At 33.4% G+C, this 72,089-nt stretch overlaps 1 pseudogene; it reads left to right on the top strand.

Moving 5' to 3' along the window:
- Positions 1-21,357: 21,357 nt before the first annotated feature.
- LOC117908204 lies at positions 21,358-68,900 on the top strand (annotated as a pseudogene).
- Positions 68,901-72,089: the final 3,189 nt, after the last annotated feature.

Below are 72,089 nucleotides of genomic sequence, written 5' to 3'. Positions count from 1 at the left end.
CTCTGTCCGGACATCTTTGCCATGGATTCCAAAGAACTCTCCTCAATCTCAGATTGCTTTGGTGATAAAAAAGCTATCAAAACATCAAAACTTAACACAATTTGATTAGAATTGGTTGCAAGGGTCCTTAATATGTTAATTGGGTTAAAAGGTGATAACTACTACTCAAAAGTGTTTAAAAGAGTTTATTACAAGCTATGAAATAGCACTTATTGAGTAGCAATCACTCCCCCCAACCGACATATTGCTAGTCCCTTAGCAATGAAGGAGAGAAAAAGAAAAATAAATAGTACTATAATTTACAACATCATGCTGATCAAAAAACAATTTTCAAGTGGCATGATAATCTAACTCTCACATGGAACATTAAAGAAATAAAACTCAAATTTCAACAAGAGTTATCAAATAACTTGTCTAATCACAATTCTTAAAGAGAAGGCATTATGCAAATTTAAACTTTAAAAGAGTTTCCACTCCCAAAGGGTCAAACCTTACTCTTCCACAAAAATCTAAGTGTTATTTATTAGTTTCCGAATATAGTATGTTGAACTAATCTCCCCCCCCCCCCCCCAACCTAGTTCTTTTTCAAAGCTTAGCAAGCTGATCAACCTCCAATAGACTAAGAACGCACCTCTTTTTTTTCAATTTTTTTCATTGTAGGAGTACAAGGTTAAAGGTATTATTTTCTAAATTGTCCATGTAACGGGGGTCCATCGATGACTCCCAACCAATTAAGGTTTAGGGCATCAAGCTTTAAGGATCTTTCAACCACTAACTCCTCGGATTTTACCCTGAACTTTTGAGAATGAATTTTTATAACCAAGCACCTACAGTATGTTAAACTCCACCTATTCACCCTTTTAACGAGCATTGAGGTCGGTGACTCCCAACCAATTAAGGCTTAGGGCATCAGGTTTTAAAGATTTTCACCATATACCCCTCGGACCTTGCTCGGGTTTCAAGGCAAGCAAACATTTTTCTTTCTTTCTTTCTTTTTTCCAAAGACTCATTGGCCTTTTACAAGGTGTCCCAACACTATTAAATGAGGTTAAAGGTACCAAGTCTAAAATTTTCCTAAGTCAAGAGGGAAATAGTTTTTCATCTTATAATCGGAACCTATTGTACACAGTGTGTGAATAGCTTAAAGTGGAAGAACTAAGGTTGAATTCAATAGAAGTTTCAACAATTCATCAACTTTAGTAAGCATAATACAAACTCTAAGTCAAGTGAAAAACAAAAATTCAATTTCTCCCATTCTCATTTTGAAAATTTTTCCTTAATAACCATGGAGAGTAGAATAAAAACTTAAAAATTAAGAAAAAAGCAAAATTAAGAAAAAAGCAACTAAATTACCAAAATAACTTAGAATTTACAACAAAAACTTCCTTCCTCAACTCTCCCTCCAACCAAGCTGAACATTGTCCTCAATGTGATCAAAGCGATTGAAAAATAGGGAGGAAGTGGTACCTCCTAAGTGATGTGAAGTGATGCTGTGGAAATAATGGCTCAGCTGTCTCTCCTGTAGGAGGCTTCGGATGAGGTGGGAATGGCATGCTTAGGAGCTGATGTACTGCCAAGATGATGCTGTATCTACCTTAGGATGGCAGTGTGCTGGGCCTGACTAGCAAGAATCTGCTCCTGCTTTTAATCATTCAAAAAGATTAAGTTAGTTACAATTTACATAATTTCAAGACCCAAAATTACAATCAAATAATTTACAAAACTTAAAAATTAACATATTTAACAAAATTATGGACTTTTGGTGAAACCAAGTCCATCTAACCCTTCTCTGATCAGGATTTTTGTGGCTCAAGGAGGTTGATTTCCTCCTTTTTGGCTTGAACGGCTCAATGAATGGCTTGAGGCGATGACCATTGACTCTAAAGGTGTCTATGCCATTGGAATTTAGTAATTCCACCACTCCATTGAGATGTACTTGGTGAATAATGAAAGGACCTATCCACCTTGACTTGAGCTTCCCTGGAAAAATATGGAGCCTTGAGTCGTAGAGTAGGACTCTTTCTCCTCTCCTCAATTCTTTGTTGGAGATTAGTTTATCATGCCACTTCTTCATCCTCTGTTTTGCAACTTTGGAATTGATGTAAGCATCATTTCTTCATTCCTCCATCTCATTAAGGTCTAAGCACCTCTTTGCTCCAACTCTGATTAAGTCCATGTTCAACCTCTTGATTGCCCACCAAGCTTTATATTCAACTTCCACACGGAGGTGGCACACTTTTCCATATACGAGACGATAAGGGGACATGCCAAGAATAGTCGTATAGCTGTTCTATATGCCCATAATGAATCATGCAGCTTAATAGACCAATCTTTTCTGCTTGTAATCACCACTTTCATCAGTATGTTCTTTATTTCCCTGTTTGCTAGCTCCACTTGTCCGGAAGTTTGAGGATGATAAGGTGTAGCTACCTTATGCTTCACTCCATACTTGGCTAATAGGGTTTCAAAAGGTTTGTTGCAAAAATGAGTACCTCCATCACTGATTATGGCCTTGGGCACCCCAAATCTTGAGAAGATGTTCTCCTTAAGAAATTTGAGAACCACCCTGTGATCATTATGTTTACAGGGGATTGCATCCACCCATTTGGAAACATAGTCCACCCTCACCAATATATAAGAGTTACCAAAAGACATTGGGAAAGGCCCCATGAAGTCAATACCCCAAACATAAAAAAGATCAACTATAAGGATGAGGTTCATGGGCATTTGGTTTCTTTTTGTAAGCTTCCCGAGTCTTTGGCATCTATCACAACTCCTACACATGATGTGGGAATCTTTGAAAAGCGATGGCCAAGTGAACCCTAATTGCAAAACCTTCATGGCTGTTTGTTGAGAGGCAAAGTGGCCTCCACAGGCATTCTCATGGCAGTGGCTGAGGATCCCTTGTTGCTCTTCTTCAGGGACACACTTCCTTATGATCTGATCTGCACAATATTTGAAAAGGAAGGGCTCTTCCCAATAATAAGCATGAATCTTTGCAAAGAAGTGCTTCCTGTCTTGCGCTTTCCACTCACTTGGAACTTCACCAGTAACCAAATAGTTAGCAATATGAGCATACCAAGGAGCTTTCTCTAGCAACATAAGTGATTCCTTGGGAAAGTCATCATTAATAGGTAATACATGGGAATTATGTGCTATAGCCAACCTTGAAAGGTGGTCAGCTACCACGTTCTCCACCCTTTCTTGTCTCTGATTTGGAGATCAAACTCTTGTAAAAAAAGAATCCATCTAATCAACCTTGCTTTTGCATCTTGCTTTGTTAATAAATACTTCAAGGCTGAATGGTCAGTGAAAACAATGATGAAAGACCCTACCAAATAAGCACGAAACTTGTCTAAAGCAAACACCACAGCTAACAATTCTCTCTCTGAAGTTGTGTAGTTTCTTTGAGCCTCATTCAATGTTTTGCTTGCATAGTAGATCACATAGGGCTTCCCATCTTCTCTTTGGCCAAGTATAGCTCCTATAGCAAAGTCACTGGCATCACACATTACTTCAAAGGGTAATTTCCAGTTAGGAGCCCTTACTATTGGAGCGGTTGTCAAAAATTGCTTCAGTTGATCAAAACTCTTTTGACATCTCTCATCCCAAACAAACTTAGCATCCTTAACTAAAAGTTCACAAAGAGGCCTTGACAGCTTAGAGAAGTCTTGTATAAACCTCCTGTAGAACCCTGCATGGCCAAGGAATTGCCTTACTCCTTTTACAGTGGTTGGGGATGACAATTTGGCAATAAGTTCCACTTTTGCTTTATCAACTTCAAAGCCTTTCTCGGAGATGATATGGCAAGGACAATTCCTTGACGTACCATAAAATGACATTTCTCCCAATTGAGCACCAAGTCTTTTTCAATGCATCTTTTAAGAACAGCTTCCAAATTTACTAAGCATTCTTCAAATGTACCTCCATATACGGTGATATCATTTATGAAAACCTCCATAATTCACTCCACCATATCACTGAAGATACTAAGCATACATCTTTGGAATGTTGCAGATGCATTGCATAAACCAAACGACATTCTTCTGTAGGCGTATATTCCAAACGGACATGTGAAAGTGGTCTTCTCCTGATCTTCAACATCAATTTCAATTTGGAAATACCCTAAGTACCCGTCCAAGAAACAATAGAAAGGATGGCCAGAGACTCTCTCCAGCACCTGATCAATAAATGGGAGTGGAACATGATTTTTCCTTGTCACATCATTCAATTTCCTGTAGTCAATACACACCCTCCAGCCTGAAGTGAGGCGTGTAGCAATTTCTTCTCCCTTTTCATTATGAACTATAGTAATCCCTAACTTCTTTGGTACCACTTGAGTAGGACTCACCCAAGGGCTGTCAGATATGGGATAAATAATACCCGCTTGGAGTAGCTTCAGTACCTCAGTTCGCACCACTTCCTGTAAATGAGGATTCAATCTTCTTTGAGGTTGACGAATTGGTTTAGCTTCTTCCTCCATATATATGTGATGTGTACAAACCAAACGATTGATTCCTTTCAAGTCAGATATTTGCCATCCTATTGCTTTCTTACACCTCTTAAGAACTTCAAGTAGAGAAATCTCCTGATGACCGGTAAGAGATGAAGATATAACAACAGGACATTGGTTATTTTCTTCCAGGTATGTATATTTTAACTCCATGGGCAGAGGTTTCAAATTGAGCTTCGGGAATTCTTCTGTTACATCACCTTGTCCCTCCTCTCTATTAAATAGAGATATGATCTCTTCTTTCCTCCTCCAGCCTTGTAGAGTAGCAAGCACATCAGCAGGTTCAGACAACCCTTCTTCAAGATCCTCAAGACTTTCATTTAACTCATTTTGCATATTCTGATCACAATGCTCATCCACTAAAGTGTCAATAATGCATACCTCTTCTGGACCTTCTTCTTCTTCCGGAGTAATTTGCTTCTTTGACATATGAAAGATATTAAGCTCAAGTGTCATGTTGCCAAAAGTAAGTTGCATAAGTCCATTCCTACAATTTATGATTGCATTTGAAGTAGCAAGAAATGCCCTTCCAAGGATGATAGGAACATAATTAGCTTCCTTAACTAAAGGATCAGTATCAAGAACAACAAAATCTACTGGATAGTAGAAATTATCAACTTGAACTAAAACATTCTCAATTATCCCCCTTGGAATTTTCACTGACCTATCAGCTAAAGATAGAGCGATTGATGTTGGCTTTAATTCACCCAGTCCCAATTGCTTATAAACAGTGTATGGTAGCAAATTCACACTTGCTCCCAAATCTAGCAAAACTTTTTCCACTACCTTTCCTCCAATCATAACTGAAATAGTAGGACATCCCAGATCTTTGTACTTCAAAGGAGATTTGCATTGTATGATGGCACTCACTTGTTCAGTCAAGAAGGCTTTCTTATTCACATTCAACCCTCTATTGATAGTACAGAGGTCCTTTAGGAACTTTGCATATGATGGAACTTGCTTAATCATGTCCAGCAATGGAATGTTGACCTTCACTTGGCTCAATACTTCAAGGATTTGTGATGCATTTTTTATTCCCTTTTTCCCATGCAAAGGTTGAGGAAAAGGTGGAGATGTGCGTTTCTTCATCAATTCTTCCTTAATAAGCTCTTTCTCCGGATTTGCATTCACTGTTGAATCACTGTCCTTCTTCCCTTGACTAATATCTTTCTTCTTTCCTTTCATTTCCTCCCTCTTCTTTGTCTCTTCTTCATCATTCTCTTCCGCATATGGCTTGGGTGTTGGTGACTCAACCTTTTTACCACTCCTTAGAGTGATCAAGGCTTTAACATCTCTCACATGTGAAGATTCTCCCTCACGAGTTTCCACTTCATGGATACCCTTAGGGTTTTGGTAAGGTTGAGAAGGAAATCTACCCTTCTCTTGCACTGTGTTCAAATTAGTGAGCCTTGAGATTGAGTATTGGAGATTGTCTATCTTCTGAGATAAGTCATTTTGAAGCCCATCAATCATTTTATTCAAAGTATTCTCTACACTGTCAATTCTTTGACTGAGTTGAGCATTGATGGATTTTTGTTCTCCAACAAAATCTCCCACAACCTTGCTAAGATTCACTATTGCTTGTTCAAGACTTGAAGCTTGTTGAGATGGTTGAGATGGTGGAGCCGGCTGTTGGTACTGAGGTGCTCTCGGTTTCCATGAAAAATTTGGATGATTCCTCCAACTTGAGTTTTAAGTATTGCCATACGAAGCATTGCTATTGGGCTTGAATTGTCCAATGACATTTGCTTGTTCTCCAAACATTTCTCTAGCAACTGGAATTGTAGGGCACTCCTCCACCAAGTGTTCATAAGATTGACAAATCGAACATGGCTTTGTTTGCACTGGTGTTTCAGCAATAACTTGCACTTCATTCATCTTTTTCAGTTCTAGCTCCTCCACTCTTCTTATCATAGCTGCAAATTTTGCTTTCATATCAACATCTTCATTCAAGGTGTACATCCCAGTCTTAGTATGAAGAGCATTTGGTTGAGACTTCATCTTTCCCACTTCTCCTCTGTTCGGTTCATCCCATCCCCTTGAGACTTCAGCTACATAACTCAAGAAGTCCATAGCTTCCTCAGGATTCTTACTCATGAAATTCCCCTCCACACATTGTTTCGAGGAGTTACTTCATTGAGGAAGACATCCCATCATAGAAATAACTCACCAACAGCCATGTATCAAAGCCATGGTGAGGACAAGCATTAATGGCTTCCATGTATCTTTCCAACACTCATAGAATTTCTCATTCTCTTTAGCTGAGAAGTTTGAAATTTTCCTTTTCAAGCTATTTGTTCTGTGAGTAGGAAAAAACTTCTTAAGGAATTCAGCTTGTAAATCAGTCCAAGAACGGATACTCCTTGGCCTTAAAGAATTAAGCCAAATCTTGGCCTTATCCTTTAAAGTAAAAGGAAATAGTTTAAGCCTCATCAGGTCGATGGAAGCTCCTCCCTCTCGAAATGTATTACAAACATCTTCAAATTCCTTGATATGGGCATAAGGATTCTCACTTTCCATTCCATGGAAAGTTGGCAGAAGTGGCATAATATGGGGTCTAATCACTAGCTGCTTTGTAGGGGGCACTATACATGATGGTGCACTCATATGAGGTGGATGCATACGGTCCCTCATTGATTTGAATTCATTGGGATTGTCCTGATGATCATGGTGACTATGCTTATCCTCAAGTGTAGTTTCCATGATGTTCAAGATTACTTCTAACTCCTTGTTATGAGGTGTTTCAAGTTTAACAAGCCTTCCTCCACAATCTCGTATCCACTTTGGCATACACAACTAGTATCAACTGTAACAAATAAAGAAAAACAAAAATAGAGGAAAAAAAAAAAAAAAACTACCAAAAAGAGTTCGATTAACTAAAACTAAATTAAAAACTATGCTAAAATATAAACAAGTAAAAGAAACAACTTAAAGAGTTAGTAAAATGAAGGAAAATTCACCAAACTTGTGATGAAAACCACAAGTACCCTGAAATAATATCACTATGAAGTTGGCACCTTCCCCGACAACGGCGCCATTTGATTCGTTCCCAATTGGTGTCTCAGCTGATTCATGTCTAGTTGGTGCTCTTTGATTGAGAGAGTAATCAACAAAATTTATCACCTATATCACCATGTATTAGGATAGCTTAGCTAATATAGCATAGTGGCTCTAGGATCGTTCACTGGGAAGGGTTTTCAACTCTCAACTGATACCAATTCAAGGTAAATTGGTGCTTTTTCATTTCAAGGTTAGCTTTAAAAGAAAACATAAAGATGTTTGAGTGAAAAGGGTTTGGTCTTAAACTAACCAAAAAGAAAGTAATGGAAATTACTTATGAAGAAAAACATTCCTTGGAGGTTTAGGTTCACAGGGTAGGTTCCTTATGCAAAAACAGAGCTCCGGTCATTTGGTTCATTTCCTCGTATCAGAGAATTAACATATAGTCAATTCTCTAACTGGTGCTATACAGATGTAACCTTTAAATGGATTTCAGCTCTAATTCTCTCTCACTGATGCAACTTGCAATGGCTCGTGCCTCTCACCTTGCATTTGCCATTCAAGGTGATCTTTAACCTTGGATCTCCCTTCTCAAGCTCGCAAGAGATAACTAATGGATGTCTCCTTGGAGTCCAAAAGCTTACCAAGTGTTGGCAATTCTAGAAAATCCTACCTCCAAGTCACTTCCCAAAAGCTCGCAAGAGGTAAACTAGTGCATCTCCATGGACGGAGATCACTTGCTTTACCAAGTGTTGGCTCAAGTGAATTGAAAGTGTTTTAAGTTAACTAAAAACATAGAAATCATTAAAGGATCACACTTTCTCTTCATTAATGGTTGAAACCACAAAGCTACTAATTCATTGCACTCGGAACCTTTCCCGGCAACCTTAACTCCAAGAAACTAAAAGTCTAACCACTCATTCTCTGAGGAAACTTCCTCAGAGCTTGTTTGGCTAGAAAAAAAACTAACGAGAAAACAAATATATCAAGGAAAAACAAAGCAAGTGCTCTGTGAAATATATTTCTTTCTTCCACCGATTACATGATAGATTACATAAAAAAATCTCTTTGTAAAGAAAATTACAAACTATATATATGAGGTTATTCACCATTTTCCTTGCTTAAAGACTAAGGAATCCTATCATAGGTGGATTACAAGGAGACTTTGGGGATTTAGATAACAAATATCTAAAGCAAAATATCCCAAAATGTCTCAAAATGTCGGTCGAAAATATCAGGAAGCTTCAGGAGAACATCGCTACACTATATACCGAGAGAAAAACTATGCGGGTAAGCGTTATCAGAAGATCCGGATAAGTCTGACCGGAGAAGTTGAAGCGTCCTCCTCTCCCATCCGGATGTGAGATATCCGGATGTAAAATGTCGGCGCACGGAATTCCGGATGTGAAATGTTGGCGCACGGAATTCCTCCCCGGGTGGACTGAGCTATGTTGCGCAAGGGGGACTGTCTGCGTGTGTAAGGTGTAGGGACCCTTCTCTCAGATGACACAAAGTGCGCAAGGCTATCCGGATCAACTCCATCCGGATTTCCCAAGAGGACATGCGTCGCAATGCTATATGAACTCCCTAAGAGGGAAAACAGCGCAATGCTATCCAGTGCAGCTCCATCCGGACGGTAGCATATACTATCCGGATATGTTGTCCGGATGAAAAACATTGACTAAAGTGAGTGAGCGAGCCTTGCTACAACCCACGTTCCGTCGCTCTCCAATGGTGTGTCCGGACTCCCTATCCGGACATCTTTGGCATGGATTCCAAAGAACTCTCCTCAATCTCAGATTGCTTTGGTGATCAAAAAGCTATCAAAACACCAAAACTTAACACAATTTGATTAGAATTGATTGCAAGGGTCCTTAATATGTTAATTGGGTTAAAAGGTGATAACTACTACTCAAAAGTGTTTAAAAGAGTTTATTATAAGCTATGAAATAGCACTTATTGAGTAGTAATCATGGAGGGTAGAGTAAACCCTTAGAGTGGTCATCAATAGAGAGGGCCCGAGCTTGAAATTTCCCTACTCTAAATAGAGACTCCCTTACAGACCGGGGGTGTTCAATTAGAGACTACCTTCTCTAAGTTATCATATAATGAGCCTTCCTTCGCTAAACTTGCATTCACCGAGCCTACCCATACTAAGATACCACTTCCTCAGGCATCTCCCACTCCTGACCATGCTCCATGGATGGACTTATTTGCTCAGATAAGCTCTCTTGGCATTCGCATGGAGGGGTTTGCTATGGTTAGTGATACATATTTTTACTCCATGGAGGATCGTATTGATCAGGATCAGGCTAGCTTCACTTCACAATTTGAGTATCTCCAGCAAAGGATTGATCATATTGAGGATCACTTGGAGCATCAGTATAAGGAGATGATGGCCTATCTGCATTTTGTGCTTCCACCTCCACCTCCTTAACCTTGATTCGTTGGAGACCCCCCTTGTTCCTTTTTTATGTTGCCAAAGAGGGATATATTTTAAGATCTAGGAGTAAATGCATATCATTTTTTGGATCGTACATATTGGACATATGATGTACTGATTGATACATTTGACTTATGATATATGATATGTCTATATATTTGATGACTTACATTGTTTTCTTATTGTAAATTCTCTATAATATGTCTTGATCATCTTGGTTTTAAATTCTTAAATATTGATTGTTGATCCATGATTGGTTTGAGGGGGAGATTCTTTTTCTCCTAGATAACTAAGGTTTGTCATCATAAAAAAATAGGAGATTGTTAGCCCAAGGGTTCTCCTAATCATGTTTTGATGATAACAAACCATGGTTAAGTTACTATTTGGTTTGAATTATAAAGAATTTCAAGTGTTAATTTTGAAATTCATCAAAGGACCCAATGGATGCATGATCAAGACAATTGGAAGACATTTAATCATAGGAAACACATGTAAGATGAATGCATAGGTGCACTTAGGATTTTCATATCTTTTCAAGCATCTTTAAAAACTTGGTTTATGCATTAAAGTAACATTTCCATCTAAATTCGAGTTCTATCAAATGAACCTTAGGTAAAACGTTTCAAAATTGGCATATTAATTTACTTAAACACCTTGCCTAAGTGCTAGAAGAAAAAATACTAGAAAAAGATAGGTTTTCGGGTCAAAAATGGTGCATCGGTCGAGGCATTGGCCAATTGACTCAACCGGGCTAGGGTAAAGGTTGACCAGTTACTCTTTCCCGATCGAGGTCTAGTCAAGAGATACAAAAAACCTTCTCTCTCTTCCAGTAGCCTTTCATTCCCGGTCGAGGGATATGTCTTCTTGGTCGAGGTCCAGTCGAGCTCCGATCGAGGGTAACGTCACCTACCAAGCATTAAATGTTCCAACGGCTAATTAACTGGTCGACCTCCAGCTCGACCAATCGAGAGTGCTTTTATGATTTTGGCTCCCAATGTTAGAAACTTGTAAATTGAGAGCTTGACTTCATTTATGAAAAAAATAACACTCGCATTTATTTGTTTACCTACTTGTTCTTGCCTTAAAAGCTCTCATTCTTTTCTTAGTGCATTAAATCTCTATTTGCATATTCTTTAGTGCACCTTTGTGATTCATCCTAGCCTTGAGCTGTATTTGAGCCATTGTTGAGCTAGGTTGAGAGATTCAAACTTATTATTTGAGTGTTAAAACCTTCAAGTGAGTAGAGACTTGAAGAGATTGTGTAAAAGCCTATTGAAGCCAGAATCCAAGTGTAAAAGTGATTAGAAGCTCGGTTGAGGCTTCAAATATAATGGAACCCTCACTCGGTTAGGAGCTCGAGGAGAGTGGATGTAGGTAAGGAAATGTTGAACCACTATAAAATCTGAGTTTGCTTTCTTTAACCTTATCTCTTTATATTTGTGTTTCTTGCGCTTAAATTTATTTTGTTTGAAAAAGAATTTGTTAAACTCCAATTCACCCCCCTCCCCCCTCTTGGGTGTTTTCTTTATTAAGATTAACCTTTATTTTCTCATCTACGAATAACCCGGTGGATCATTTCACCAAGACATTGACAAGAAGAGACTTTGATGGTCATTGGGATAACTTAGGTGTCAGTTATGTATGTAGTATGTGTTAGAGGCATGATGCTTTGAGGACTAGTGAGTGATTGTTAGGATAGAGCCCTTAAAAGCATGACATAATGTAATAAATTTTTTTATTTTTTTATTTATTAAGAAAATTCTAAGTCACTTTTATCTATCCTAATTCCATGCATTATACCTTGTAGGCATTCTAACCTACATCTTTTGCATTGTATATGACTTGGGTGCATTAAGAGTTACATGGAAAATCCAAGTCAAGGGTTCCTTGCAAATAAATGATTTGTTCGCATCTGGTTAATGGGCTTAGGCAACCCATTAGACGTTGTAGTACACTACCTCCTAATTGGAGGGTTGGTTGGTCTTGGTCATCAGGATAAGTTTCCCATTGTGGGTGCACTGGTGTGTATGGTTACACATTGGACAAGATCTATTGTGAATCATGACTTAAGGTTATCAAATAGCCCTGACTTCACCAAGCTACTTCATTATGTTGTCTTTTATCCTTGAGAGAATATTGAGCTTGTGCTAAAGTTAGCTGTGGTTTTAACCTACAAGTAAGATTGTAAGCTAATCATATATTCCCTATGGATTAGGTATTATTGATGGAAGCCAGTAGCAATAAGTATTCTCAATAAAGGCACTATGATATCTCATGGGATTGAGATTGAGTGTCTCCTTAGGTGATCCCAAGGAGCTGTGTTCATGAAAATTATGGTTAAAGTAACTCCTTAAGTAAAACTTGACATATGCTATTTGAGAGTTAAGACATGTCGGTTGAACACACAATAGAAGAATATATAACTTAAGGATAGTAGAGGTAGTCTTGAAAGACTTATAGTTTTTACCTTATTAGACTATAGACACCATTTCATAGGGAGACTGAATGTAATGAATAGCAAGTCATAGACCTGAGCACATGGTGTATTGAAGTATAGTTGATTCTCTATAATTGAATGTTGAATCAACTTTGGAATTAGATTCTGAGGGAGTTAATACTCTTATGGGTCTCAGTGGTCCTTGCTCTGAGCTCATATACCTTATTGGCATGGATTTATGAGGATTAAATTAGCTCTAGGTTTACTTTTGTGCATAAAAGCCTTTCGAGAATTACACAAGATTACATGAGGGTTTAGTGAACAAAGTCTCTGGTTGGGTTAATTGATTAATTAGCAGGTCCTATTAGGTTAATTAATCAATTAGGACCCATTTTAAGTTAGATTAAGTAAACCAAACCTTTAGTAGGCCCAAGTCACTTAAGCCTAGTTAGCAACCTTATAAATACCCCTTTATGGATTAGGGTCTCTATAGCTTTTCCATAGAGTCATCTTCCACGTCCAAAGAAAGGGAGAGCCATAGCCTCCACCCTCTCCCCCTCTCCCGGTGCCCTCCATAAGAAGTGTACCAAGATCAAGGCTTGAGTCGTCGGGCAAAAGACTTCAAGTTTACGAGACTTCCTAAAATAGTAATCTTTGTCTTCACCACATGGAACATATTTGGGAACATCCAAATCTTAGGTATGGTTTTCATTAGAGCTTCTGAATCTTATTAAAGTATAAAAATGAAACTTGTCCATTATGCATAGGGTTTAGAAAAGCCTAGGATAGTTTTGCATGTTCCCAACATGATCCAACCTTAAGAAACAAAGTGATCTAGGGTTTCCTTATGCTCCCATCATAAGGTCTCAATCCAAAAAATTTAGAAGGTTCTTTACACTCCAATATCCTATTTTATTACATTGAGATAAGAATTGATCAAATCCAATTTACTTAATTCATTTGGTTCTTGACCTACTAACCACTGCATGTAGACTCCCTATGAACTCTGGTGGTGTTCATAATTTAACGAGGTAGATGTTATCATTCTCTCAAGATTACCTCTACCATCCTTGAATCTCAAATCCCCTTATTATGTAATCAACTGACATATTGTAGTCCCTAAAGGACATTTATCAAATTCCACACGAAATCACTATGTATCATAGATCTCATGATCACAAACCCTTAGGATCACTTAAGGGGATACATTATATCCAACCCATGAGATATCATGGTGCCTATATTGAGAATATCTATTGTCACCTATTTTAATCAACTGTAGTCTAATCTATAGAGAATATATGTCCACCTTAGGGTCTCACATATGAGTTAAAGCCACTAAAGACCTCAACACTAACTCAATATTCTCTCAAGGTTAAGACTCTATGCAACATAGTAGCTTTGTGATCAGGACTACCCAATAGCCAATGTTATGATTCACCATAGATCATACCCAATGTAAAAATATACATATTGGTGCACTTATCATGGGAAAGCCATCTTGATGGCTAAGATAATTCAACCCTAAAATTAAGAGATAATTCACCACAACCTTAGATGGATTGCCTAAGTCCATGAACCTGTTGTGAACAACTCATCAACTTGTAAGGAACCTCATGACTTAGATCTTCCATGCAACTCCTAATGTACTCAAAACATATACAATATAAGAGATGTAGGCTTGAATGCTTGAATAAAATCTAAATGCCATTAATGGATAAGGGAGTGGAAAGTCAAGTCTAACTTTGTTAAATTATGTCTTGCTTTTACAAACCCTATCCTAACATTGTTGAAGTCCTAAATCCTCCTCTTTAACAAACAAACAATCCATTTATGGTGAATTAGATACCAAGTGGTCTAATAGGATTATATCACATCACCTAAAACTAATAATCTAAAGTTACAAATCCCAATTCACAAACATAATAAAAGAGTAAAAATCAGGAGCACTTCAATAGCCAATATCAAAATTTTAATGACTAAGTCTTGGAAAATGTTTCATTTAGTGTTTAATATCACGCTTTAAAAATATCATATAGGATATAAAGAATAAAGCATACCTTGATCTATACTCCTAACTTCTATATAAGTTCTTCAAGTAACCTTCTCCACTCTGCTAGTCTCTTTTTATGCACTCTTTAATGATAAGTATGGAAATGCTTCCAAAAATGGTAAGAGTGGAGAGAGATACCAAGAGCTCTTCTATTTATAGGTGTATTATTGTTCTTTCCATAAACGTATTATTGCTCTTCCAAAAATAGTTTTGACTTTTCTTTATTATTATGTAATTGGAACACATACTTAAGAAATATTAAGAATTTCAAAGATGAATCTAATTTATGCACGGAAAATGAATCAAAATTGTAAAGAAAAAAATAATAATTTAATGGGGTTATTAAGACCACTTTTGGTTCTAACACTAGGTATTAAAAAATTCAATACACTCTCACGCAACAACTAGATATCTCTTAAGCCACCAATATTAATCACCATATTAATAAAAGTTGATAAACATTCATCATGTTAATCCCTTTAACAAATAGGCATCAAAATCTGCATATTATATTGAATTGGCAAACTCTTCCAATTCAATAGCTATTAGCCTTTGTCAATTTAACGAGTCATTGATCCTATTTAGACACAAAACCCAAGTATCAAAATAGTTAGCATCCACTTCCTTAACTCCTTAGCATAAATTGACATGAAAATTTGCATATAAAAAAAAATTCAACAAAGCCTCTTGAATGTTGAATATATCTAGCATCATCCCCGTATCAAAACCAATATCAAAATCCCCTCTCCATTTCAATACCTCCGAAATACTAGTCCAATATTTCTTACTCTATTTCTACATAATTTCTCAACAATTTTCATAATTATTCTCAAGAAAGACATGGCTTAACTATAGGATAAAGTTGAGTAATTTGTATGTTTTTGCTCCATAACATGTTATTTTTTAAGCTTAGAAAAAAACTATGGTTTGCATACAAATCAATTATAACTTGTTAAAAATGAATAGTTGGCAACACAAGTCAATATTCTTGTATTTATTGCTACTGCACTATTCATTCTAGTTTCTATTGCCTTTTACTTGTCATTTAAGTTAAAACCGTTAGTCAAAATATTTAATTTGAATAAAACTTAACTTCTCGGTCCTTGTCAATAATTGAAGAAATAAAATGAAAATAATTCCAATTCAGTCTCTTAAATAAAATGAGCGGACTAGAATCAACAATATTTATATGCTAATAGTATTCTAAAATATAGATAGACCGTATCTATTATTCTATCATATTTACTATTATATTTAAAAACTTATTAAATATTTTTTAACATGATCAATTTTTTTACATTTATGGTTGAACTTATTTTTCAAGTAATATATTTTTTTTCAAGTCATGAATCTATTATTAATGTGATAAAGTACATTACATATTTATCACATTAATTAAATTAAAAGAAAAATTACCTAGAATTCAATTTAATTTATTTATACATTTATTATTTTAATTTTTTTATATAAACATATTTTTAAAGATTCCATTTTTGTTCCTATTAGTTGTCATATGCACCAAATTAACTAAAAAATTAATGATCATAATAAAGTATTTATTTTTTATATATTGTTCATACTAAATTTTTATAATAGTTGATCCAAACAAATATTTTTTTAAATTTTTTTAAGATAATATTTTATTTCACCAACTGATTTTATCTTGTAATCCAAATTTTAAATCATTTGTATCTATCTTGATAAATTATTTATTACAAATATATATATATATACATATATATATATATTTGTATTATTTCTTTTGCTGACTTGTCATTGGGGTATTGGAGAGAGTTGTGCGGTAGATACCAAAAAATTGACCTTCATTACCTCAGTCAAAACTTTTTTTCTTTTTTTTTTTTGTATTTTTTTAAATACAAGTACAAAATTTTCTAATATTACAACATAAAGAAAACTAAATGTTAGTTTTTTCCCCTAAATATTCATGCTGCATGGTCATGGGCCATTCATAGTCAATATTTCAATACGAATCACCAGTTTTCCGGTCCGATTGGCGGAAGTGAACCGTGAGACCGGTTTATGAGTTGTTGAACTCATGATTTTAAAAATCGGACCAGACCGGCCGGTCCGACCGGTCGAACCGTCAACCGATGAACTTTCTGGTTCGGTCCGTTTCAATGAACCGTTTGTGGTCAAACCGGCATTGAACAGTTCAAACCGACGGTTCAATCGTCGAACCGGACAAACCGTCCAATTTTTTGCAAACCGGTTACACCTTAGAAACAATTTTTTGTTTACCATGTAAAAGGCCCATTCCAGGCCAAACCTAAGGTATTCCTTTTTCTAGGTCCCTAGACCTAGTCCAAAGATAAAAATTAACACTTTTATATGGGCCATGCCCACAAAAGCCCAATTTGCTGCCATTTTTTATTTTAAAATAACACTTTAAATTGAGCCATGCTGCCGGGCCAAGCTTCCAAGCCCAACTTGTTGGCTTGTTTGGATTGAAGGCAAGTGGGAAGCTATTTATAGAGCACATGGAGCACATAAAATTCATGTGCTTCCGATGTGGGATTGGGAATGAGACTCATTAGAGGAAAACATTGCCTCTTGAGGGGGTTGGATGCACAAAATTTGATTTTATTTCAAATTTTTATCATATAAAATCTTTAAAAAAAATGTAAATATTTAAATTCATGTTTATTTTTATAATAATAATTATAAAAATAATATAAATTAATTAATATAATAATTTTAAAACAATAAAGTACAAAGATAAAAAGATAAAATTAAATATTATATATTTTTTCATCTTAAATACATATTCTTTCTTAAATATTACATATTTCTATTTAATCAAATTTAAAATATTAAATTTTATCATTTAATTTAATTTAATATACCAAATATAAAAATCAAACATTATTAAAATTTGTAATTTTATATATTTTTAATTTTTATAATTATTTTTAATTTTATATAATATATAAATTATATATTTAATTATTTATTACATCACCGGTAACTTTTCCGGTTCGATCACCGGTCCAGTTATTAAAACATTGGTTGAACTCAACGAAATGAAATTGGGCTCCCTTCTATTTTGGGCACAAGCTTGCAAGCCAATGGACGAAAGCCATTATGTTATTGGGCTCCCTTCTCTTCTTGGCCCAAGATTGCTTGCTGCCCAACCTACCAACAACCTTGGAAGTTAATGGGTGTCTAAGGGTTTTTGGACAAACCTTGCATGTTGGACAGTGAAGCTTGAGGGATCCCTTTCAACACAATTGTACCACATAGCTAGCTGATCATTGATGAATCTCATCATATAACTCATGCTACTCATAGCTAGCTGATCATGGCGAAGAAAGGCATATTTATAACACACCCAGAACAATAATTTAAAGAACTTCCAATATCAATAAACCTGATGGACAAATAAGAACTACAAAACCAACCTCCACGTCTGATGGCATTTGATGCAAAGTTAAATGTGAAGCCATGAATATGGATAAAAAGCAAGAACAGTTGGAAAGCTAAGAAAATTACCCCCCTCCATCAATCTGGACCTCCATTGGAACGATCTCAGTCAATCTGTCCCCTCTATGGTTTTGTGTGGCACTGTAATGATCTGAGTCAATGTGTCCCCTTTCTGGTTCTGCATTGACACTGGAAGGATCCGTAGCCAATGTGTCTGGAATGATCTCAGTCAATTTCTTCAGAATGATCTCAGCTAATGTCTTCACACCTAAAGGGAAGCCATCACACTGTTTCACAATTTCGTTTTGCAATTTCTTCAATTTATCATTCTGTTGAGGATTCAATTTGCTTTTATCAACTGCATCATTGAACATGGACCAAATCTCATCCTCACCAATGCCTTCTATGCTATGCAGATACTTATCACCCACCATCCCTTTTGCAACTTCCTCAAGTCTAGTAGTAATGATAACTGCATTCCCATTTCTTTTCTGGTCTCTACCAAATTGGATATTGCAGTCCTTATCAGGCCAATTCAATGCCTGGCCTAGCCTGAAATACCAATCTCTGGTTTCATCCCATATGCCATCAAGCACAATCAAGTACTTTTTACCCAACAACTGACGGCCAAGGGAGGACAACAGCTCCTCAGTGCTACAACTCCTTAACTTTTCATGTCCATGCTCAGTAGTCAAGTCCACTAACATGTCTTCCACAACTTGCTTGAAGTCTATGCCTCCATCAATCTTTCCTGATAAGCTGATCCAAAGTGTGGGGAAAAAGGCACCCTGAATATGTTCGTCATAAAAAGTTGTCGGGCAAGAGTTGTCGTCACGATGAATAAAATTATGATATGTTTTTACTAATTGATAAATTTTCATTCAATTATAAAATAGTTATAATTAATTTGTCATTTAAAGTGTTTTTTTAATATTGTATTTATATCCTAACTTTTGATATATATTTCTTTAGTGCATGTCATTTATCATGGGGCAAGCTTGTCCTAGTGGAGCTAGGGATACATGTTGAACCTTTTGTTGGGGGTTCGAATTTAAAATCTATTTAATATTAAAAAATTATGATATATTATAAATAAATGATGATAAATATATAAAATTTTAATATATTAATAATATTAAAAACACTATGAATAAAATTATGATATATTTTTACTAATCAATTAAATGAAAATTTTTCATTCAATTATAACATAGTTATAATTAATTTTTTATTTAAAGTGTTTTTTTAATATTGTATTTATATTCTAACTTTTGATATATATTTCTTTAGTGCATATTATATGTCATGGGGCAAGTTTACCCTAGTGGAGCTGGGGATGCATGTTGAACCTTTTGTTGGGGGTTCGAATCCCCCCAAGTGGCAAAAAAAAAACTCAATTTTGTATGTACATGTTAATAAATTATATAAAATATTATTTGATGATAATATTGTGAAATGTGATTATAACATATTTAATTTTAAAATCTATTTAAAAAATTATGATATATTATAAAATAAATGATGATAAATATATAAAATTTTAATATATTAATAATATTAAAAACACTATGAATAAAATTATGATATATTTTTACTAATCAATTAAATGAAAATTTTTCATTCAATTATAAAATAGTTATAATTAATTTTTTATTTAAAGTGTTTTTTGATATTGTATTTATATCCTGACTTTTGATATATATTTCTTTAGTGCATATCATATATCAAGGGGCAAGTTTGTCCTAGTGGAGCAGGGGATGCATGTTGAACCTTTTATTGGGGGTTCGAATCCCCCCAAATTTGATTTATAAGACCAAATTTGATTTAGTCTTATATATCTTTTATTTGATTCTTTTTAGGTACATCAATGGATAGTTTGCTTACAATTGTGTGTTACAAGGATGGTGAAATAATAGATGACACGTCTCATCTGAAGAAGAGAGTGCTTTTGATTTAATCTAGACATTAAAGTTTATCATCAAGATCAACTCAAATGAATCGCTACATGATTTGCACGCTCCCTTAATTTTCATTTCCTTATTTTTTTTCCTTCATATTAATTCCACCACCAAATATGATAAAATCAAAATTAAGTTTTATAAGCCTCTAAGTGATAAAAAAAAAAAAGACCTTCTATTGAGAAAGGGGGTTATTTCTGAACACAAAAAAAATCAGCATAGAAGACCTTTATTGAAAATGGTGTTGCTGCTTTGAAAAGTTTGAATGGACAAGACTCTAAGTTGAGTTGATGGGAAGAGGAAGAGACACAGTTTATTGCGACTTTTAAGATAAATATTTTTCTCATCCACACCATTCTTTGACATCGGTCACTTGTAACTCATTAATTGACCAACTTCGTTTATATGATTTATTATTATTTTTTCCAGTTTTTCTAATGAAAACATTTCTTTGCTTTGAAGAAATATTCATGTTAATGGTTCGGATAGAGAATCTTTCTATTTAAAATATTTTTCATCAAAATTAAAAAAAAAAAAAACATTGTAAAAGATTTTAAATTTTAAAAAAATATTTTCTAAATTTTATCAACTTTATTTTATAAAATATTCTAAAATTATAAAAAATTAATTTTATGAAAAAACATTTATTATTACATTATTATTTATAATTTTAGAAAATTTTATAAAATAAGGTTGATAAATTTTAGAAAATATTTAAAAAAAAATTAAAATATTTATATCGGTTTTTTTTTTAAATTTTGATGAAAAATATTTTAAATAGAAAGATTCTCTATCCAAACCATTAACATGTATATTTCTTCAAACCAAAGAAATGTTTTTATTAGAAAAACTAGAAAAAATAATAATAAATCATATAAACGAAGTTGGTCAATTGATGAGTTACAAGTAACCGATATCAAAGGATGGTGTGGAGGAGAAAAATATTTATCTTAAAGTCCTAATAAACTGCGTCTCTTCCTCTTCCCATCAATTCAACTTAGAGTCTTGTCCATTCAAGCTTTTCAAAGCAGCAACACCATTTTCAATAAAGGTCTTCTATGTTGACTCTCTGTGTTAAGAAATAACCCCCTTTCTCGATAGAAGGTCTTTTTTTATCACTTAGAGGCTTAAAAAACTTAATTTTGATTTTATCAGATTTGGTGGTGGAATTAATATGAAGGAAAAAAAAAATAAGGAAATGAAAATTAAGGGAGCGTGCAAATCATGTAGCGATTCATTTTAGTTGATCTCAATGATAAACTTTAATGCCTAGATTATATCAAAAGGACTCTCTTCTTTAGATGAGATGTGTTATTTCCCATAATGGTACGTCCATTTTACTATAGTCCACCACCTCATTAGCAGCCGATATCATCCATTACTCGATCAGGAGGTGTACGAACTAGAGGGCGAAGGGCTCATACGAGAGGGACTAGGCATACATCTGTTCTTAGAGATGCACCATCGATTGACATTAGCCTGCCACTTGTTCAGGAGACACCTATTACACCTATGGAGGTGCCATCCAACCCACCTGTAGTACCACTTGTTGCATCATCACCACCATCGATAGAGGCTACATTGGTTGATGAGAAGTTAGTTCATATAGCAAATGATGATCAGCAAGGACAAAAGACTAATCGTGGTCGAGGACATGGTCGAGGACGTGGTAGGAGACGTGGTCATGGAGCTCATGGAGGGTTACATGTTAGCCCCATAGAACCAATAGTGGAGCATGCACATCATAAACGTCTGCTATGGAAGAGGAAGGCTTCTTCGTGCGGTACACATTGAGGATGTAACTACATATGACTTGTATTTTGGATACTATTAGTATTTTGCATATCATTATTTTGGACAAATACTCAAGATGTATGTTTTTACTTGTTATATTTTGGATTAACTAATTTTTTATTAACGTAAGTTCTATAGTATTCTATCTATTTTGGACTTATTTTACACAAAATAGTATTGTTATTATTTTGAAAAGGTGTTGATTTTGACATTTGGTTTACTTGTTTTCATTGGTTTTGGATTGAATGTCAAAATATTGATTATAATGTATACAGGTGATAAACTTTAAACATTTGGTTGTACAGTAGGTAATACTAATTAAGAGATAGATTTTTTTTTTCTTTTGTGGAAGGTGTCTCTTGAAGAGACACTTTTAGCATAAATTCAAAATTTTCTGTTGTGTATGGAAATTGTGGAAAGTGTCTCTTGAAGAGACACTTTCAGTATAAATCAATTTTTAAAAAAAAAATAATGAAAATTGTGGAAAGTGTCTCTTGAAGAGATACTTTCCGTATAAACCCTTTTTTTTTTTTCAAATTATGGAAGGTGTCTCTTACCTTAGTATAATTCTATTTTTTGGGAATTGTAGAATGTCCCTTTTCAAAATTCGAAATTTCCACTTAAAAATTGCTGAAAATTTGTGGAAAGTGTCTCTTCAAAAGACACTTTCAGTATAAACCCATTTTTTTAAAAATTATGAAAGGCGTCTGAATATAATTCCATTTTTTTTTGTAATTATGGAAGGTGTCTCTTCAAGAGACACCTTCAGCATAAATTCAAAATTTTCCACTGTTTGAATGGAAATTGTGGAAAGTGTCTTTTGAACAGGCACTTTCAGTATAAACCCAATATTTTTAAAATTGTGGAAGATGTCAAGAGACACCTTTCACAATTCCTAAAAAATGGAATTATATTAAAGGTGTCTCTTGAAGAGACACATTCCATTATTTAAAAAAATTGGGTTTATACTAAAAGTGTCTCTTGAAGAGACACTTTCCACAATTTTCATACATTGAAGAGAGACATCTTTAGCTTTAAAATCATTTCCACAATTTTTAATACATATTGGATTTTGTGGAATTATGGAAAGTGTCTTTCCAAAAGACATCTTTAGTATAAATCTAATTTTTTGGAATTCTAGAAGGTGTCTCTTCAAGAGACACCTTTTGTATAAACTAAAATTTTTAGGAATTATAGAAGGTGTCTCTTCAAGAGACATCTTTAGTTTTAAAATCAAATTTATGAGACATTCAAATTTGTCAAATGAAGAGACACCTTTAATGCATATTAAATTTTTTGCCACGTAGAAAATGTCTTTGCAAGAGACACCTTTAATGCATATTGAATTTTTTGCCACGTGGAAAGTGTCTTTTCATGAGACACCTTTAATATAAATCCAATTTTTTGGAATTGTAGAAGGTGTCTCTTCAAGAGACACCTTTACCTTAAATTCAATTCTTTCATGATTTTGAAAATTGTGGAAGGTGTCTCTTCAAAAGGCACATTCCACGTGGCCAAAACTGCCGTAAATCTATCAATATTTTCACAACTACCATTTTTTTATAATAATTTTTTAAAATTGCTGCATAAGTTAAAAAAACCCGTCAATGGGCCAAACGTAGAAAGATCATCAACCCAGTTTTTAAACGAGAATATTTCACCTTAGTTTCCAGAAAGATCATCAACCTAGCTTTCCATCTAGAAAAATTTCTAATTTTTTTTTAATTATATTTAATCCTATAAAAACCTGTATAAACATCAGAATTCCCAAATATTTCAGTCATTTTAATGAAGTACTGGTGACTAGTTTTTCACATACCAAGTGTCCTACCTTTTCCTTTCTTTTTCCCTTTCTTTTTCACATACTCGCATAGTCTTTTTCCCTTTTCTCCAATGGGCCGTTTCCATAATTTTACCACTGAAAGAGATGTTTTTGGTCTTTATTAATTTATTTTGTGGTCGAACATGTTATAGAATATGTTACCAACATTTCATTTGAGTTGTAGCTTTCGGTGGAGGGATCACGAGAGTTGGATGTTTGGCCCTATCTTGAAAATTTGACATGGGATGTGATTTCTCGAACAACATTTGGCCGTAGCTACGAAGAAGGAAGAAAAATCTTCCAACTCTAGAAAGAACAGACATATCTTGCAATCAAGGTTGCAACGTCAGTCTATATCCCAGGATGGAGGTATGCATAAAATCATAAAATATTTCAAGAAATTATGCTGCTCAGTTTTATGAATATACACAACTCTGCTTGTTTTTCCTTTTTTTTTCTATGGATTTTTTTAGTAGTGCTTTGGCAAATTTAAGTAGATTTGCTTGACTTTCTATTTTAAATGCTTTTAGTGGAAGGGTTTTCTCTAAAAGTATTTTTGGGAGAATAAACTGTAAAGTGTTTCTCCAAGAAGCATTACAAATAATTTAATTTTGAACTTTCTAAAAGTATTTTCTAAATTTTGTCAAACGCTTCATTTTTCTTCAAAAATGTTTTTTTTTCCCTGTAGTATAAGTGTTTTCTAAAAGCACTATCAAACGGATTCTTTATTTGCTCAAATTTAGGTTTCAAGCCACCCTCACATTTTCCTAGAGTTTAGTCGATGTTTAATAAATCTCTATGTCCTAGCACACCATATTCAATTTTAGGTAAATTTACTCTTCAATGCATCATTTACTTTCATGAAATGTTGACACCATGAAACCAAAGAAAAATTTGGGCTTTAGGGAAGAAGCTATAATTTACATACCGGTACATAAGCCTAGTAGAATTTAACAGGTTGAACACAACTAATATGAATTTTCTTATAAATCTTTGGGCAAATTCACTTGTGTTGCATTAATAGGGTTGAAAAAACAAGCAAATAATTAAATATATGGAGGGAGATGAAGGCTCCCCTTGAACAAACTTTTAAAGGTCTATCACAAGCGCAAAATTCCCACATAAATTCTCATGTCTATGTGGCGTTTTGAAGCTCTCTAAGATAGTCTACACCTTCCCCTATGAGATGGTAACAACATGCAAGGCAAACATGAGGTTTATAGGGCACCAACCCCAACATGTATTTTATTAACTCACTAAATAAGAATATAAGACTTTAGCCAAACTTCCATAATAGCTTCGGTGAGTTCAAACTTCCCTCATGATCTCCCTCTCTATATCACTCTCAAGATTTTCTCTAGCCTTTCCTATTTATAAAGTGGCACCGCCCACTCCTTGTTAGACTAGAAGTGCTACTAGTTCTACCAGGAATTTTCCTTGTAAGTTGTGCCAGTAATCACTCCTACTTGGACTTTAAATTCTTTCCTACTTAGACTATAATTATGTTAGGCATCAAGACTTCTACTCATGCTTGATTTGCAGTCCCACTTCAAGTCCAACTTCTCATGCTGCTATCACATGCATCTATATACATGGCTCATGTGTAGGATAAGCCCTCTTTTGGCATGTACATATAGATTGTGTTTGTGCTAGGGCAACATGCTCTTGCATCCACCTTGTTGTTGTTGCAACTCCATGCCTTACCCAAGCCCTCTTTTTAGTGCGACAACATGTCATGGCATTGCACCCATGACTCCCCATGCTTAAGGCATTACATCCTTATGTATTGCATCTAAGTTGGCATCGTTGCCCCGCATTGACATGCCGATTCAAGTCTCTCTTGGTGCTATACTTACCATGGCTCACCAAGTCATCTCCTTGCACAAGGCATTGCGCCCTTGTACCACCTTGTTGTTGTTATTGGTCACTCATGACACCAAGGTGTCACCCCATAAGGCCTTAGGATCGCATGGTCCATGTTAAGGGGCTAACAAACCATTCCAACCTGATGTAGTTGATGCCCTCATTAACTTAGACCGTGGATAGGCTTGGACTATCTTTTCAAATTTCCATAGCATCACATCTCATTCTGAACTAGCTTCTAATTCAAGACTATCCTTCTACTAAACTAGAAAATCAATTCTTCAATTTTTCTTGCTCATTCCCGTAGTTCAATGATCCAATATCTTCTCTACCTCACGATCAAACTGATCATGGCTTACCAACTTCAGAGGAGGAAATAGTGCAACCGCTAATCTTGATTCAACCGTTGCTAGAGGATTCACCCATTTGGATTACGAATATCCAACTCGTGCGTCAAGGAAATCATCGTCTTATTCTTGATAAATAAATAGAATCATAAGCAGTTGAAATCTTTGAGGCTGATCAGAGAAGAGGAACGTTGGAAAAATGAATTGCAGTTTCATTTTTTTTATGAACTCCAATTCCAAAAATCTGGTTGTTGTTGTCGGTATGGCTTTGCTCGTATTCGTCTGGAAAACAGTATGGGGTATTCATTTATGGCATCAAGAATAGTATATGTACACATCAGCGTGAAGGCTTTGAAGCTACTGGTAGTCCAAGAGGTATTGGAATTAAGTCAGGATATGCAGTAGAAAACTTGTGGTTTTTCAGATGGAGCTTTAAATGGTGGGTATATTGGGAACGATATGCAACTGGTGAAAGGACCCAACACTTCTGATGGTTGATTGACTGGCACGCTGTATGATAATTCATCCGAACCTTCACAACAGTAGTCTGATCAACATCAGCAACCCCTTATTCAGGGTGATGGATATGGGATGAACGCTGCTAATCCTTCAGGATCTGCAACTTCCTATAATACTGTAACACCAGCTGAATCAATGATGAATACGCAGGAATTTGAATCCAGTTAGCTTGCTGTCGATATCCAAAGCCAACTCCACTTTGATACTCAGTTAGTCGAATTTGCACAATGCACAACAAGCTGTACATACGAAGCCATCACCGATCAGTCAATCAGAAAAGAAGCCACTAAGTCAGCAGCACCGGATTTTGATAAAGAACGGTGCCTTTGGTCAGCTTCAGCAAACATGTGATCTAAGCAGTCAAGTAAGGGCTGAGCCTGGAAGAGAGCACCATAACAAAATTTTGAGTTCACAAGTTTTCGACCAGTTTTAACTTTCCGAGTTGCAGAATCAATCCCAGCAAAACCCTTTTGAAGACCATCCTAGAGGTGCTCAATTGCACTCTTTATCATCTGGAACACAGTATGTGTGTTCATGAACGTCTCAAAATTTACACCACCCGTAACTTGGCAAACACAAACCAGGAACAACAGTTTAAGAATCAAAAGAAGCAGCCTTCGTTCTTGCAATATGCTCCTTGTTGTGCAACCCGGAAGGAAAATGTCAAGATTGCATTACTGTTCAAAAGTTGTGGAGGCATATCGACAGATGTAATCTGCCACAATGTTCATTCCCCCGTTACCTGCATACCAAGGTTCTGATTCTTGCTCGCCAACTCCTATAGATAGATAGATTAACTTCAATGGCTCCTTCAGTTGTCGAAACCTCAGAAGACCTGCAGCCTTTATCAAAACACATGAGAACAGAGTGACCTTCCAAATCCCTTTTTGCTGAAAATGAAAGTTCTGCAGTATTGGTTCCCGTAATTATTGAATCTTGTGTTCCACAGGATGTACAATGCCAAGAATATCGACACGGTGATGATTAAGTATGTCAATTAAATCTGAGTTTAGTGGGGGTGGAAGTTCCTGTGAACTATGGACAGGGAAGTCCTTAGGTTAATGAACTAAAGAAGGATAATTTGGACGATATCTGCAACCAAAGGTCCGTTAGTAAGCCTATTTTATATGATGAGTTTGTTGGTCTTGCTAAGAAAGAAAATGTGAAACCTGAGAAAGAGAAGTGATGAAACCTTAGCAGTGAAATTTTAATATAGAAAGCCTGTCAATGCATAAAATTGGGAATTTTGGATCTTCTGTTCAATGTCTAACTACTGTTGGGGAAAATCCAGCTGAGCTTACAAATCAAGTTGCCTTTTGAAGTATTTGACAACTGAACACCTTCATAGTGAATTGGTTTCTCCTATCCATAACTCCCAGGCTCCACTCCCTCTTGGCCACCATGCCACACATCATACTCCCAATGTTTCTTTTCCTTCTTTTGTGATCTTATACATTTTAAATTTGGATTTCAAAAATCTTTTTTTTTATTAAAACAATTTCAGTTTTCTTCAAATTCCATCATTAGGGATTTCTAGGCATAAAATTCAGATTTCAATAATCTTTTGTTGCCATTTTTCCTCTTGCCATGCATTTTCACTATTTTTTTTTTATTTTCAACAAGCATGAACAAACTTCATGATTCCAAATAATGGAATTCATAGAATCAATTCATGCAAAATTAATTAGGGCTTTGGTGGGGGTCCGACATTCGTGATATTTTCCTCAATATTGTTTGTTTGATTGGGCTTCCTCTATGTGGATGCATAAGATTGTTTTACACTTATTATTGAGCCAACCTTATTTCTCATTTTAGCGCACAACTTGCTGTCTAGGTATGCTCTCTACCACCACACTTTCCAAAATTTCATGAATATGCATGCCATTGCCCTTGTTTGGTGTCATACTTGATTGTCTTGATATTTATTTGATTGTTTGATCATATTTGATGAAGATGCATGTTGTGTGATATATCATCTAAACTCAGCATTGATGTTTTATAATAGCGCCTAGGAAGCGGTTTAGGTACGCACCCTAACTCTCCTTTATTGTGATCTTATCTTGTTTAGCATGCAATTTTTCGAAATCACCCTAGCTTACTTAGGTATCCATGATCAACCATTTAATTGTCATGTCTCCCTCAACTTAGTCAGTAGAGACCTCTTTAGGGCTTAGAGGGGTGCTACCTCCTAGAGGTACCTTCCCAGTAAGTAACCCGGTCCCCAGACCTAAACTCGGGTTTTTCAAAGACATGCATTTTCCAAAAATTATGGAGTCACATTTTAAGGTTTTTCTTTCTTGTTTTATTTTCCCTTTAAAATAAAAATAAAATAAATGGCGACTCCGAATTTTTCCAAAATTAATTTTTCAAAAATAGAAAAGCGAGTCTCGCCGATTGAGTGGGGATGCATGTGAAAAATGCGGGTCCCCATTAGGGTTTTAAGGTCTTTGGCCGTTCATGATCAACTTGAGTTCTCTAACTCAAAATTTCATCTGAAACCTAATTTTCCTTTTTAAAACAGATTCCTAAAACCATTAAATGAATGAGATTGATTACTGGTTTAGGATTTGACTTTTTAACTCTTCCTACTCCTTATAGCTTTGTTTTAGGGCAAAATAACGATAGGGAAGACTAAGATAACTAATGATCAAGAGTTACCAAGAATCACTAGTATCGGGTTATAACCTACCGTATCATTCGCTAAACTAACTCACAAGGATAGGATAAAAAATTGATAAATTGTCACCCAACCTAATAATTAATCTCATTGTTATAATAATTTACCCATTATTCCTATAAGCTTCTACCCCTTAGATTTTCATGCTTCAAGCCCCAAGTTGGATTTTTAGCCTCTCATGGGGATGATGTCACATTCACAATCCATAATAGGGTAAAAATCCATAATTTGAATCAAAAGATACTAAAAACAACACATTTAACAAAGAAAAAACAAACAAACCAAAGTTCTCATCTTCTTCCATCTTTAATGTCAAACTTTCTAGAAAAAGATCTAAGATACCTAAACCCTAGAACTAAGAGAGATTAAATAATATCATCAATTACCTAACATGTGGCACACTCTCATTGGCCATTTATTACAAAATAATTACCTTAAAATGACTAAAAATAATAAAATGGTGATTTCTAGTCGTGTGGGGCTCATTTAAGGTAGATGAAGTGCCTTAGAAGCAATTCTTGAGGTAGAGGATGTGAACATCAAAGTGGCAGTGGGTGAATTCGAAATTGAGGTAATTTCGAATTGGATTTCGAATTCATAAGTTGGATTTCAAAATCATTTTGAAATGACCCTTCAACTTTGTGCAGTTGTATTCAAATGGTCATAACTTCTTCATTTTAGCTCCAATTTGCACACCGTTAGAAGAGTTAGACTCATGAATTCCCAAGCTTCGAAGTGATATATAGTATGTATAAAATAAATTTTTTTCTCAAATTCGGAGTACATGTTACCACCAGATTTTGAGTTCTAAATTTCCATACAGCTTGATGAATCTTACTTCAAGCCTCATTTCCCATGTTTTCTTGCCTTCTTTCTTAGTCCATAATGGTCATTTCTCACCTCCCAATCTTGTGATATCCTTGTCTTGCCTGTCCCCTTTCTTAATCTTTCAAAATCTAAAGTGATTCAACTTTCACCCTTTTCTTCCCTTGAACCTGAGATAAATCTCCAAAATATATGTTAAACTCATGTCTAGGGTCATAGCATCGATTTAGGTCAAGTTGGTTGATTTGAGTGTCCTTTTTCACATCGAATATGTGCCATTAGAGCAAATATTTTGGCTCCAATAAGTAAGAATAAGAAGATTCTCAAAGAGTGGAAGAGTGTTCATATGGAAGTCAAGGTTCTTTAGGCTCTTCTACCAAGAAGAAGAATAACTACATCAAATAAGGAAAGTTCAAGAAAAGGAATGAGATAATAAACTCATGGGTAGTAATTCCTTTGTGACCTTTTAGGACACTAAAAAGGGAATTCTTGGAGTGCCTAAGGATAGATAAGGACACATCATGTTCTCATTATTGAATACATAATGGTAGATCTCACCAATTGTGGTGGATAGATTCCAGGCCCACTATCTGTAGTTCTTTATAGAGTTTTCAACAAGTGAGATGGTCACATGATGAGATTTTACTTACCTTAGCTTTAGTTACAAGGTTAGTTGTTCAAGTTAGTAGGATGTATTACCTATTTTATGTGAGACTCCATTATCACTTTGCCAAGTAATGAGAATAATGAGATCTCACTAAAAAAAAAAACCTAGCACTAGTCAAACATTTGACTTCTAAAGACTTAGTCATATTAATCTAAATAAGATCCAAAGACTAATTAAGTATGGACCTTCTTATTCCAGAGAATCTTTCAGTTTGTGAATCCTATGTAGATGGTAAAATGACCAAGAGGCCCCTTTATTTTTAGAGGACATGGAACCAAGAAATTTTTGTAGTTAGTGCATATTGATGTGTATGAATCTTTTTGTGTTTATGCATGGAAAGTATGGGTATTTGACCATTTTACTGATAAATACTCTAGGTTTGGACATGTAGATAGGAAATCCGATGCCTTGGATACAATCATTGAATTTTAGGTAGAATTGGATAACTTATTAGGCAAACATATAAAGGCACTTTGATTAAATCAAGGTAGTGTGTCTAGTAAGTTTGATTCCTTCTATAAGGAGCACATGATAATATCTCAGTTATGTGCACCAGGGACTCCATTAAATGGAGTAATGGAAATAAGATATCAAACTTTGATAGACATAGACTAATTGATGATTGGTTTCTCATTACTTCCCATAATCTTTAAGGATGTATCATAGAGACTATGTAATACCTCTTTTTTCTAAAGAGGTGTATTAGTTTATAACATACCCAAGAGAATTTTAAGATTATTACTTTATAATCAAGATTATTAGAAGGTGTTTGTTGCTACAAATACCAGATTTCTGATTAAGACTATATGATATATAATAAGACAAACAATGATATAGATTGAAGAATACTAGAAGATAGGCCCACTATACATAAGATACTATGGATCCAATACCATAGTTGATTATCTATAATGGAATGTCGAAGCAACTTCATAATTGGATTCTAAGGGAGCTAGTACTTCTATGGGTCCCAATGGTCTATGTTTTGAGCTCATATACCTCGTTGGCATAGATTATGAAGGACGGATTGGCTCTAGGTTCACTTTTGTGCATAAGTGTGTTTTGGTAATTACACAAGGTTGTAAACGGGTAAGTGAATGAGGTCTTTGGATTGGGCTAATTGATTAATTAGTAGGCCTTATTGGGTTAATTAATCAATTAGGACCCATTTTGGGCTAGATTAAGTGACCTAAGCCTATGTGGGCTCAAGTCACTTAAGCCCAATTAGGAACCCTATAAATACCCTATAGGGGTTAGGGTTTCTATAACTTTTTGTCTTCCACCATTCAAAGAGAAAGAGAGTCATAGCCCTTGCCCTCTTTTCCTCCTCACCGGAAGTGTGCCAAGAACAAGATTGAGTCATTGAGTAGAAGATTGTGGATTTACGATACTTCCAACAAATTCAAGGTTATTTTCAACAATTGGAATTTAAGGTTTGGGAACATTCAAACCTAAAGGTTAGTAATTTAACACTAAAATATAAATTTTTTTTTTTAAAAAAATTGGTATTGCTTTTGATGCTTGGATCTAAAATGCTAACAAAAATATCAACAAAAAGTCGATTAAATGCTAAAAAATTGGTAAAAAATCTAATAAATTATCAATATATCGATAATTTTGTCTTATATATCATTTTGAGGTCCACTATGTTGGGATTGAGCCCCTAAAAAACAAGATATGATGTAACAAAGTTAAACTTAACCATCCTCTTGTTATCCTTTTGGTGTATTGACATTGATTTGAGTATTTAGTCCATGTGTAGACCCTCAATTTTGTCCTCCTAGCACATGTCCTATTAGATACTTGTTCGATACTTTACAATTAGCTCCTTGGTGGCCCATATCTACTCACGCTACTTACATTTCTTGAGCCACCTTGGAGACTCTGGTTAAGGGATTGCCTAACCCCTTTATTGTGACCCTTGGCAGTTTTGATTTAGACTTAAGCTTTCCATTCCTTTTTAGGATAGTTCTTAAGCATGTTTAGGTCACTTAGACAATATCCCGATCACTTTAGGACAATTAGTTCATTAGGCACCCATGTAGGCCTGTTTAAACACTTCATCGGGCTTAACTTATATATATATATATATATATATATAGATAACTTTTATTATTATTATTATTATTATTATTGCATGTATTCGATAATTATATTTATTTTGTTAATTCATTTTCATTTTTTACTCTTTATTTGTTTATTATTATCACTGTCATTATTATTACTATTACAATTTTTATTTTTATTTTTATTTTATTTATTCACTTATCTAATAGGAGATTGCTTGAGTTGTTTAGACTCCAAAATGTGCATATAGCCCCCTTATTGAATGATGGATATATAATCTAGTCTCTCATTGTTCTCTTTCTTTTCTTTCTTTAAATCATATTTTATTTTATTACCAATCTCATGATTTCCATTAGTTTATTCTCTTTTCTTCTAATTTTTATTTTATTTTTATTTTCAATTTAATTTTATTCTGTTTTGCATGAGGAAATTATTGAGAGAGCTTGCTACTGTTAAAGATGGGCTGTCCGGTTTGAAGTACCAGAAGATATTAAATCCTAAAGCCTTGATTTTGGAGCAGACCCTTGGAATGAGGATGAAGATTGGTTCTTCGACGAAGATTCTGATACAGAAGAGAAAAAAGAATCTCTTCTTACCAAACGTCAAGGAAAAGGTGCTGATTTTGTTCGTGCAGCACAGGAGATTGTTGATAGTTATGAGGAGTTGAAGAAACAGGATCAAGTTGATGATTTTAACTCTGCCAATGATGTTGCTGTGACAAATAGTGAGAATTTAGTGGACTCATCATCTAATTCTGGGTTGAAGGATCAGCCTGAAGCCCCCACAGTAGCAGTCAATTCAAGATTAAAAACTTCATATTCTGCCGAGGATAGAAGTGAACCAAAGCTACTTGAGAAAGTCCAGAATGAGTTGCTGTCGGTATTTGCAAACCAACTGCTTGAGAAGGAGCACTCTGGGTGCCATGCGTTGCTTAGAGATGACAAGGTGGATAATTTATCAAGGAAAACCAAAATAGGAAGGAAGTGGCCACACAGCACGCATATAGTGGGCTGTAAGGGAGACTCCTTTGGGTTTTTTTTTTAGAAAGAAAAGTCAACTGATCTAATGACTTACCAAACAACATGCAGCTGCATCCTTGGGAAATCTCCAATGTGAACCACATGTATGCACTTTCCTATATCACGTGCATCGACCGGAAAGGAAAGAAATATTAGAGTGAAGCCGCCATATAAAGGAGGAGGCATTTTGAAGGGATAGGAGGCGACTGTTTGGAAGGGATCAGCCTGCGTTTTGAAGCGTGAGAGGCTGCTGTTTGGAAAGGATCAGCCTGCGTTTTGAAGCATGAGAGGCTGCTGTTTGAAGTGATCGGATGAGGGATTTTTTAGAGCCTTTGAGGATGCCGTTTGGGAGGAGATTAGTAGGCATTTTGAAGGGATCATAGGCTGCTGTTCGCACAAAGATCAGTCCGCATTTTCAGAGCGTGAGGAGCTGCTGTTTGAGATGTCCGAAGAGAGAGTTTTGAGAGCATGCGAGAGGCTATTTCAAGGGATATAAAAGAGAGAGTTTAGAGAGTGTGAGAGGGGCTGTTTTGAAGGGATCAGTGCAAGGAGATTTGAGAGCAAAGAGGCGGCTGTTTGAACTCACCGACGGAACCATCTGGACAGAAGCCCATCCATCCATGCATCTTTGAAAACGATGAATCCTCCAATTCCCGTCATTGTCAACTACACAACCAGGCCATATTTTATTCTCTTCTAGCCACTAGAGTGCTGCAGATTATAAAAAATAAAATAAAATTCTGACCTGGAATACATAAAAGAACTTGGTTCGGGTACTTATGGAATTGTATCTTATGGAAAGAGGAAGATGGCCGCCACATAAGCCACGCATTAAGAGATGATTTTCTGAAACACACAAAGAACGGCACACATCCAAGAGCGGTCTTCCTACAACAGATTCAACAATATGCATTCTTGAAGGCAAGTTTCTTTTTCTTTTTTTAAATTTTATTTCAGTTTAATTTTAATTTATTTCGTTAGTTTAGATGTTTTTTATAATTAGTTTAATTAATTCTACATGATAAAGTTCTTATTTTTTCATTTCAATTTACTTTAGTGCTGATTTTTCTTTTAGTTTAGATGTGTTTGTGAGTTTCTAACTTTTTGGTTTAATCAATTTTATGTGAAAAAAATCATGTTTCTTTTAGTCTACCTTGGTTAAATTTAACTCATCTATTTAGTTTAAATACTTTTGTAGTTTTAGATCATTGAAAAAATTAATTCCATGTTTGAAAGTTCATACTTTTAGTTTTCTTTTATTTAATTTTTTTCATTTTAATTAGTTTAGGTAATTTTATAATTTTAGTTTATTAATAAAATTAATCCCATGTTCGAAAGCTCACTTTTTTTTAGCTTGCTTCAATTTAATTTGGTTCATTTTGATTAGTTTAGGTACTTTTATAGTTTTAATTCATTAATGAAATTGATTCTATATTTGAAAGTTCATGCTTTTAGTTTACTCTTATTTGGCTTCACTCATCTATTTAGTTTAGGTATTTTCTATAATATTAGCTTATTAATAAAATTAATTTTATGACTGAAAATTCACATTTGCCTTGACTTAATTTCGTCCATTTTAACCAGTCTAGATGCATTTGTGTGTTTGATTGATCATGTGCTAACTCTTGATTGTTATTTTTAATTGATGTGTTTCTCGAAAATAGTCATTAATTCTTGGTGGGTATATCGTTAGCTTATATGATCTAAGTTCGAATAGTTTATTGCTTTGGTAGTCTATGGTAAAATTTACTTTTCGGAGGCCATCGGAAAATAGTGAAGATTAACCTCCATTCCCACCACTTCAATTTTCTCAGTTGTCAAAAACTCTACTTTGCGATTTTAATCACTTTTGTTTTGCTTGGTATTTTGTTCCTTATGTCTTGTCATTTTCAAATTAATTTCTTTTATTTTGAATCCAACACTTTTCTTAAAAGATCCCTTTAAAAATCTATTTTCAAAAAATTCATTTAGAGTCCTTAGAATAAAAAAAATCTCATTTTCTTAAAATTTGCAACCATATTTCGATCGGTTTGCATTCTTCTCAATTTTCAACAAAAATTTTGGTTTTAAACAAAACGCAAATCAAAGCTTGTGGTCTCAAATAAATGGGACAATTTTAGGCTAAATTTGGGGAATTGGTGAAACCCCTACATAAGAAAATCTTTTTCAAAATTTATTTTTTGCTACCACCTTGCTATTTATTGTAATCATATTTACATTTTTCTTTTTGGGAATTGTATGCAAGATATGTATGATAATTAATTATTCCGAATTCTGATAATTTTTGCTAATTAATTAGATAAGCATGCTAGGATTTATTATTCATTATTTATTATTTATTATCTAACCCCCATGTCTTGAGGAAGCGCATTAGGAGTTATATATGCTATCCAGGTACGTTCCCAAAATTTCATGAATATGCATGTCATTGCCCTTGTTTGATGCCATACTTGATTGTCTCAATGCTTGTTTGATCATCCTTGATAAAATGCATGTCGTGTGTCATACTTCTAAATTAACCATTGATGTTTTATGATAGCGCTTAAGAAGTGGTTCAGGTACGCACTCTAAATCTTCTTTATTGTGATTGATCTCCTTATTTAGCATGCTACTTTCTGAAATCACATAGCTTACTTAGGTATCTACAATTAATCAATTAATTGCCCCATTTCCCCAATTTAGTCAGTAAAGACCTCTTTAGGGCTTAAAGGGGTGTTATCTCCTAGAGGTACCTTCCCAATAAGTAACATGATCCCCGGACCTAGACTCGGGTTTTTCAAAGACATGCTTTTCCAAAAATTATGGAGTCACATTTTAGGGTTTTTCTTTCTTGTTTTATTTTCCCTTTAAAATAAAAATAAAATAAGTGGCGGCTCCAACTTTTCCAAAACTAAATATTTTTTCACAAATAAAAAGCGAGTCTCGCCGATCGAGTGGGGACGCACGTGAAAAATGCGGGTTCACAAATTGGCGACTCCACTGGGGACTTTGAGGATCAAGCTTGAACACTAGTTGAGGAAAATGTGGCGTTTAATTGGTCGATTAGTGGGTACCTCTTTTTTTAGGCAAGGTGATTCGATTTGCTTGCTTGTTTGGTTTGCTATCTTAACATGTTTGATTGCCTTGGATGATCACTTGATTGTTTTGCTCACTTTAGCATGATTCACTCTCACATATGTTAGATAGGACTTTGTTTGTTTGATATTTATTTGCTTCGCATGACTGTTTGATGTGATCACTTAACTGTTTGTTCACTTTAGCATGATTCACTCTCACATATGCTAGATAGGACTTTGATTGTTTGATATTTATCTGCTTCGCATGACTGCTTGTTGCATGACAACCTTTTCTCTTGCATGTTCGTATGATTGCTTGTCTTCATTCACTATCTCACTTTAGATCTTAGGTTTTTCAGATGCACCCACATCCTTCATTGTGCACTTTAGATTATCCTTGAGTGTTGAGAGATTGGAGAGTCTTCACCATTAAGAAACCCCCTGGGAATGCGAGGGAGTGCATGTGTGGAGGTGATGACCACCTTGCATGGAAGCACCCCGTCTCCTTGGAGACTTGCATAGGGTTGCGTACTGCCGGAGGGTACGATCGCTTCTGCTAGGGATCCTTTAACCCACCCATTTTATCCTATAGAGCCACCTCAACCTTGTAAGCTAGCCTAGATCCGATTAAGATTTCATTCCTACACGTGGGTGCATCTGTGAACCTTTAGAGCTGCCTTGGTCATAATTGGGTTCAGTTATCCTCTTCATGGTCTCCTTTTGGTGTGCTCAGAGATTGGTACATGTTTGAGTTTTAGTTAGGCCACCTTTCCCCATTGTGATTAGTACGTTTCCACATCTTTTGAGCTTCCTTCATGTCATTTCTCTTTTCATGCCTTTGTACCTTATAGGAGTGTTATTCGCTTCAGTTTGGATTCGACTTCTAAAATCAGAGTTGGAGATAGATTGATCAGGGTTTCAGAGTAGCTAGGTATGGATCCTCAGTATATTACAGTTGATTGACTTACAGTCACCATAACTCTATTCAAGAGACATTAGTAGGTTTGGGCCAAGGAATTGATGGACAGTGAGATAGATAGCATCCAGTTCAGGATGAGATGTCGTATGATTCATTACCACCCACCCCCACCACCCAGTTAGCTAGTGACATTGTTGAGGGTGACTTCGTACATATGATGGGTTTAGTGGATTATGAGTCAAAGTTTATCAGATGAGAGTTCTTATAGAGGACGTTAGTTTTTCTCATATGGGAGATTTGATTGACATGGTTTTCTTCATGATGGGCCTGAGATGGACATGTTGGATGATAGTTGGATGGTTAGCACAGATTAGCCAGAGATAGTTCACTCTCTTGATATGCTTGAGATAAGTTGTTGGTTCATGGATTTGGGCAGTCTAGTAGAGACTATAGTGCACCAACTCCTAATTAGAGGGATGACTTGTCTTGGTCGTCGGGATGGGTTTCCCATGGTGAGTGCACTAGTGTGTGTGATGCACAATGGAAATGACCTATGGTAAATCATGACGGAAGGCTATCAATTATCATGATTCACCAAGCTACTATACTGCATGGACTCTCAACCTTAAAAGGATACTGAGCCTATGCCAAAATTAATAGGAGGCTTTGACCTTTGGATGAGACCCTAAAGTGCTCATATATTCTTATGGACTAGGTCACTATTGATGGAGGCTAGTGACAACAGGTATTCTCAACATAGGCACCATGATATCTCATGTGAAGGGAAAAACCCAAATCTCTCCATTTCCCAAGCCCAAATCAGGTTAGAAATAGGCATAACTATCCTAGGCTTTTTATAAATCCTATGCACAACAAAAAAAATAATATTTTTAAAACTTTGAAGGGATTTAGAAAGTGCTAATGAAAACCATACCTCAAATTCAGATGTTCTTGAATCAAATCCACATGGTGAAGATGAGATTAAAGAAGTCGCATAAACCAAAAGTCTTCTGCCCGATGACTCGAACCTTGATCTTGACACAATTTCGATGAGGATGGAAGGAAGAGTGGAGGCTATGTCTCTCTCTCTTTGTGGAGATGGAAGACGACTCTTTGGAAAAAGTTATGAGAACCCTAACCCTTAAGGGGGTATTTATAGGGTTTCCTACTAGGCTTAAGTGACTTGAGGTCATTAAGGGCTTGGGTCACTTAATCTAACCCAAAACTGGTCCTAATTGATTAATTAACCTAATAGGGCTACTAATTAATCAATTAGCTCAATCTAGAGACCTTGTTCACTTGTGCCTATGCAACCTTATGCAATTACCAAAACACCCTTATGAATAAAAGTGAACCTAGAGCCAATCCAACACTCATAACCCATGCTAATAAGGTATATGAGCTCAAAGCAGAGTCCACTAGGACCCATAGGAATACTGGCTCCCTCATAATCCAATTCTAAAGTTGGTTCAACATCACACTACAGAGAATCAACTAAACTCTAGTATCCTATGTAAATAACAACGAGACACCAAGTGTTTGGGTTTTTGACCTACTATCCATTGTGTTCAGTCTCCCTATGAACTAGTGTTTGTAGTCTAATAAGATGAAAGCTATCAGCCTTTCAAGACTACCTCTACAATCCTTGAGTTATAAATCCTCCTATTGTGTATTCAACTAATATGTCTTAACTCTCAAAGAGCCTATGTCAAGTTCCATTTAGGAATTGTTATGACCATAGTTTCATGAACACACCTCTTTAGGATCACCCAAGGCACTCATTGTCTCAATCCTATGAGATATCATGATGCCTCTATTGAGAATACCTATTGCTATTAACTTCCATCAATATGACCCGATCCATAGGGAATATATGATTAGCTTAATATTTCACCCGTAGGTCAAAGCTATTGCTAACTTTAGCACAAACTCAATATTCTCTCAAGGTTGAGAGACAACACAATGAAATGGCTTGGGGAGTTCATGACTACTTGATAGCCTTAAATCATGAATCACCATAGGTGCTATCTAATGTGTAACCATACACACTAGTGCACTCACCATGGGAAACCTGTCTTAATAACTGATACTAACCAACCATCCCTCCAATTAGGAAGTAGTGCACTACAAACTCTAATGGGTTACCTAGACTCATGAACTAGTTGTGAACAAGTCATCTATTTGCAAGGAACCCATAACTTAAATCTTTTGTGCAACTCCTAATGCACTTAAGTCACATACAATGCAAAAGATGCAGATAAAAATGCTCATAAAGTATAATACATGGAATAAGGATAGATAAAAATGAATCTAAAACATCATTAAATGAATAATGAATTTCGAATTTATTACATCATGTCATGCTTTTAAGGGCTATATCCTATCACCATGGGATTGAGACAGTGTATCCCCTTGGGTGATTAAAAGGACATGTGATCATAAAATCTATGGCTATAGTAATTCCTTTAGTGGAATTTGACATATGCTCATTGGAGGTAAAGTATGTTAGTTGATCACATAATAAGTGGGATCTGTAACTCAAGGATTTAAGAGATATTCTTGATAGGTGATAATACTACCTTGTTATATTACAGACACTAGTTCATAGGGAGTCTACATGTGATGGATAATAGGTCACTGACCCAAGCACTTAGTGTCCCGTTGTTAATTATATAGGGTATTAGAGTTTAGTTGATTCTCTGTAATGGGATGTTTAATCAACTTCAAAATTGGATTTTGGAGCTAGTATTCCTATGGGTCCTAATGGTTTTGTGCATAAGGGTATTTTAGTAATTATGTAAGGTTGCCTAGGAATAAGTGAACAAGGTCTCTTGATTGGTCTAATTGATTAACTAGATGACCCTATTGGGTTAATTAATCAATTATGATCCCTATAAATACCCCCTAGGGGTTAGGATTTCTATAACCTTTGTTTTCCACCATCTAGAGAAAAAGAGAGTCATAGTCTCCACCCTCATTTCCTCTCCACCGAAAGTGGGCTAAGAACAAGGTTGAGTCATCAAAAGGAAGATTATGGGTTTACGAGACTTTCAACAACTTCAAGATCGTCTTCAGCACTTGGAATTTAAGGTTTGGAAACACCCAAACCTAAAGGTTAGTACTTTAATTCTAAAAGATCAATTTTTTTAAAATTAGTATTACTTTTGTTGCCTAGATTTAAGATTCCAACACACCAAAACTCGATATATCATCGAAATATCACAGCATTTTAATCCTTGTTTGTATCTCTAGCTTTCTTGAAAAACTCTCTTGAAAGACCAAAGGTAACTCTATCCTTAACTTAGTCTCTCAACATCAAAACTTTCTTCGTTCTTTTTTTTTTTTTAATGATTCTTTCTCTCACAAATCATGGTCTAACTATTAAAAAAACTAAATAAATAATTAAAAAATATGAAAGAGTACTCATTTTTTTCCTCATTCAAGATATTATTAGTTCATAAATTTAATATAAATTAAGAACAAAAATTTCACAATATACAATGGCTAAGTTCATTTTTTTTATTAGGGTTAAATTTTGTTTCAGTTACAAAAAAATTGATTGAAGTTATGTTTTTAGTTAGAATGTTTGTATGAATGTAACTATCGTTAAGTTTCATTTATGAAATCGTGAGATATTAAGGTTAAAGCCATGATTCTTCAACTAATTGAGTGTGATTCAAGGTTTTCATTAAAAAACCTATTAAAAATCAACATATTTAAAATAAATAAAAAAAATCTAACAACACTAACTAAATTCTTACTCATGACAACTTTTTATTCAACCTCATCTTCAATATTATTGAACTTCATATGCAATCCCTAATGAAGAACAAAGAGAAAAATGAAACATGAGAAGAATATTAGAGAAGAAAGATATATACAAGAACTTCACTCTATAATTTTTTTACATGGGTAAGACTTTTCATGTTCAGGAGGTAGTAGAAACGAGCAGAAAATGAACAGGAAGTGAGAGAGAATTGGTGTTTTAAAGGGTTTAAAGAAGGGTTAAAAATGTCTCAAATGGGTCATTTCCATAAAGAATAAAGATGTGGAGGTGGGGGGAGGTCATTTTTCTGATTTGAAACTTATTTTAATCCTTTTAACCAAATATTCCTTTCTCTTTCTTTGCTTGGGAAGTCTTACATGGGTTGGGTTTCAATTTTTTGGAAGACATGTATTTATACACATATAAGTAGTTATCAATTTGTTTTGGAAAATACAAATGAGGATTGAAACCGTAGAATATCTATTAATTAATAATAAATCATGTTTAGGTTGAACACATTTTATACCCAATGTTTTTGTGGACCCACATTTTTCACATGCACTCCTACTTATCAGTGAGACTCGCTTTTTAATGGTGAAAAATTAGTTTTAGTAAAATCAGAGTCATCATTTATTTTATTTTATTTTAAAAGGGAAAATAAAACAAGAAAGAAAAACCCTAATAAAATGTGACTCCATAGTTTTGGAAAAACATGTCTTTAAAAAGCCCGAGTCTAAGTTTAGGAATTAGGTTACCTATCAAGAAGGTACCTCAAAGAGGTAGAACTCCTTTAAGCCCTAAAGAGGTCTCTACTGGCTAATTTAAGGGAAATATGACAATTAATCAATTAATTATGGATATTTAGATAAGCTAAGGTGATTTCAAAATTAACGTGCCAAACAAGAAAGCCAATCACAATCATAAAGAAGAGTTAGGGTGTGTACATGGATTGCTTCTTAGGCGTTATCACTAGACATCAGAGTTAGTTTAACAATATAATACTACATACCTCATGCATTCAATCCCTTCAAATAATCAAGCAATAAATCAAAACAATCAAGACAATATCAAACACGAGAGTATTCACAAACAAAGTTTGCATATTTACAGAATTAAAAAGAGAAAGGGTGTATAGGATGTACCTGGATAACATGCATAACTTACAATGCGCTTGCATGTGGCTAGAGAAGGTTAGCTCACAAGTAATAACAAATAACTATGACAATAAACCCTAATATACATGGTATATATAAAACTCAAATGAAATGGCATGAGCCTAAAGAAACAACAACTATCACATAGGACATGCATATGGACTCATTGTTAAATTTAAACCAATGTTCTAGATAGTTATAAGTATCAAAGTTAGTAACTAAGACAAAAACATGCAGTAAAGGGGGAAAATAGTTGCATTCAATTTTAAAATCCTAAAAAAATATCTAAAAACATTATTTTGTCATAAAAAAATCAAACAACATCCTTATTATGTCTATATTAGAGAATAATAGCCAAAACCAAGTTAGGATATGTCAAACAATACCAGGTCAAAATATAAGTTAAACACTATACAAAAGTTCTAATATGTTGTCAAAATAGAAGTTTTCACAAAAAAAAAAAATTGATAAAAAATATCTAGAATGAAAATTAAATTGCAAAAAATATCAAACAACATCTGCTACATGTTTAGTCTATCATCCACATAGCCAAGTAATCATTCAAATAACAACTTTAAACAAAAATTCCCAAAATTTCCAGAAGGTCCAAAACTAGGTAGAAAAATAATGACATGCATATACCAAATTAAAAAAAAAACATGCAAATGTCTCCTAAAATCATACAAAAAATCATACACGTCATTTAAAGTGTCTAAATTACATAAAAAATAAAGCCAGGGTCAAAGAGCACTCAAAACTATTTTTAAAACACTCAAACTCATTGGTTGTCTAGAATCAATCATGTACAATAGATACAACTTGAAAATGAAAGAAACTAATTTAAAAATAAAAAAATATAAGAAACAAAATACCAAGCAAAACAAAATAAAACAAAATCACAAAGTAAATTTTTTGACATCCAAGAAAACTCATATGGTGAGAATAGAGACCAATCTTCATTTTTTTTTATGACCTCTAAAAATTAAATTTAACAAAGACTACCCAAACAACAAATTAATGATTTTAAGATCAAACAAACTAACATGGTATCAATCAAGGACTCATAATTAGAATTTTAAAGAACACATGAACTAAGAAAAAAGTCAATCAAGATTAAAATTATTATCTAAGGTTTTTTTAAGCATATTAGCTTGGAATCAATAACATTAAGAACTAAAGAATCAAAGAAATAAATATTAACTTTCAAGATCAATTAGAATTATCGTCTAAGATTTTAAAGAAGACTAACCAATCCAAATTATCATCTAAGTTTTTTTTATTTTAATTATTATTATTATTATTTTAAAATACTAACTATGAATCAATAGCATTAAGAACAAAAGTATCAAAGAAATAAATAACAATCATCAAGGTCAATCAAAACCATCACCTAGGATTTTTAAAGAGTACTAACTTGGGATCAATAACATTAAGAACTACATAATCAAAGAGATACATAACAATTTTCAAGATCAATCAAAACTATCACTTAGGATTTTTAAAGAATACCAACTTGGGATCAATAACATTAAGAGCCTAAGAATCAAAGAAGTAAATATCATCAAAGATCAATCAAAACAAATATTTCACAATTTAAAAAAAAAAAACTAAATTACATAGTCTATCAAATTGAAAATTAATATTTCTAAAGGACATAAATTAAAATAAAATTCATCAAGACTAATATTTCATAATTTCAAAATATAACTAAATAACATTAGATCTATCAAGCTAAAAAAAAAAATTTAAATTTCATCTAAAACTTACCTATCCGTGAGTGCATAATTCCCTTGTCCAAATGGCCTCTTTCTCCACTTCAAAATTTGGTGTCTAATGTATCAAAGCGGCAAGCTCTTCTAGATATTCTGGTGCATGCTGCCTATTTCTTATAGCCATGAATCTCTCAAAAAACATTTTGGTGCATGTATCTTCTCCAAAAACAAAAAAAAAAAAAAACAAAATCTAGTACGTGTATCTCCTTTAAAAAAATTTATGGTGTGTGTATATCCTCAAAAAAATAAAAATAAAAAAATAAAAAAATAAAATTCTGGTGCATGTCTATTCCTCTAAAAAAAATTATGGTTCCTATATCCCCTCAAAAACAATTTTGGTGCTTATATCCCCTCAAAAAAAATTTCTAGTGCGTGTATTTTAAGTGGTAGAGCTCTTCTTTCCAATGGTCGTTCCCCCTATATGGCAGCCCACATAATTCTATTAATGATATGATCTCTAAAAGAATTCCCCTCATCTGTGAATCCAGTCTCTAATAATAAAGTCTCCCATTTTTCCTTCTTTCTCCAATCTTCCCATCCAAAGTCCCATTTCATTTAAAATTCTCCTTTTTATATTAAAAAATACATGTAGTTATGGACTCTCAATTATTCTCAAGGAGTCCAATTTTCCTTACACTCCCAATATCCATATCTTCCTTATAAAAAAAAGTCCTTAGAATTTCAAATTCCCCAAAAAAGCCTTCCAAGGAGTCTCACTTTCCTTAGACTCCCATGCCATCTCCATATCTTCCGCACTAAAACAAATCTCAAAATTTCAAACTCCCCCAAGATGTCTTCCAAGGAGAGTCCCACTTTCCTTAAACTCCAATGCCATCTCCATATCTTCCTCACCAAAACAAATCCTCAAATTTTCAAACTCCTCCAAAACATCTTCCAAGGAGAGTCCCACTTTCCTTAAACTCCAATGCCATCTCCATATCTTCCTCACGAAAACAAATCCTTAGAATTTCAAACTCCCCAAAAATGTCTTCCAAGGAGAGTTTCACTTTCCTTATCCAATGGTAAGTTTCCTTGCAAAAGCATCAAATTTATTAAATTAAATAACTGAATGAATAAATAAATTAGAAAATGATAAAACGATAATAAATAAATAAGTTAATTAAAAAAATAATAAAAATAAAATGAAAAGGAAGATAACAAATAAAAATAAACAAGTGATGGATAATAATAAAAATAAACCATGCAACCATGCAAGTCATACAAGTAATGCTAAGAATGCCTAAGGGGTCAAGTGGGCCTAATGAGTCTTAAGGGGGGGTAGGGGTGTCCAAATGGGTCTAAATAACCTAAATGGGCTTAAATGAACATAGATGGGCCTAAGGTGGTGCCTAATGGGCCAAGTGTGCCTAAGTGGGCTTAAGTGACCTAGGTGGGCCTAATGAATCTTAATGGGCCTAGGTGGTGCCTAATGGGCCGGGTAACCTAAATGGTGTCTAAGTGCCTAGGATGATTAGAACAGTGCTTAAGTGACATAGGGCAATCGGGAAATTGTCTAAATGACCTAAACATGCCTAAGTATGCTATCCTAAAGGTGTACCTAAAAGAGCTATCTTAAAAAAAATAAAAAATAAAAAATAAAAATAAAAATCCTAAGTCTAATTTAGGGCTACCAAGGGTCACAATGAGGGGCTAGATAAATCCTCATCCATAGTCTCCAAGGTGGCTCAAAAAAAGGTAAATCAGTAGTAATGGGCCACTAGGAGGTTGCTATGAAGTATTGAATGAACACTTAATAAGACATGTGCTAAGATGACAAAATGAAGGGTCTACAATTTTGCATTTGTTTGATTTTATCCACTTATATTCAAAATCCAACCTCCAACTTGTTAAAGAAGTAACACTTTACTCCTTAAACTTGTTAAATAGAAATATTTTATCCTATTCAAGATGGAGAAATAGATGGTTAGGTTAAGGGTGAAATATAAATAAATAAATAATCCATTTGTTCATAATCGCATAAAAAAAATCATAAGTATGCAAACATAATAAAAAATCAAAATTGGTGGTTGCCATATTTTAAAGACATTGGGGAAATACTACCCAAGGCTATCAATTCAAAATTGGTTTTACCTAAATTCAAACCAATGTTCAAACAAGAATGTGGGAAAATAAAAATAAAAATCCTTTTTATAATTTAAAAATGGTTTGTAAATGATATTGAATTGTTGCTTTCTGACAAGTTTGAATGGGTAAAATGATGGATTTCAAATATAAGAGACCAAAATGTAAAACAAGCAAAAGGTTAAAGGTATGTATTAAGTATATTTTACCTACCATTTTTTAAAAAGGTGGTTACCCTTTTTCTTAAGAGGTACATCATTTTATAGGATATATAAGAGGATTTTTGGGTTATTACCTTTATAGTTAATTTGTTAACACAAATGTCAAATTTTTTACAAAGACTATATGATAAGGAATAAGGCAAAGAATGATATAGATTGGAAGATATTAGAAGATAGTCCCACATTGTATAGGATACGATGGATCTAGAGGATTAAAGGCATACCATTCCTATGATTTCAAGTACACCAGGGCCTCATCTTAATGGGAAGTTTATATTTCATAGATTATGATGAAGCATTGAGCAGTGTTTATGCTCACTTAATGAGCTATGAATAGGTAGTTAGAATCTTTGTATTCTAACATAGTTTGAATTCCTATAAAAGCACCTAAAGGGATAAAACTCATAAGTGTAAGTTGGTCTACAAGAGAAACACAAGAGTAGATGGAAAGCTTGAATTTTATGTGGCTAAGACTATAGTTAAAGGTTGTAGTTTAAAACTTTGTTTCAACTATGGAAAACCTTTTCAATAGTGACCATACTCAAATCTATCAGATTACTCTTATCTATTGCAGTGTGTCTCATTTATGAGATATAGCAACCAAACATTTTCATAACAATGGGCCTTGTGTGTACATGAAAGCACAAGGAAGTGTGGTAATGCTCTAAGATCTGGTAGGTAGATGACAATCTACTCATTGGATATGATTAAGGATATTTTTATCTGTCAAAATCTAGTTGTTTACTCAGTTCTAGATAAAAATCTAGAGGAAGACGCAATATATTCTTAGGGTTAAGGTCCTTTAGAATTGTAGGAATAGGAAAAATTATGCCATGTCATCTACATTGATGAGCATTTGGTCAAGTATATGATGTAAAACCCCAAGAAAGGTTTATTACTCTTTGGATTTAGAGTTATCTTCCTTAGGATCAATGTCCTTGGACATCTGTGGAAAGAGATTGCATTAAGACGGTATCTAATGCCTCTACAATGAATGGTCTTAAGCATACAATGCTATGTGCTAAACTAGATATTTTCTTTGTTGTAGGAATAATGAGTGGATATTAGTTCATTTCTTGATTAGAGCTTTGGGCGAATGTCAAACATATACTCTAGTATCCTTAGAGAACAAAGGATTATATGTTTGTGAGTCCTTGTACCAAGAAATTGGACTTTCAGTTTGATGAGGACTCTCACATGTCTACCTCTGAGAATGTGTACACTCTAAGTGGTTTTTGTTACTTCTATAGCAACAAAGGTAGCCTTTTGTCTTATGGGTATTTCCATTGGCTATATTGTCTAAGATACTGTTATCTAGAATGGTGGCATAGTCCAAAAAACTAAAGTACCACTATAAGAGGGAACATATAGAAAACAAGTGATACTTTGTTGTGGGATGGTATAAAAAGGTGACGTAACTATAGAGTAGATTTTTTCTACAGTACCTAGTCTCTTTTTGAGGCTAGTAGGAGTTTGTTGGAATTGAGCCCCTAAAAGCAAGACATAATGTAATAAAGTTAGACTTAACTAAGGAAGACACGATATAACAAAGTTAGACTTAACTATCCCCTTGTTATCCCTCTAGTATATTGACATTGATTTGAGCATTCAACCCATGTTTCTTACATTGTACATGATTTGGGTACATTAGGAGTTGCACAAAAGTATAAGTCATGGATTCCTTGTAAGTAGATAAGTTGTCCACAGTTGGTTCATGAATTTGGGCAATCCAGTAGAGACTATAGTGCACTACCTCCTAATTGGAAGGATGACTAGTCTTGGCCATTGGGATGAGTTTCCTATGATGAGTGTATTAGTGTATGTGATGCACACTAGATAGAACCTACAGTAAATCATGACACAAGGCTATCAATTGTCATGATTCACCAAGCTACTATACTGCATAGACTTTCAATCTTAGAGGATATTGAGTTTGTGCCAAAATTAATAGAAGACTTTAACCTATGAGTGAAACCCTAAAGTGGTCATATATTCTTATGAATTGGGTCATTGTTGATGGAGGTTGATGACAATAGGTATTCTCAATAGAGGCACCATGATATCTTATAGGATTGAGACAATATGTCTTCTTGGGTGATCTAAAGGACATGTGATCATGAAATCTATTGCCATAGTAATTCCCTTAATGGAATTTGGCATATGCTCATTGGAGATAGAGTATGTCATTTGATCACATAATAAGTGAGATTTGTAACTAAAGGATTTCAGGGGTAATTTTGATAGGTGACAACACTACTTTATTAGATTACGAACACCAGTTTATGGAGAGTTTGCATGCAATAGATAGTAGAACACAAACCCAAGTACTTGGTGTCTTGTTGTAGTATACATAGGGTACTAAAGTGCAGCTGACTCTTTGTAGTGAGATGTTGAATCAATTTCAGAATTTGATTCTAAGAGAGTCAGTTCTCCTATGGGTCCCAATGGTTCTTGCTTTGAGCTCATATTTCTTGATGTCATGGTTTATAAGGGTTAGATGAGTTAAATATTCAAAAGTTGGTGAAGGTACAAAGAATGTGAGGATGGTACAAGAAATGTGAAAAGGGTATGAGAATTTTATTTTTTCATTTCTTATACCCTCACATTTCATGCACCCTCTTCACATTCTTCATACCCTCGTGACATTTTTTGTAGTCTTTAAATTTTTTGAAAATTTTAATTATATGTTTTTTTTTTCACTTTACTCGACAATAATATTGTGTAAAAAGACTAAATACACTTGAAATCGAAACAAAGAATATTAAAAAAAATATTAAAATGTTAAAATATTACAAAATTTGTGGGGTATGAAAAATGTGAGGAGGATATGAGAATTTTGTTTAATTGAAGCAAATAATATTCGAAAAAAAAGTAAAATATTCAAAAATTGGTGGGAATACAAAGAATATGAGGAGAGTACAAGAAATGTGAAGAGGGTATGAGAATTTTATTTTTTATTTTGTTCATTTCTTGTACACTCTTCACATTTCTCGCACCCTCCTCACATTTGTTGTACCTTCTAAATTGTTTTAAAATTTTAAAATTTAATTTTTTTAATTAACTTGACAATAATATATTGTAAAAAGACCAATTACACTTGAAATTGAAGCAAATAATGTTCAAAAAATTTAAAAGATTAAAATATCAAAAAATTTGTAGGGGTACGATGAATGTGAGGAGGGTATGAGATATATATATATATATATATATATATATATATATTCATTTCTTGTACACTCACATTTCTCATACCCTTTTTACATTCCTCGCACCCTCCTCACATTCATCATACCATTCTTACATTTTTTATACCCTCTAAAATTTTTTTATTATTTAATTTTAAGTTTTTCTTCACATCACTTGACAATAATATTGGGCAAAAATCTTAATTACACTTGAAGTTGAAGCAAATAATTTTTAAAAAAAATTGAAAGATTAAAAAATTTAAACATTACTATAGGTACGAAGAATGTGAGGTGGGTATGAGAAATGTGAGGCACTTCACATTCTTCATACCCTCTTCACATTTTTGTACCCTCTAAATTTTTTTGAAAATTTTAATTTTAATTTTTATTTAATTTTATTTTATTTATTTTTACTTCATTTGACAATAATATTGTGTAAAAACACTAATTACACTTGCAATTGAAGTAAATAATTTTTGGAAAAATTTAAAAATTAAAATATTCAAATGGGTTGGGGCATGAAGAATGCGAGGAGGGTATGAAAAATATGACAATCCTCACATTCTTCGTATCCTTATATTCTTTGTAATCTCTAAATTTTTTGAATTTTTTATGACAATAATATTGTGTAAAGATTATCATTGTTTTGGGAATGTGGAATTTATGGAAATAATCTCCAAAAAAATTCAAAGATTGAAATACTAAAAGGTTATCATTTAATTATGATTTAATAGCCTTTTATTTTTCTATAGTTTACAAAAAGTTTATCATTTTTGTAAAACTTTATCATTTTACAAAAATATTTTTTCCTAAATTTTCTTTATTTTAGTACTTGATAAAAAAAATTCCAAAAAGTTAATTATATAAAATATTTTAACAGATTTTATATAATTGGTTATTGTAAACTATCATAGCAATGTGTGGTGCATAGGATTAATTCCCTTGGCGACCGGACTGTGACTGTGCATAAACTAATTTTATAGAGAGCTTAGGACATATTATGATGGATCCTAAAACCATAAACTAATTTTAAAATTTTGCATGCATGGGAAAATGGTAATAAGTAAGTTCATCATGTGATGTTGAGCATTTTGTCAAATGAATTATTTGGTGTGTATTACTCTATTAGGCATGCTAAAAAATATGGGACAAGATGAATAAGAAATACATCTTGGAAGATGTTAGGACTAAAAATATGTTATAATAAAATTTTAAAATTTCCTAATAATTGAGGATAGAGATGCATCATCTTAAATCCATGACTACCATATATTAATCAATAACATAACTAATGAACATATTGAACTTCCTAAATTTTTGTGGCTAATCGGACTGTTGAAAAATTTATAACAATAATATGAAGCATAAGAGGAATCAAATGTCCCTTGAAGATGTCATCAATAGGTCCATTCGAATTAAGGAAAAGAGTAAACAAGGGATAAGGCCGAAAAAGCCAATGAACTATTCTCTAAGGCAAGCCTAGTAGAGAAAAAGGTTAAATCAAACAAGAACAACATACAAGTAAAAAAAATAAAACTTCAAGCCCAACTTGATGAACAATGTCCAAAACCCTAGAATAAAGAAAAAATGGACTAGGTTGTTGATGTTGGGCTACCAAGCACATCTATGGAAGAAAAATGCATTTATCTTCTAGCCTAGCTATATTAGAAAAAAAAAAATGAGGAATAGGTATTTATGGGTGGCTCAAGATCATATTAAAGACCTTTAGAAGAAAAGTGCATTTATCTTGTACACTATAAGGATAATACATATGTCATCATCTACTTGTATATAAATGATATGCTAATTATTGGAATAGAATAAATCATGTTTATGAGACCAAGAGATTCCTATCATCTAACTTTAATATGAAAGACCTAGGAGAGGCAAAAGTGATTCTAGGAATCAAGATAACTAGAATACCTAATGAACTTAAACTTTCTTAAGAGTGGTATATGGAAAAAAATATTATGGAAGTTTGAATGCTTTGATTCTAAGTATGTCTCAACACCTTATGATCCTAACTCATAATTGAAGAAAGATAGTGAACATAGTGTTGCCCAATTAAAGTGTTCTCAAATCATTGGTATGGTGATGTCGTCCCAAAGATAAAGTAATAATAATCGAAGATGTGGCCAATGCTTTTAAATTTAATGTGATCCCTTTCTGTCCAAATGCTCATTCCACTGAATGCTTTGTTGGATTATTTTAGTATTGTGGCTATTGCAGCTGACTACTTTAGTCACATTGACTTCAACAAATTGGCTTGATTGTTAATTTTTATCTCACTTCCTTATCTTATTTAGGCTTAGTGTTTTGGTTTTACCATTCTTTTGAGTTTTCATGTTGCGTTATTGTGTGTGTTCTTGTTTGAGTGCATGCAAAAGGTAGTGGAAATTACTTCTTTTATATAAAACTTAGAAGACTTCTCGGTTACCTACCCACACCTCAATTGATATGATGGTGGTGTGGACAAAAGTCTCTAAGCATTTTTCTTCCAAGAAGTTTACATAAGAGAATAAAGATTTTTATTATGGATGGCGTGCTTGCACAATATTACAAAAGAATAAGTAGGCATCCCATGGGAAATGATTGCTTAAAGGTGTGCAATTTACAAGTTTTTGGCTAGCTTTTAGCTAGCCAATGGCTCTTCACTTTTTCTTTGCTTCCCACAGGTAGATTGGAAGCATCCATTTTGATAAATTTTTCTTCATGGTTTCCTAAAATTTTTGGGATGCCCTCCCCTCTAGTTAAGAGCCACTTTCAATCAAGACAAATTTTTCATTAGAAGAGATATTGAGAAGCCCTCTGATGATACCTTGAAGATCAACATTTTTGGGTTGCAAAGAGAAGGGAATTGAGAGACAAATAAAGTTGGTGTGATTATGCAATACATTGCTCCATTCCTCCTCTGTTTCTTGCTCTCTAAGTGTTTCTTTTTCTATCTTTGTTTTTTTTGTTTTTTTGTTTTTTTTTATGAAAAGAAGAAAAAATGCAGCTTAAACCTTATTTGCAACCTGTTGGAAGTTCTCTTCTTCAACTGATTCTTTTTCAACAAATTCTTTTCAGCTGCTATGTACACAGTTTCCTTTTCCTTAACCTCAGTGGCGTCGTCCTCTTACAGCATCCAAAAATCATATTCGTCAAAACTCTTGTTCTAAGGGGAAATGATAAATTGAGAGATGAGATGAGAGATTATATGTTGTTCGGGTTGGCTTTCACGTTCTAGAAGATGCACTTGAGGACTAAGGGGTCCCAAACCCTTGATTTTTCAGCAAGCAATTTAAATGCTTAAGTGCTTCTTTTGGTTCCTCCCATATAAAGTACCCACCAGTCATGTTTTCAACAAATTATTTCATTTAGGGGATGACCTCCTTTAAAAAGAAGAAGCAATGCTTGAGTTTTCAAAACTATGGTAAGGAAGTTAAATAACAAAGCTTTAAATTTATCATAACAATGATGAAAAGTCTCATTCTCTATAAAACAAAAAATTTTAATTTGTCTATCAAAGGAAACAATTTTATATACCAAAATAAATTTGTGAAAAAAATATTTAATAAAGTAGCCTAAGAACTTATACTATAGAGTCTCATGCTATACCACCAATGCTTATCCTCTTTCTTTAATGAAAAAAGAAAACCTTGAGTTTCGAATGATCCAGATTTCATGAAGGCTCTGCCAAAATAGACCATACCTCTTCAGATTCTTTTAAATAAGAAAAAGGATTTTCATCCTCCCTTCCATAAAATAGAGATAGCAATTGGATCAATTGGATCATTTCAAGCTCAATGTTTATTTGAAAAGCGTCAAAAAGAAATATCAAGCAAGAAGGAGCATTGACCCGACTAGGCTGTAGGTAATACCTCATGGTCCTAGGTGGCTAGTTATTGGGATTAAAACCCCCATTCATGACACTTCTATTAGTACTACCAATAGTTGAATTTGGAAAATAGATATGAGACAGTGTTGGTCTGGTGTGTTGAGGAAAAGGATAACTAGGGGTTGGTTGATTACTTAGTGTCCTTCCTCTAAAATCATATTTTTTTTTGGCTGATTACTTAGTGTCCTTCCTCTAAAATTGTTTCTTCTAGTTGATTACTTAAAACCCGTTTGGTAGTGATTCTAGGAAAAACTTTCAATATTCATAATACTTGAAAATTTTTATCACTCGAGTGTTAGAAATGTTAAAAACGCTTCGAAGAATCACTCCCAAATGCACTCTTAGTACCCTTCCTTTAAAATCATTTCCTTAATGCATCATATCACTTTAAAGAAAATGTTTGAAATGTTGGATTTAACAACTAAAAATGAAAACTGAGCAGAAAAAGAAAATCCAAAGAAAACAAATTAAGTCAAAAAAGAAAAAATCCAACTAAAAGATAGGTGGGGAATGGGTGAAATATACTTGTTAAGCTTCTAAAACAACAAGCATATACACAAAAATACCTTTAGAGTCATCAATGTTGAAAGTTCCCTAGTGACGACACTAATTTTTGGTTTGTCGTTCTCTAATTCATTTCTTTTATCAAAACTTGGAAATATATTTAACAATTAAGTTTTACAAAGAGAAATTAAACTAGATCATTCATTGAAACTCTAAACTCCTTAACAAAAAACAAAATTAAAAAAAAAAATTAATAGTCATATAGTTGTTAGGTGGCCTCCACAAGGAACTTTAAATTGGTAGCAACTGAGGTAATAGCTTTAGGAGTGTGAATGTTAGCTAAAAGATTAGAAAAATGATTTTATAAATAAAAAAGACATACACACACAAAGTTTAAAAGATAGAAAATTATAGGAAAGAAAACCTCAAACCTAGAGATTCACTAGGATCACCACTTTCAGATACAACTCACCACCAAGGCTTTAAACTAATGCTTTCATATTTAGGGTCAAAGTAAGGATTTATACCAAAAAGGTTTCCTGCTTCAAATGAACAAGAACCACCTTAATAAGGTTCATCTCTCTCTAATTGCTCTTTATATATATATATATATATATATATCCTTACAACCAAATGATTTAGATAAGATTCTTTTCATGTCAATAGGCCTATACTTAGTTGAAAGAATCATTAAAACAATGCCCAAGTATGCTTCCAAGGTTGCTTGACTTACAATGCTCACAACCAATGCAACATAGACTTTTCTCCCCATGGTTACTTATTTTGGTCATTATAACTACTGATAGAGATCATATTGTTTGTAACTAATGCATAGATAAACCAATAGACAACTATACTAAGATATGGGAGACTTGAGCTCTTCTCACCCCTTAGAGTGTTAAAGGTTATCTAAGCATGTTAAAAATTAAGTAAAGAACTAAAAATGCAAATCTGTAAGTTGAAATTGCAAAACTGAAACGTAAGATTAATTAAAAAGCCTAGAAAATTAATTAAACTAGAAATTCGGGAAAGTTTATAATGAAAATAAAAGATTACAATGGAAAACTAAAAACTAAAATTACATTAAGTTACTCTTATTCCTACTTCTGTTCCCATAAGAAGAGAAAACTTATCTACAATTTCACTTTCTATAATTTGCTTCCACTTGTATATTCATAATCCTCCATTTATAGGCAAAAAAATGTCCCCCCTCCCCTCCCCACTCATTCCAACTACTCCGACACCACTCCATTTGGACTTGTCTCTTCTTATACTAAGGGTCAAGTCCTTTGTCATTGCAATCAACCCACCATCATTCTTGATGTGTTAACTTATGGTCGGTAGTTGCACCTTTTTCTCTATGTAATTTGGTCTGGGTACGTTTTGGTAGTACAATTAAAGACTTTGAGGTATGAACAACATACTACTTTGGTGGGTGAGGCAATCATTAGAAGAATTATTAAGTATGTAGCTATTGTAGAGGTAAGAATGGTTTGTAATTTAGATGACATCAAGGGGTTGCACTACTACACATCCTGTTGACTCAAGTGAAGGGGTGCACAACATCTTGGCTTAGAGCACTTAAGAGGTTTGTAGATTAAGTTTCCTGAATAGGGTGTAAAATTTGGTCCAAAGCATTAGAGAGGTCTTGTGTGTTTGGTCTTTAAGGTATACATGGGAGGTGCACTATGTGGCTCTACACAAAGAAAGAAGTGCATGATTGAGTCTTGCACACCTTTTAGGTGTGCAATCTATGTTTCCTCCTTATTTGGGCATTTTTGTCTCTATGAGTTCCTAACAAGGTTCTATTGAACCAAAAATGATAGGAAAAACCTTAATCTCTCTCTGTTTTCCAAGTCCAAAACAGGTTAGGAACATGTATAACTATCTTAGGTTTTTTCTAAATCCCATGCACAACGGAAAAATAGCATTTTTATACTTTAAAAGGATTCAAAAAGTGTTAACAAAAACTATACATTAGATTTGGGTGTTCCTAAATCAAATCCACATGGTGAAAATGAAAATTGAAATCCCAAAAGCCTTGTAAACCCGAAGTCTTCTACCCGATGACTCGAACCTTGATCTTGGCACACTTCTGATGAGGAGGAAAAGAGGATGGAGGCTATGGCTCTTTATCTCTCTAGATGATGGAAGACAAAAGTTATGGAAAGCCTAACCCCTAGGGGGTATTTATAGGGTTTCTAAGTGGGCTTAAGTGACTTGAGCCCACATGGGCTTGAGTCACTTAATCTAGCCCAAAATGGGTTTTAATTGATTAATTAACCCAATATGACCTACTAATTAATCAATTAGCTTAATCTAGAGGCCTTGTTCACTTACTCCTATATAACCTTGCATAGTTACCAAAATGCCCTTATGCACAAAAGTGAACCTAGAGTAAATCCAACCCTCATTACCCATGCCAACAAGGTATATAAGCTCATAGCAAGGACCACTAAGACCTATAGGAATACTGACTCCCTCATAGTTTAATTTTAAAGTTGATTCAACATTGCACTATAGAGAATCAACTAAACTCTAGTATCCTATGTAAATAACAACGAAGACACTAAGTACTCGGGTCCGTGACCTACTATCCATTGTGTTTAGTCTCCCCATGAATTAGTGTCTGTAGTCTAACAAAGTGAAAGCTATCAACCTTTCAAGACTACTTCTACCATCCTTGAGCTACATATCTTCCTATTGTGTGTTCAATTAACATATCTTAGATCTTAAAGAGTCTATGTTAAATTCTACTTAAGGAACTACAATAGCCATAGTTTCCATGAACACACCTCCTTAGGATCTAAGGGGACACACTATTTCAATCCCAAGAGATATCATGGTGCCTTTATTAAGAATACCTATTGCTACTAACTTCCATCAACATTAAACCAATCCATAGGGAATATATGATCAGCTTACGACCTCATCCGTAAGTCAAAGCCACTATTAACTTCAACATAAACTCAATATTCTCTCAAATAATAATGCACGTTGACCTAGGAAAAAAGTAAATAGTATTTTGGTAAATGATGAGGAAGAAAAGGACGTTGATGGCTTGGAAGAGAAATAGGTTAAGGTGTTGTTGGGTATTGAAATTAATAATAATAATAATAATAATAATAATAATATTGATAATAATAATGAATGGAGTTGGTGTGGAATTACTGGGGAAAAAAAAAAGAATTGCATGGGGTATTTGTTAAGTTTTAGTAGGAGATTTAAATAATAGTAATAATGTTTAATTCAAATAAATATTCTTAAAAGATTTAATTTAGATAAGTTAGAAAAGAGAAATAAATTATTGTTTAGGAAGTTGAAAATAATATTGGATGGTAATAATATTAACATGAGAAATTAATTAGGATCCCTAATACTAAATAAAATATTTTTAGGATTGTCAAATTTATATATTTAGATAAATAATCAATAATCAATATTGTGTATGATATTAAGCTAGGTGAGGAGGAAATTCTTCAAAGCTAAATACTTTAAGATTTTGAGTGCTTCTTCAAGGTAAATGAAATTAATGCAGATTTTTGTAAAAAAAAATAATTTTCTTTTTATATTGTATTTTGAAATGTGTAAAAATATTATTTTTATCTTTAAGCATGGATCAAATATATGTTTTTATTAAAAGTATATTTGAGTATTTTCTTTGTTTATGAAAAATGAAAAATTGAGGAGATATGATGTTTTGTTTTGTAAGTTTGAATTAATGAAATAAAGTATTTGACTCTGGATTATATGGCCTTAGTCAACGGGTCATAATAGTTGACATTTTTTGCCTTAGTCAACGGGTTATAATAGTTGATATTATATGACCTTAGTCAATGGGTTATAATAGTTGACCTTATGACCCTAGTCAATGAGTTATAATTGTTGACATTTGGTTTTGTTCACCTTAAATTGAACAAATTTGAAACTAGTTACTCAATTGCAAAGTCCCACCTAATTGGGCACCATTTGTCATACGATAACCATAGTAAAGATATTTTGAACGTATTTGATTTGGTTTGATGAGAAATTGTTTTGAAATGGATATGAGAAAGTTTTGTAGAAAAGTTTGAATGTATTAGCATTTTGAACTCAAAAGTTTTTATGAAAATAAGTATATGTTATATCTCTTATTTGCAAGCATAATTGAAAAAGTTTGATCCAGGAATTTGGTAATTGGTAAATTTCTAGTTACAATACAAATGTTTGTGTCGTTTCCACTTTGAGCCCTTGGGCTTGAGCTAGGTGTGAAAAGATCATCATGCCCTTGGAGTGGGCTTTGGGGTGTGACAGTGCATGGTGAGTGGCCTTAGGGATACGCTATTGTAGTGGTAGGGAAAAGTGCAATTAAGATGTTACGGACAAGCACAACTTGAGTGCTCTTGTTGGGTTCAATTGTTGAGGGGGTATGCAACCTTTGAATCATGGGGAAGGTGCTCAACTTAAATTGCTAGAGGGAGTGTGCAATCTAGTTTGGTGGCACACTTGAGAGATGCACAATAGACTCCTGTGTACTTAAAAGGTACACAATTTGTTCTTGCTCTCTACTTAGGCATTTTATTCTTTGAGAATCCTCCACAAAGTCTACTTCATTTTCAAAATACCTTAAAGTTCTAAAAATACTCACAAAAAATATAAAAAACAAATGGCTAAGGCATTAAAAACAATAATAAAAAAAAGCATTAGGTCATTTTTAAATACCTCAAATGCACTAAAATAGACTCTTTAGAGCCACTAAAGTGTTGAGTTTGAGTTCTTATAGTTGATACTTGATGATGTGAAGACTTGAGATTTAGAATCTAACTTCCATATGATTTACATTATTCTAATAGAATTAAAAGGATGGAATTTTAACAAGTTTAAAATTTAGAAAAACATATTGTACATAGAAATTAATCAATTAGTGATATTGAATCTATCCGAAAACAGGTTACTCCTAAGTTTCAAGTCTCAAGAGGGGAAAGGTAAGGTTTAATATGCTCTCTTAAATCAATTGAAATTGCTCCCCAAAAACACCATTTTCATGGATTGGTGTTCAAAATGTGAAATTGCAAGATTTTGTTTGAAATATGGGTTGGGTGTTAATTTAGTATCAATTGATTTCGATTCTAGGATATGCATTAGAGGAAGTCTCCATCATATATAATGGGGTATGTACTCAATTTTACTTGATGAAAGCTACTACTAAGACTTACTACCTAACACCTACACTGTGTTTTGCGTCCACAATGCAACATCTCATGTGCTCATAGAGGATCTCACTTCAGCACTAGAGGGGGATACAAATCTCCTTCTCAACTAGGCAGAAGTAAATATGAATGTTTCTTTTAGAATTTTGGAAACAGGAAGACAAACTAGGTTTTTCAACTCAAAAGCATCAAACCAAAAACCTTTTTAGGCAATGTATATATAAGCCTAGGAACCTAGTGGACTAATTCTAAAAAGTTCCTCAAAATAAATCCTTTAAAAATAGAAAGACAGATCTCCAAAATTCTAGAGAATTTTGTTGCTAGGGCTCAAATGCTCTTTGAGTGCTTGAGCGCTTTAGGCATTTTTTAAACCCAGTTAGAAAATCATTTTGCTCAATTTTAAACCACTCAATCCATGCCATGTCATACCAAACACTAACTTGTCTTTCCCAAATCTTTTTACACTTACCTATGTAATCTTGGTTGATCAATTAATAACCTTGAGTCTTCAATGGGGAGTGAGACACAATCTAGAAAGATCCTAAACCAAAATGAATAGAACAAAATTGACAATTTTAAACTACATCACCTAATGTACGAACAATCTCTCCCTTTGGCAATTTTGTGATAAAATACAAATTGCATAAACCCCTCAATACTCTCAAATGGAGTTTACAAATTTCTCAATACCTCTTGTCTAAACCAATTCATCATCTAACGTGCAAAGGACTAGAAGCCACATCCAAAAAATGAGCAATACCCTAGTACCTAGAACTTGCACACACTAAACAACATACCCAGGTAAAGTAGTGTGTGGGAAGAAAGATAACTGATCAATTTTATCAAATCAGGTAAACGAGTAAGGGGATGCAAGTCATGAAACAGATGTAAAAAAAATATGAATATCAAAACACTCAATCAAATCAACAACCCATCTCCCCCTTTTGTTGCAAAAAATGACAAAGAGCATGATAAAGCAGTAAGCATACGAAAAGGAGAAAAGAAAAGCAAACACATGGACATATATGGTAAAAAAGGTTCTGGATACAAGAGATAAGAAAATAAAAGTACATCTAGACAAACAAAATATATGATAGACTGAGCCAAGATGGGTTAGGTGTACAAAATAAACTTATCCATAAAATAACAAAAACAAAAAACAAAAAAAAACGAAAAAGCGAAAAAAAAAAAACATAAAGTATCAAAAAGTCCAGATCAGATGGAGTTGTAGAGCTGGAAGCACCCTGCGATATCTGCCAAGATGTGAGGGATGCGAGCTGTCCCTTGAGGCTCTGAAAGTGAGCATCCACGTGCTCCATCGACTCACAAGTGAAAGCTGGTCCATCAAATAGAATTCCATATTCCGTATGCTCCAATTTTGCCTTCTACATTCATGGCATATATAGTTTTTAATAAGCAGTGATGATTGCACAAACTTTGAAATGTATCAAATAGAATAAATTAATAATTCATTGACAAGTTTAAAATCCATATTGATAGAGACAATTAAAATAGATAATTTATAGATTTTAAAATACTAGACGTTCTTCTCCCCATTAGGCATTGACGAAATCTTCTATGTTTGCCGGCACGAGGGAATAGAATAGAGGCCAATTTATACACATCGGCAGCATAAAGTCATTCTCTCACTCTGAAGTGATTTAACATACCTCTCCTGATAGAAGTCCCTCAAACTGGAAATGAAGCATAGCTCAGTTGCAATTTCTTTTGGGTTCCTTACTGTGCTCATAAGCTGTTTATGAAGGCTACTGAATTGGGTGTGGTTGAGGCCGAAGAGGTTAGAAAGATGCCTTAGAGAGCAAGGCTTGGCTGGGAATTCTTATAGGCTTTTGCATGGGGACTTCAAAGAGATGTCCATGATGTTAAAAGAAGCATATTCAAGACCAATCAGCCTCTCCGATGATATTGTTCCGCGTGTCCTGCCCTTCCATTGTCATTTCATTAAGAAACACGGTACCGATATGACTGATTACTTTTCATCATAGTATTAAAGTTTGCTGATCTCTACAAATTATGGCCAACTTTTTTATACTGCCCTAAAGCAGTTGTTTGTTATCTGCTCTTCTCTTCCTAACTATTTTTCTTTTCCTTTCTGTTTTGTTTATTTTCCTCTTTCTTAAATTACACCAAAGGTTTAGACTTCAGTGGCAGTTCTTAATCTTTGCTAACTGTATTGCAATTTCTTTTATCAAGAAATTAATATTTCTTTGGATGCCAATTCTATTGTGTCGATGCCAAGTCCATCCAGATGGGCTCTCCCCCTTTCTTTTCGGAAGGTTTTGTTTATAACTAATCCTTGGCTAAAGGCAGGTGAATGATTAGCCTCCTTGAAATTGGCACCATTTTTTTTGTCTTTTTGTGGGATGTAGTCTTTAAGTATCCCATGCTAGATTGCAGAATATTCTCTGGAAAGAATCCAAAGCTAAATAATTAAAATTGTTGCATCCATCCAAAACTGTCACCCAGCCTGCCAAGCATATTGATAGCCCTCTTGATTTCATTATTTAATCTCAAGGCTACAATGAATAGAGTTCATTCCTTAATATCAATTGACATTGAGACAATTCTGAAAAAATGATTTAGTCCATTTATAATAACTCAGCATAGAAACTATGGTTGAAGTTTTCGTTGTTTTCGATGGTCCAAGTTGGGTTCAACAGAATTTTAATACCCAAAGTTGAATTTGTGTGAAGTCCAAACTAAAAGCAATCTGAGGCTAACACTATCCAATAATGGCATAAACGTGCAGGTAAAAATTTCTTTGCATGGTTCGGTCCAAATCCAATGGTAAACATTATGGAGCCTGAGCTAATAAGGGATGTTTTGTTGAAGTCCAATGTCTTTCAAAAGCCACCCCCACACCCACTTGGCAAGTTGCTGGTTTCTGGTCTGGTGACCTTGGAAGGCGAACGATGGGCTAAACGTAGAAAGATCATCAACCCAGCTTTCCATCTAGAAAAGTTGAAGGTAATTTTCAATGCCCAGTTTCCAACCAGAATATTTTACCTTAATTTCCATGTTTTTTTTTTTTTTTTAATCTTTTCACAAACTGTGAAAGTGAACAAACAGTTCCATAATTGAAACTGTTTCAATTGTGACATATTACAGTTCCATAATCTCTCCATAGCTCTCTCACTCTTGGAAAAGAGATTGAACATGTGAATGCAGTGGAACAAAAAATTTAAGCGATAATATATATAAGATTTGGAGGTTATGAATACCCATTTCTCATCTCATGTATCTTAGGTTGATATATGTATAATATTCTAAAATATGGTAGTTGAAAAATTATTTTCAATTCTACATCAGTTTGCTAGATACTAATTAGAAAGTTATCATTTAAAAGTTAAAAGAAATGAATTTTATAAAGTTGTCTTTTAAAAATAATTTTATAATTTAAAAAAAAAAAATTGTCTTCGAAAGAAAAATTTATATTAGTATTCGAAAAATAATAACTACCAATTTTTTTATAAAAAATTTGCTAAAAACCTGTATAAATATCGAAATTCCCAAATATTTCGATCGGTTTAATGAAGTATTTTCACATACCCAATGTGTCCTACCTTTTCTTTGTTTTTTTTTTTTTCTTACTCATATAAAGTCTTTTTCCAGTCTCCAATAGAAATTTTCAGAAGTTTTATTTGCCAATGTAAACCATAGGTAATTTGAACCATAAGGATCAAAATATCCTTGATTGTCTATTTAGTTTAAAATACTTGATACATATGGCAGTAAGATCTTAACAACTTTTTATCTTATCTTGCTTGCTTATTACCCATACATCTAACTTTTTATTAATATTACCAGTAAATCTAACTTTTCATGAATATTCCTAACATATGATTTCTTTAGTTAAATTGTTATTTTACAAGTCAGTGATAAATGGTTGTATATTGAATTTGAAACTGGATACTGGACTGTTTTGGTCTTTATTAATTTATTTTGTGGTTGAATTTGTTATAGAATATGTTGCCGGCATTTCATTTGAGTTGTAGCGACATGGTGACCAAATGGAAAATCACTACAAGAAAATTGACTTTCAGTGACAAAATATTTTGTCACAGAAAGTCTAAATTTCGTCTACAAAAATATTCCCCAACGAAAATTCTTTCGTGCCTTGTTCGTTGTCCTAGACTCGTCGCTAAAAGTTTTGTGACAAAAATCTTATTCCGTCGCCCAAAGTTTTCCTTGATGAAATAAAATTTTGTCACTGAAGGTGTTTTCCAACGAAATATTTCATCAACAAAAGTAAGAATTTTTGTCACGAAAAAAATAAAATATGTCCTAAAAGTTGTCAATATTTAATACCGACGAATTTTATTTTTGTTGCCAAATATTTTTGGTAATAAATTAATTTCATTGGTGATAGCCTACCATCTTTGTTAGTTGACTTGACCACGCCCCAGGCCTTTGCCATTCACCCACAGTGCTAGCTCATCCATCAAACATGTGACTAGACTCTGATACCACTTGTTGATTGAGGTGCTCTGTATTTCCCAATAGGTCACCCATCCTAAGATTTCTTTGGTTGCAACACGCTTAACCATGGAGTATTTTATGACAAGGCCCCCATTTGTTCTGAAAACCAATTGGTGATCAGGATAGGGACCTTATATTATTTAAGTTTACTCTCCATAGTCCATTAGGGTGGTCGTTGGCCCCCCATAAGGCCAACACTATTTATTTATTAAATAAGGTATGCAAGTCGACATGAATTTGACTTGAACTCAATTATAATCAACCCAAAATCATGAAAGGGTGTTAGATTCAAGTCATATTGACATGTCATATCAAATTTTGTCACCTCTAAACAAACCTAATGTTGAATGAGAACAAATTAGAGGACTATAGTTTATTAATAGCTAGAATAAATTCAATTCTAGACTTATGGATTAAAGTGATAAATTTGAAATATAAAATAAAAGTACAATTGAAAGACAATGTTAGGAGAATGTCAAAGTGTAATATTCATATTGACATTAATAAAATAATGATTAAAATGAAATTAGGATTTTACATCATTTTTTTTTCTTTCCCTTTCTCATCTATTCCAAACAAAAATATCAAACATAATGAAATACTATAAATATAAATCATATAATAATTTATGATATATTTCAATTATTTTTATAACTATATTTGATTAAAAATGCATACAAGTATAAAAACTCCTTTACAAGTTAGTAGCCATAGAAGTTACTATTTTGCGGTATAATTTAAGATTTTATTCTTAATAACTAATCAATTTTGATAAATTAATGATTAATAATTAAAAATAATAAATATATAATTGATCAATAAAAAATAAAATAACCAATTATTAATAAAGTTGTCGTTGAAAACTTTTAACAAAACTTTATATTTATATAGAATTTCACATGTGCTATATATATTAGACATTTTTTATTTTGTAAATATGAAAATAGAGCTAGGCATATAGTACTTGCAATATATTATATCATATAATATTTATCTTATACTTATTTATTTATTAATAATATATGATATCTTCGTACATATAAATAATATTTGGAATTTTATGTAGGTAGAATGTTTTTATAAACACTAGACAATTTATTTGAGAAATTTAATTCTGATCAATTATTTAAAAGCCAAGTAATAATTTTTTTTTTTAAATCTATTAATTTAAATTAGGTAACTAAATGTTAGTATAAATTTACTTCTTGAGTGGATAAGGTATGATTTTGAATGAGAACAAATTAGAGGACTATAACTTATTCATAACTAACATAAATTTAATGCTACATTGGACTTGTATGGATAACTTTTTCCTAATATAATAAAAATCATTTAGTAATATTTATGTATGTGTAGTGCCATATAATAATATTGAAATTTAAATAAATTTATATCATAGGATGTAATATTACATATCTTGGATTATCTATTGTTATTATTTATATATATAAAAATATAAATAACATATTACACTATAAATATTAATTGCTTAAATAATTTACATTTTTGTTACTTCATAACAATACTATTATTACATAATAGAACATTTAAATTTAAATAAATCTACATTCTAGTATTTAATTTTATGGATCCTTAATTTTTATTATTATTTATATAAATAAAATATTATAGTATAAATATTAAGTGTCAACAAATATATATTATATTATTTCATAGTATAAATCATCTACTTATTTATTAATATTCTTTATTAATATCACAATTTAATAACATTATTTGGTGACAAAATTATTCAATTTATCAGGAAATAATATAATTACAGACGAAACCATTTTGTAAGCAAAAATAGATAAAAAGTTGTAACTTTTAGTGAGAAAATTATTTTCATCACCAAAAATTATAATTAGTGATTAATATTTTCGTAGGGAAATAGTTTATTTTTGTCACAAAAGTGTTTGCACCAAAAAAAAAAAAACCAAATTTTCCCGCCACATCTTTCACTAACAAAAATTTCAAATTCGTTAGAAAAAGTTTGTAGAAAATTGGCATTATTGACAACATCTAAACTTTCATCGATAAAAGTTACTTTTAGTGACAAAAGTAGAATTTGGCCCTAAATTTTTGTCACGAAAAGTACATTTTCTTGTAGTGAATGCTTTCGGTGGGGGGATCATGTGAGTTGGATGTTTGGCCCTATCTTGAAAATTTGACAGGGGATGTGATTTCTCGGACAGCATTTAGTAGTAGCTATGAAGAAGGAAGAAGGATATTCCAGCTCCAGAAAGAACAAACACATCTTGCAATCCAGGTTACAATGTCAGTATGCATAAAAATATTTCAAGAAATATGCAGCTTATTTTTCTGGAACTATTCATACACGAGTCTGCTTGGTACAAAAGATCAAAGTGTTATTTGGGGCTTTCTTTTCTTTTTGCAGCAGTGTTTCAGCAGATTTAGTTTGCTCAAATTTTGGTTTCAAATCAGTCTTACATTTCCTAGAGTTTAGATGCCTAACAAGTCTCTTTGTCCTTGCACACCATATTCCATTTTAGGAAATTTTGCTTTCCTGAAGTGTTGACACCATGAAATGAAAGAAAAATGCAGGCTCACAGAAAGAGGCTATAATCTACATACGTTACAGAATTTAAAAGGTTGAACAACTGATATGAATTTTCATAGACCAACCAGCGGATTCACCTATGTTGCAACAATGTGGTTGAAAAAACACACAAGCAATTACATATATAAATAATTGAGATGATTAAGAAAAAATTTATTGTATACTCACAATAGTAACACCTAACACCTAAAAAAAATACTCACAATAGTACAATATAAAATCTTGCAGTAACAAAATATACAAACTAAATCAAGAATTTTGTATAAAATATTTTAATTAACTTTTAAAACCTAACTCAAAATCTAATTTTTAGAAACTTTCTAAATCTAGTTTAACTAACATCCTCCCATCAACTTGATTTGTAAAAATAGCATCCTTAGCTTTCTAAAATCTTTAAACTTGAGAGACTTGGTTAATGTTTTCACAATTTGATCATGAGATTTTGTAAATTTTAATTGCACTTCATATTTCATAATGTACTCTCTAATAAATGATATTTTGTATCAATATACTGGCTTCCATCTGTTGATCTTAAATTAAAACACTTATGCAGAATATATATTTTTGGACTACTGGAACACACATTTTATTGATGAAAAGTATTGAATTTATACATAAGCTTCTAACTGAAATGACATTAGAATAACAGAAAATCAAGCTACTAGATGATGAACAATTAGTTACTATAAAATAGAAAACAAATCTTGACCAAATAAAAACAAGAAAATATTTGGATGTTGCAGATTTTGTGCAAGACTCCAACTGCAAAATTCAACTTCAAAATTCAAATTCCAACATATACTAAGGCAAAATTCAAAATTCAACACCATCATGGAGAACTAGATTTTTCTCATAATGTAATTGTTGATTTTATATCCATATAGATCTTTATCAGTTTCTTGTGTGGTAAATTAAGTTTCTTGAACAAATTTCATGACCTACAAATGATGCCAACATAAATTTTGCTTCATAGGTTGAAAGTTTCACAATGCTCAAGTGTGTGTTTGGTTAACAAGGTTGAAGGGAATTTATGTTCGAAGAGAATTTATGTTAAAAATGGATTACTTTTCAAGGTCAAGCATAAGAGATATTAGATTTACAACTCTGAGATCATTTCATCCCCTTTTAGTCAATTACTTCTGTTGTATAACATTTAGAAAGTAGTATGTTCCACTAATTGATGTTTAGTATCCTCAATCTAGCTTATGTTTGCAGGATATTATGTCAAGATGATGAGATACCACTGCAACACATGTGTAGATGAAACCATTAGTTATTGTCTTGATAGTTTCTACCCTTGAAGCCTTATACAAGTTTCAAAAAATTAATGGAGAAGTAGAAGGCATGGATGAAAATAAGAATTAATGTATGTGTGTTTCATGTGATGTTTTATTTACTAGAATTACTAACATGCACGCAGGTTTTTACCCACAAGACGAACAGGAGGATGAAGCAAATAAGCAAAGAAGTATATGCATTGTTGAGGGTATCATTAACAAAAGGGAGAAGGCAATGAAGGCTGGCGAAACTGCTAATAGTGACTTATTAGGTATACTAAAGGAATCTAATTTTAGAGAAATTCAAGAACATCAAAATAACAAGAAGATCGGAATGAGTGTCAAAGATGTCATTGAAGAGTGTAAGCTATTCTATCTTGCTGGCCAAGAGACAACCTCAGTTTTGCTTGTATGGACAATGGTCCTGCTAAGCGAGCATCAAAACTGGCAAGCTCGTGCAAGAGAAGAGGTTTTACAGGTTTTTGGGAATAAAAAACCGGAAGCTGATGGATTAAATCACCTAAAATTGTGAGTACTCAGTCCAATCTTCAGTTTAATGATTCTCACTAAAATCGTATAGTACTCTGTTTTTTTCCCCATAATTGGAGTAAAATTGAAAACTCATTTCTCTTAAGTTTTTATATCTTGTACTAAACATTTGCTTTCACTTAGTAGCTCAGGAACGGGTTCTCATGCCATGATTTCAAATTTCTCTGCTAGATTATGATGATTTTTCATGAGGTTCTTAAGTTATTATATCCATGGGATATGCAATGTCCTTTGCATACTTGATATTTTGTCATGCATGATTTAGAACATTTTGTCTTCTGCATCACTATTTTAAGAAATTGCTTTATTCTTCAGTGTCCTTCATAATGATTTAGAATGTATTTTAGTAAGAATTCTCTTGCAACAACTTCTAAAGTTTCTCTACCACAGGTTACCATGATTTTTCATGAGGTTCTTAGGTTATACCCACCAGTAGCAATGCTTGATAGAGCTGTTTATAAGGACACTCAAGTGGGAGACATGTGTTTTCCAGCTGGAGTGCAGGTCGTGTTGCCCACCATCCTAGTTCACCATGATCATGAAATTTGGGGGGATGATGCAAAGGAGTTTAATCCAGAGAGGTTTGCAGAGGAGTTTTGAAGGCAACAAAAACCAAGCTTCATTTTTCCCATTTGGTTGGGGTCCTCGGGTATGCATTGGACAAAATTTTGCAATGATGGAGGCAAAAATAGCTTTGGCAATGATCTTACAACACTTCTCATTTGAACTTTCGCCATCCTATGCTCATGCTCCTTTCAGTATCCTAACTACGCAACCCCAATATGGTGCACACCTGATTCTACGTGGACTTCACTGTTGAGATTCTCGTTATCAATTGCTATTAGCATGGCCTATATATAGCGTGTATGTCGAATATAAACCAATAACTCTCTTTTATTCATAGACACACATTGAAGGAAATTTGTGTTTGATACAAGTAATGAATTATACAACATATCATTGTGTGGGGGTGATTATTGATGTCTTCTTTGATGACATATTTGGTTTTAAGCTACATTGTGTAGTCATTGACTTTTCTCAACATTATTAACTCATCACAAGGATTGTTGGATGCTCTATCCCTAAAAATTTGAATATCAATAGAAATAAAAGAGAATAAATATAACTATTGGTCACAACCATTTCTTTTTTCTGCATATTTGGCTGCATTTCAATTTCTTTGAGTGTTAAAACATCCATATAATCTATTAACAAAAACAATTTAAACTGTTGAAAAGAGTATAACCTATTAGTATATATGCTAGACGATGTTGATAATTTACTTCAAAAATCTGAAACTCAGTACATCATATCCAATGGGGCTTATGAGCTTTTGAGTAAGTCTGAGGACATGAAAGAAGGCATGGTAAATGTATTTTTGGGTTAGACCCAAAAGAATGGCGGAATAAGATCAAGTATTCAATTAATTAAAGCATAAAAGAGGTGCCTACACTTACGCTTGCATGCTCGAGAGAGACAAATAGATGTTGGCACAAAAAGAAAAAACCAATTAATGAAAAGATCTAGATACTTAACGTCCAACTAGGATTGCTTAAGTACCTTATGATGCTTAAGTTCCTTGCATGTTTCCAAGAACAATAATTGTTTAGAAAACTAAATTTTGTGTTTTGATTGAGATAATTACTTTACTGTTGAAAACCTAGGGTATCCTTGACTAAAGGCAGGTGAATGGTTAGCCTCCATGAAATCGCCACCATTTTTTTTGTCGTTTTGTGGGATGTAGTTAAGTATCCAATGCTAGATTTTATTAAAATTGCAAACACAACAATTTTAATTATATATTTAGAAAAATGTGGGCTTAGGGAAAGATGCTATGATCTAAATACCGTTACACAAGCCTATACAGAATTTTCATAGACCAACCGGCAGATTCACATATGTTGCAGTAATATGGTTGAAAACACACACAAGTATTACATATGTAAAGGGAGATATTTAAATAATTGAGATGATTAAGAAAAAATTTATTGTCTTCCACCGCTCTTGTTCAACTATTACCATAACATTTATTTATTGATATTAACACCTAAAAAAATATAGATACTCATAATGGTAAAATATAAATTCTTGTAACAACAAAATATACAAACTAAATCAAGCATTTTAGAATCCAACTCAAATTCTAATTTTTAGAAACTTCCTAATCCAGTTTAACTAACATCCTCCTTCAACTTGGTTTGTAAAAATAACATCCTTAGTTTTCTAAAATTTTAAACTTTGTCAACATTTTCACTCATGCCTTCAACTTGATTTGTTAAAGTAGCATCATTAGCTTTCTAAAATCGTTAAACTTGAGAGACTTTGTAAACATTTTCTTAATTTGATTATGAGATTTTGTAAATTTTAATTGCACTCCATATTTCATATACTCTTCAATAAATGATATTTTGTATCAATGTACTTGCTTCTATCATGGAGAACTAGATTTTTTTCATAAGGTAATTGTTGGTTTTATATCCATATGGATCATTATTGGTTTCTTGTGTGGTAAATTAAATTCCTTCAAGAAATTTCTAAGCCAAATTCATGACCTATGTACACATGATGCCAATACAAATTCCACTTCATAGGTTGAAAGTTTCATAATAGGTTGCTTCTTTGAAGTCCAAGTGAATGCGGTATCTCTCCCATGAGGAATATAAAGCTATTTGTTCTCTTTGTATCATCCAAGTCTAAAATTGTTAAAGGTGAATAATATAAGTCATAATCAAATGTGTCGTTGATGTAGTGAAAAATTCACTAGGGGGTCTTAGTGTAAATAATCATTAGTGCTTCTGTATAATGACGGACAAATCCAACTTCAAAGAGAATGTTTAAACTTGTACGAGTCAAATAGTGTATGGTTCCAACTAAGTTTTATGTTATGTTGAATCCACTTTTTCTTCCTCTACAGGTTTTGATATTTAGCTTTGCATTATATTTTTGTGTTTACCATATTACACATATTCAAGTTAAACTTTCTAAAAATTTATTTTCATGGTCTTCTTGAGAATAAAAAGTACACTTTTCAATTAGCTTCAAGTCTATGCGAAGAGAGTATGATATGAGACTAATCCAATCATCTCAAACTTTTATTCTATTACTTCTTTGAACTCACTAAACATGATTGGATTAGTTCCAATAAAGATCAAACAATTCACATCCAAACAAACAAGTAATATATCACTTTTTTCATTCACTTTTATGCAAAGAGCATGTTCATAAAGGTATCAAACAAAATTATTATCATGAAAATATTGGTCAATTCTATTATTCCATGCTCTTAGTGTTTGTTTTATTCCGTACAAGGCTATTTTCAATTTTGGAACTTTATTCTCATGCCCATATATATATATACCAACTATGGTTTGTTCTACATGCACTTCTTCTTCAAGATGTCAATTCAAAAAATTGGATTTCACATCCATTTGAAAATTTTCAACTATTTTGAGCTACCAGAGAGATTATTAATCTTATAGTTACTAAAAGAGCAATGAGAGAAAATACCCTCCTCTTGTTGGTGCATTATTCTTGCTTGTAATCCTTTGCACCAATGTTGCTTTGTATTTTTCTACTCCTTTTGCATTTTTCCTTCTCTTGTATACCTATCTTACTCCAATAAACTTTTTTTCTTTTTGAAAGAAATTTTAGTTCCTATAAATCATTCTTACTTATGGGTTATATTTGTTAGGAAACCTTAGATTGCTCTATTCCTAGGCCTTGGATCATTAGGGTTCATGTAATCCTATCTTATGCTTTCTAGATCTAAGCATAGTTGAAAACTTTGGTATTTAAAAAACAAAAACATATCATGGATCTAGAGAAAAGTGTTATATGTATTATTCTGATGTTCCCAATTCAATTTTATTAGTATAGAAAGCTCCAAATTTAAGAAAGATCTTGCAAACCCATAATCATCCACTCGATGACTCCTCCTTAAGTCTAGGCATGAGATGGTGGAAATCTCAAGGTTGAAGACTAGGTTCTCTCTCTGGACTATAGGGAGAAA

The sequence above is a fragment of the Vitis riparia genome, chromosome 19 (genome assembly GCF_004353265.1).
Source record: "Vitis riparia cultivar Riparia Gloire de Montpellier isolate 1030 chromosome 19, EGFV_Vit.rip_1.0, whole genome shotgun sequence".
Lineage (NCBI taxonomy): Eukaryota > Viridiplantae > Streptophyta > Magnoliopsida > Vitales > Vitaceae > Vitis > Vitis riparia.
Note: the sequence above shows the minus strand (reverse complement) of the source record. Positions and strands in the feature narration are given on the sequence as shown.